Consider the following 72,089-nt stretch of genomic DNA (forward strand, 5'->3'; position numbering starts at 1 on the left):
CACCGCATAACTGACATGACAAACACATGTGTTTGTGTGTACAATGGAAGAACACCACACTGTGGATTCCAGCATGACGCACCAAGGGCTGCGTGTGTGTGTGTGCGTGTGTGTGTGTGTGAGCTGAGACGCATGAGCACCGCAGCAGTGTGTGACAAGGGGATGATTTCGTAGAGGGGGGGGCCCTCTTGGAAGAGGGAAGTGATCCCCTCTCTGACTCACTGAAGCGGTGACCAGGCCAGCGGAAAGGACGCATTTCTCACAGAGCAGAACGGCATCAGCGCGTCTCTAACGATCATCCCATTCGAGGGGCAGAATCCCCAACGCATGTGAGAGGTGTGGAGAGAGGCGATCATTCAAATTACAGCCTCTCCCCTCTGCGGAAGGTCACATAGTAACATCAGAAACGGCCACGCGATCTGAGGTGCTTTCATTTCACAGAAACCCTGCTGGCTGCTCTCTCTCCGCCTCTGTGAGAACTTCGCAGGTGTTCCGCACCGGGACCCACTACGCAAATCTCCACATCTATATACGGGAACCACACTACAACTCTCCATCTGTTCTCCTTCTCACCTCTCCTCCTCTCCTTCTCCCCCGCTTTCCCCCTCTCCCTCTCCCTCTCCCTCTCCTCCGCTGAATCGCAGGGATTCGGGGAGGGGGGGGGGGGGGGTTCGCCCAGGGGACCCCTCTGCTCCCTCGCTCTCCCTGTGTCTTCCGTTTCCCGGCGCTCGGGTAAATGCATCCAGCAGGTTTGATTTCCCAGTTGGGCACCGCATGCCCATCCTTCCCCTGCTGTCCAATTTTCATAGCGCTGCTCACTCGTTTTTTTTTTTTTTTCTTCTTTCCTTTCCTTTCCTCTCGCGCTCCAAACACGTGGATGTTGAGACTCACCAAATGACACTGAAATATGAAGGCCCGTCCTAGAGCAGGAGGAAGGAGGAGGAAGAAGGAGAAGCAGAAGAAGAAAGGGAAGAAAAATGGAATTTTAAAAGCATATGCTTGGGGACCGCAGAGAGGAGAAGTGAGAGTAACAGTGTGTCAGACTGCATGCTGAAGGACAGAGCTCCGGGGGGACTTAAAAAGACATTTGCAGTCCACTCCACACACATCAGAGCCTGAGCAGCGGGAAGCAACAGGAATCTTCAAAAGAAGAAACAGGGGCAGAGTCCATCTACAGAGACAATTTCACACGGCTCATGTATGATCTGGAAAATCTACTTCTACCAATGCCACCCCCCCCCCCCCCCCCCAGAAAAAAAGGTGCAGTGCTCATGTTTGGAAAGCAGCTGTTGAAAGGGAGGGGTGTGGCAGGAGGGATCTGAAGGGCAGCGTGAGCCGCTGTTAAAGCCATCGGTTTGCTGGTAGATAATTGGTGGTTCAGCTTTGGAAAGAAAGGGAGAAAAGAGCCGAAAGAGCGCAGGAATCTTTCAGTTTCTGTCAGTGACAGTGAGCCCTAATTACACCGAGCCAGGAGCCCCACCCTGCTGCTCCCACAGTCAGAGGGAGTCCACGGGACTCACCGCCGACACGGGTGGGGTGGGGGGAGGAGAGGTGACCTGGAAAAGCCGGTTTAGTTCATTAAAAATGAATTCTCAAGTAATAATGCCAAGTTCTGTGCTATCCTCGACCCTGTTCACCCCGATGCATTATGCATATACATACAGAGGAAAGCGGCACAGTGTGGGTTAAATCGTGATAAGGTTATTCAAACAGTGGTGCAAAGATGTAGTCTGATCTTCTGTGGAGGGGTGGGTGGGGGGTTGTTCATTATGATATCCACTTCAGAGAAGGAGGAAGAGAATTACCACCCATCTTTGCCCCCCCCCCTCTTTTTTCTCTCTTTCCTCTTCTTATCTCTGCCCTCTGCAAAGAACCCCCAAAACCCCCCAACGCCCCCCCCAATTTCCCACAGTGCAGTGGGAGGCAACCCGTGCTACTTAACGAGTTAAGAAATGAGCATGCTGAGGGGGATTTGAGCGTAGAGGCTGTGCGGGGGGGGGGGGGGGGGGGGGGGGGGGGGGGGGGGTGTTCAAAGCCATTATGCCGGTAGTAAAAAATCTGCTTTCTGCAAATATGCCCCCAACTGCAGCCACGGTTCGCAGGAAAAACAGCCTATTAGCGCTGATTCATAATTGATAATGTACAAAGAGGAGCCAGCTCCACCGGGACCCCTGTGACAACAGGGCGCACGCGTAGCGTGGGAAGAGAGATTCATTGTCTCCCCAGTCCTTTACTCACAAGGTCGCTGCATACAGCGAAGAGAGAAACTGCGGTTTGTTCTGCAGAAAAATGTATGATTTTCACCGGGGAAAAGTGTTCCTGAGGGGTCTGAAAATCAGATGTATTAAATGCGCATTTATTGACAGTTATTTGATTTGGCAGCATGTTGGTTTGGGAACACTGAGTTGAAATCTAGTTCATCGCAATGCGGCTAATATTACAAGACCACAACTTATCTCACCTTTTGCGGAATGATTAGCTTTATTTCATCAGTATTGAACCGCAGCTGATAGATTGTTTGAGAATGGTCCAAATCGACTGCAGTAGCACTTAGCGTCAATCTTTCACGTCCCTCAGACCTGTCCTTCACGCTTTTCACGTGAGTGATAAAACGCAGGGATTCACAGGCACTGTAAATCTGCACCACGTTAGTGAGAGAGGTGGATCACGCAGCGAGTAAGTTCTCTTTCACAGTCAAGCACCCCAAACGCTTCACGCAGTAAGGTGCGGCACATTCTGCTGCATTGTGGGAAAAGTACCTTCACTGCAAAACAGTGCAGCATTTTTAAAAGGGATATAACAATTACACATGCACAGTTACTGTAAACTGACAGATGTCTTGAGACAGTTCAGACAAAGTGAACTGAACTAAACTTCTTTTAGTGAAGCCACAGTAATGTTTAGCAACTGTGGCAATCAGTGTATCTTTTCTGTTAAACTGTGCTCAGTTTCTGTCATTGTTAGAGTATTATTTAGCCATGTTTTCCAATCCTGAGAGCCCATGCATTGTAATGTTTTAATTCTTTTTTCTGTTGTAGTTCTATTTTCTATGGAAAATGTAGGTAAAATGTAGTAAGTTTTAAATGCTTGACTCAAAGTTTACGCTAGGTTTAAGCAGCCATGTACTGTAAATACACTGTACTGTAACTGTGCACTATAATCCCAAAAATGGCACAGGGTAAGAGAGCACTGGTGTGCACATACAGAAGCCCAGTTTCTGTTTCATTTCCAGGGCTCACTCGCTCATGAATAATGAAGGCACGGCAGGATTAACCCTCTCTGGGCTCCTACTCGCAGGCAGTGAGGGGTGTGTGCTGGATGGGCCCAGCGAGTCCCCCGGACCACACACAGTCGCCCCCCACCCCACCCCACACCCCCCCTTTGTGTTCAGACATGTGGAAAGGCTGTAATTATCACCCACACAATGACAAGGGCCCTGCAATTTTACAGCAAGCTCCTGACCGAGGCGACCTTCGCGCGCCCGAGCCGCCCACGGCTTTGTGTCGCCGCGGTTGGACGCGCGGTGGCTGTCGCTTTCGTCAGGCTGCTGCAGGGGCACCTCAGAAGCGGAGGGGCCCTTTAATCCAGAGATACGCGCCGCTAAAGAGGAATTACACAATACCACCCTAAATTACATTATTGTCATTTAGGAGAGGCTTTTATCCAGGCTTTTTATTTATAAAATCCATTTATACACCGAGATATTTTCTGAGGCAGTTCTGGGTTAAGTACCTTGCCCAAGGGTACAGCAGCAGTGGCCCAGCAGAGAATTGAACCTGACACTTTTCGGGTACTATCCCTGCTCCTTACCGCTATGCCATTTTGATGCCTGTAGCAGACAAACACTCACAGGTCTCACAATCCTGATATTGGGACAATTTAGGGAAGTCAAGTGGTCGTTTAATAGAAACGGTCAAACGTATTTTTCCCCCGCGATCTATGTCAGGGCTGTCAGTGGTTCTGCATCGTTTGGAACTCTGGGAGTGTGGTATCGCCATCCGCCAAACGCGTGACGTGGATTGAATGGTTTCCCCCTGGCTGGCCTTCAACAATGGGCCCACAGTGGATGGGGGGTCTAAGGACAAAGATATCCCCCCTCCACCCCCCTCTTTCTGAAATGAAAACTTTATTGGGGGATTGAGAGGGGTAGAGCTCTTTGCTGAATGGTACTGGAGCCACATGTGTTTCTTAGATCTCCAGAGGCTCCTGTGATATCACTGACCTCAGGTCAGGTCTACAGTTTCTCTGTGAGACGTCAGCCAGTTCTACTGGAACCGTCAACTGTCACACATATTGTTCTCATGCTCACTGGTATGTATACTGTATGAAATACAAGTGATGATTACCATATCACCAATACCACAAGGAGTTCTCCAGCACTGTGTCTGGATATGGGGTGAGTTACTGGAACTATTTTTGGTAATCATTTGTGTTCTTAGTGGTCTTACCTTTGTAATCATAGTTTAGCTAAGATCAGAAACCTGGAGGAACAAAATAGGAAGACTCACATTGAGAATAATAAATATTGCAGCATTCACCATTTTGAATAATAATAAAAAAGCATTTCTGGTGCACGCAGTTGGAATAATATCTGAGAACATTTAGGTCACCGAATTTTGTGTTAATTAAATATAATCAATATCAGAAATATAATTAATATTTCTATGCCTAATGTTGGCATTCTCATTGTTGGAGATACAGTAAGTGAAATCATTGGCTTCAGCTAATAAATGCCATTTAGTCATTGATCTTAGGCGTACATGCTTGCCTATTGTATAATGGACTCTACAATAACTATGTCAATCATCACAACCGGCCATGTGAAATACCAGACGAGAGAGGAGTGTTTAAAAATATTTTAACAAGGCAGTGAGAGCAGAGTTATGGCTCAGTCAGAAGCAGCTGGTGTGATCTGTGGAACAGACCTGAGCTAAAACCAGCCAGCGCTCAGGGCGTGCTGAAGAGCTGAAGCCAGACAGCGCTCAGGGCGTGCTGAAGAGCTGAAGCCAGCCAGTGCTCAGGGCGTGCTGAAGCAGGTGCTCTCACAGAGCAGATTCTAAAGACGGGCTTTTAAGCTCACGCTAATGAAGGAAAACATTCAGCCCCCTTCTGATCCTTGTCTCTTCTCAAAAGGTCCCCAAAGCTTTCGCTCAGCAGATAACGCAGGTGGCTTCATATTATAGTCAGCCAGGCAGGTAGTCCTCACACAAAGGTCCCTTGGGTTTTAAGTAGATCAATAAATTCGATCAACCGACCAACCAATCCAGTCAATCAATCGAGCTTTACTTGATAAAGAGCTCTTTACAAAAGTACTGTCACAGAGTCCTTCACAGATCACTTTCCATATAAACACTTCAAGCAACAGTGGATATAATCAAAATAAATGTGAGATGCCCTAACCTTCCAGTTACACAATGTATGATCTTATATAATCAGCTGTTCTTGAGTGACATCATCCAATACCATATTCTAATGCTGACTTCCCAGATAATTTCTCAGAACGTGCACATAATTGGTCTTATATCATTCCTATTTCAGAACGACATAAAAGGGCTCAATACCGCAATTAACCAGCTAGTGATTTATAACCCCATGGCCATGGGTACGATGCACCTCAGTGTAGAGACAGGGAGGGACACCTGGCTCTGGGAGACCAAAGGGAAGCAGACACACAGCACACACATATGTAATCGAAATGTACCAGTCAAGGGAAATCCATGAACTGGCTCTATCCAAAGCACCAGAAACAGTGGTATCCTGGGTCCCAACACAGGTTTTACAGCCAAGATAATAATTTCATCATTTAACATGAAATATTAAATCCAATGCTTGGTTAAATGTGTAACTCCTGATTAAAAAATAAAATACCTCTCTAATGTCAGTGAAAGCAGGCAAATTTATGACACATAAATATTATTAATGTTTATTATTAATAGGAATGGGCAAAGCTTATAAAATGCTATTTTTACAGGCAGAGCTGTGGAGAAGGGGTTATAGCACAGGGTCTACAGTGGCCTCTGGATTCTAGGTTTTACTGCTGGGTCGGGACTGTAATGTTGCGGCCTTGAGCAAAAACAACAAAAAAATATCTTCGTACATAATAACCACACAGTAAAAACTGAATTTCAAATATGAAGCGTAACTAGCGGTATAATCTCTGAATTTTTTTTTCTCAGAATGAATAAGCACAAAGCAGTCTGCCAACTATCAAGCACCTCTTGTATTTACACTACAAAGACTGTGAACAGTAGTGGGGGAAAACAGTGGGCAATTAAAGCATCCTTTTTAAATGATACACATTTTGTTTTTTGAAAGGTTGACTAATGAGGCATGTGAAAACTATGAAGTACTTAGTTCAGTCCAGAACATTCCCTCTGAAATGTCAAACCCAACCATGAGTCAGAGACAATCCGTGAAACTGTGACCTGACCTTAGCTGAGCACGACCCTAGGGGGCACGAGGGAAAGCAGACACACACACAGATAAGTGAAGATACGAAGACAAAGTATGGCAAACAAAGGACAAATTTTAGTAATTAGTTTTATCACAAAGCTGTTTATAGACACTGTACAAAAAGACACTCTTCGACATGAATGACAGTCAAGTAAAAAAAATGCTTTGAAGTCTCTCTCTAAGCTAATGTCTTTCTTTCAGATCTCTTGTAGGTCAATTAATATAGATAGTGCCATCACTTGCCTGTGATATAAAAACCTCTTTCTTTTTTTGATATTATCACCATGCAAAGTTTCTGTCTCTGGGAAACTATTTTCCAATGCACTCTGTGTATCTAATGCTGGGAATATATGCCTATCCCAACAGAAATCTGCGCATGTGGCAGTAATTAAAAGTGTGAAAACTTTGGGCTTGATCTAATCTCACTGTGACAGCAGAGAGGGTAAGGGGGGATGACAGGGACTGAAGCAAACCCGGATGGCAGAGAAAAGCTAATTTCAGCTGTATCTCCGCTGTGAAAACAGCCATGCACTCATGCCATTTCCTGTTTGAATCTATTTTTTTTTTTTATGCTGGTCATGATGGATGAAGAGGCGTCCCAGCATGCCTCTATTTAGCTCTCTTCTCTTGAGGAAGAGCTGCATCCTCCTCTCATTTTCCTGGCCTGTGAGAACCCGTAGTGATGGGATCACCTGTGTGATGGCTTTCCAGATAACCCCTAATGCACCCCGGCAGAATTTCAAAGCACTGAATTTTCAGGATCCAATTTTGCTTCCTCTATCTGATGTTATCCCCCGCGGACATCTACAGACTGAATAATTCATGGATGAAACGGACATAATTTGATGGTCAAGTTCCTAGTAAACTTGTATTTCTTTCGGGCGCTAAACAGACAGTGCAGCTCCACAGACATTAAACATTTATATCACAGCGCCTTTTACTCGCACAGAGACCAAAAAACACTGCCCCGCAGAGCCTCCAGATATCTGTAATGCATGAGTTTGTGAACTGTCAAAGGCAATCCCTTGAACAAAACATATTTTTTTATATAAGATCAATACATAAGAAACTATTGGATATGAATACAAGAATCGATTAGATACAGCTGAACAGTCGTGAAGACAACTTTTCTAAAGATTTTTTTTTTCTTTGAGAATTTTTTGAAGACAAGTTCAAACTGCTAAAAGACCTTTTGAAAAAGACTTTGGTTTCCAGTCTGCCATGAGGTGAGGCATGAATCAGATAAGAGAGCATCGGGACTGAAATGATTCATTTCTGCTTCATTCTCAAGACGAAGAACACAGAGTGACATCCGCTGCTGTATTCAGACCACAACCATGACAGAAAACCGCAAGTCCTGAGAATCTGTTTCAGAGAGAGGGAGGGGAAAAAGAAGCAGAGAAATCCCCACACACAGCAACAGTAGCCAGCTTTCTAAATACCTCTGGCTATCATTGTCTCCACAGAAGACAGCTTTGCCCACGTTAGGATTAAATCAAACTGTGGCAAAAAAAAAAAAAAAAAATCCCACTAATAACAACGGCAATACAGCATGATAGCTTGTTTAACCAACAGCAAAAATTGAAACCAAGGCAAAACTCTTGGTTTCTTGTTGTGGTTAGAACACAAATGGAAATTAACCACTGGCTGAGGTAGACTGGCACCAGAACCCCAGGGCTGAATGTAATCCAAAACTCAGAGCTTTACTGAATGCAGAGATTTCAGAGACATGGAAGAACAGAGGAATGTTCAACACAAAAGGCACTTGTCACTCCTGACTAACAAAAGAAGAGCGAGCTGAGTCTCTTGCTCTTCAGTTCACCGTCTTTATCTCCTAGTAAGCTATGATGATGGCTGTGGGTAAAAACCCACACCAGACCTATCTTCATTGGACTAAGTTAATTATTACTTACCTTCACATAGGTGTCTTACTGAGCCTTTGAATCTGTCATGGAGAAAAAAAGTGTTTGTGTGTATAGCCATTAAGCCTCATTGTCCTTAAAGTAGACAATCCCAAAAGATGGATCTATACATTACATTGCTGAGGCCAGTGTGTTAAATACACAAGTGCAGAGACACCAACAGTGCCACTCATCCTGTTTGGATCATCGGATCATTTGTTGGATTCAGTCAACACACACACACGCGCACGCGCACACACACACACACACACACACAGACAGATAAACACATAAACACACACGCGCACACACGCACACACACACACACACACACACACACAGATAAACACATACACACACACACACACAAACAAACACACACACACACACAAATAAACACATAAACACACACGGGCGCGCAAGCACAAACACACACACAAACATGCATGCACACACGCACGTGCATGCGCACACAGACACACACACACGTATAAACACATAAACACATAAAAACACACACACACACACACTCTCCTGGTTTTGAACTCTATGGAAAGGCCACTCAGGGAGAATGTGCCAGCCCATACAATCTCTTCCTTGGCTAGACAACAGATGACTTATTTATGCCACGGAGGTAGCATCCTGCAGTTATTTTGCAGCGTTTATGTCTGTGGAGTTTAAGATGTCCCCAGGTTCTCTGTCTGGCTGTCTGCAAATCACAGTAAACCTTCACAATGATACTATGCACCCAGAATAATCACATTAAAATATACTTTTGCTTGGGAAAGCACTTTACACAGGGAAACACACATTGCTTATACGGTACATAGTGTAATATATTATCCTTCTATAAACTGGGAATAGCTCAGGTTCCTTTGCTGAGTTCATGAGTATAATAGCCACCAGGGCTTCAAACTCATTATCTAATGGTGAAAGGGTCTATAAATAAAGTTATGTTGGGCATTGTGCAAACTAACAATAAAAGAAGAAATACACCTGGAATTAACTGACACAAAAATGCTAATTAATTAAAGCAGCACTTACATAAAATGATGCAGATTGCAAGACGTTCAATGGACAAGACATATATGATCATCCAAACGTGTCAGCTTTTTTTCAAGCAGCTCTTTATGAAAAGTGATGACATGAATGTACTGAAATGCATGACTGTAATGAAAAGCTTTGCAGAAGCAGCAGACAGGTACAGTCGCTTGGCTACGATGCTAAAATGCACCGTTCACGTTACAGCAACCTACACACAACAGCCCGGACCACAATAAAGCACCCTGGACAAAAACAAATGATGTCAGAAAAAGAGGAAGAATCTCCGATGATGGAGGTTCAAAGGGGATGAGCGGCTGAAGATGGATTGCTTTTGTCACAGACATAATGTAAGGACAGGAACGGGCCCCGTGGAGAGAGGAGAGAGGAGAGAGGAGAGCCCCCCCCCCCCCCCCCCCCCCCCATTGCCTTCTGAAGATGGCTGCCCTTTGGGGGACCCCATCCTCCCTCCGCCTCCATCTCCCCCACTCCTTCCGCCTGTCCTGCTCCCACGAGTCTCTGAGACCAGGAGCGAAGGGACGAGGACAACAAAAGAGAGAGTGAAACAGAGAGCCAGGGGTCAGTTCAGCGACAGAAGGTCATGACCGCGAGATGCTTACGGAGAGAAGGGCTTGCGAGGGTTAAAGACTGCAGTGATACGCGAGAGGTAATTAGGAAGCAGGAGTTGGAGCAGCGAAGATATGGCTCGTTGTCTCAGCTGTGAGAACGCGAGTGCATGCCCGACATACACCTTTCCCTCACGCCCTCCAGCCCTTTAGGGATACGGGGGGAATGGGAGAGAACCCAGCTGGAAGCTGTTCAGAGACCAGATTGAACACCAGTGGACTGATGGCGGTGATGAAGATGATGATGATGATAACATTCTTTGTTGCATTGATGCAGGCTGAATCACACTTCCTGTCTAAATATATGCCATCAAGGTTCCTGAGAGGCACCTGAAATCTGTGCAACTGTAAATCAAAGCAAATTCTAGCAGCTTTTTTGCTACAGGTAAATTGCATCGCTCTGTCTCAGCCACTAAAGTGAATGATGGGGATAAAAAAAAAAAGATTCATATTAATGCAGGAAGCGGTGCAATTAGAGTGAGATTGAAAAGGGAGAGAGCACCGTTCCGCCTGGTAGAAGCCCACTCCGTGTGCAGTGAGCACACACACAGATCAATACAGCGTTCAGACCTGCGCACCTCTCCACCATGCTCCTGCCAAACACATCTCAGCTCTCAGCTGGGGATCTTTCACAGGCCCGAGAGGCCGGGCTGCCATCGTGTAAAAATGTCACCCGCCTCGTGATTGCCGCTGCCTCTCTCTTCTCTCTTTCTCTCTCTCTCCAGACCTGATATTTCCTTTCCTTGGGAATTCGTTTCTTTGTGCCCCCCCCCCCCCCCCCCAAGCTCTCTTCCTCTCTTCCCTCAGCTGCCTCTTATCGGTGTTTCCTTTCATCACTGCAGTCCCATCCCCCAGTGTCACTAATCCAGAGACCAAGGCACACCAACACCGCCAGCAAGCCCCATCTCACTCACACACACACACACACACACTCACTCACTCTCTCACACACACACACACACACACACACACACACACACACACACACACACGTATACACGTATACACATACGCGTGTGTGTGTGTGTGAGTATGTGAGCGCGCGCGTATGTGTGTATACGCGCTCGCATACACACGCACGCGCTCATACGCACGCACACATGCGCGCACACACACGTATACACATATTCACAAACGCACACACACACACACGCCACTGCGTCAGGTGTACCACCGTGCATTCCTCTGCGGCGTTACTCACCAAACCCGCACTCTGAGCACACACATGGCCGGAGCGAGCGCACACATGGCCGGAGCGAGCACACACACGGCCGGAGCGAGCACACTACCTGCGTACACCAGAGCCGCGCTCTGAGCACACACATGGCCGGAGCGAGCACACACACGGCCGGAGCGAGCGCACACACGGCCGGAGCGAGCGCACACACGGCCGGAGCGAGCGCACACACGGCCGGAGCGAGCGCACACACGGCCGGAGCGAGCACACTACCTGCGTACACCAGAGCCGCGCTCTGAGCACACACATGGCCGGAGCGAGCACACACACGGCCGGAGCGAGCGCACACACGGCCGGAGCGAGCACACACATGGCCGGAGCGAGCACACACACGGCCGGAGCGAGCACACTACCTGCGTACACCAGAGCCGCGCTCTGAGCACACACATGGCCGGAGCGAGCACACACACGGCCGGAGCGAGCGCACACATGGCCGGAGCGAGCACACACACGGCCGGAGCGAGCACACACACGGCCGGAGCGAGCGCACACACGGCCGGAGCGAGCGCACACACGGCCGGAGCGAGCACACACACGACCGGAGCGAGCACACACACGGCCGGAGCGAGCACACTACCTGCGTACACCAGAGCCGCGCTCTGAGCACACACATGGCCGGAGCGAGCACACACACGGCCGGAGCGAGCGCACACACGGCCGGAGCGAGCACACACACGGCCGGAGCGAGCGCACACATGGCCGGAGCGAGCACACACACGACCGGAGCGAGCACACACATGGCCGGAGCGAGCGCACTACCTGCGTACACAAGGAACAGACGAACACAAGAGCCAAGGAGAGGCTGCAGGCAGACATGTGCAGGCAACATGTCGGCCTTCATTAAAGACAGACTCACCAAGGCTTCAGAAAATACCCGAAAACAACATTTACCTCCTGCACGTGCTCTCCAGGAGCAGCAACACCTTGAGCCCTTCCAGCTCAGTTCTTACACTAAGGTCACTTGTAGAAATAAACTTCAGTGGCTTACTTTTATATCTGCTTCAACTTTCTTTACAAAACAGGCTGGGTTTTTCACATTAGCTCTGGGGTAAAAGGACACCTTTGGGCAGTAGCTGGCTGCTAAACTTGTGCCACTATATCACTTGAACAGTTGTCTGCTAGTAGAACACCAGTAAGCAACTGCCATTTCCAGTTACCCAAACGCATTGGCATATAATTGGGACTGTCAACCACTGAACCATTGAATCGATTGTCATTACCTACTGACAACTCTGCCTGCTGCTCCCACGCCCACCTGGATCATTTGTGAATGTAACTGAATTAAGTGCAGAAAGGGGGACAACTACGTTAATGTAATCTTTTGCATTATTTTTCCAGAAGTCTCTCAACTGCCTTTTCCTGGGGTCAGGGAATAATTTTCTCAGTTTTTTCCCCAATTGGCAAGGGTTTTCTTTTTTTTAATCAGCTCTGGAAAATGTACTATGCTACATGTACAGCACTTAGTGACAATCTCGATTGCGAAAATGCACAACAAATAATTGTGATTGATTGATTGTTACTACAACTACAGGTAAATTAAGCGTGGTCAGGAGACCTGAGGAGAACTGAGCGACCTCAAACCCACTCCAAACTCACATCCAAAACTGCATCCATGTATTTATTCATAGTTTATTGTATTTTATTACAGTTATTTATACACACCATCTGATAACACACTAAATCAACCGTGCATTAGCTGAGGCAGTACGATATCTGAGCTCAGAACGTGCTGGTTTCAGACGCGGGTTCAGGACGGGAAAGTCCAGCTGGTGCGACTCCAGCTCTGTGTGTGTCTCTCTGCTATTTTTAAGTTCCTCCGTGGACCGTCCCGAGAGTTACGAGGGAGCACAAATCAGAGCGCACGCTCCTTGAACTCTGATGACATCATGGCAGATGAACGGTCATGTAATTGGTGCCGTCCGAATTTACAGCCCTCGTAAAAATGAATTAATGAACAGCAGCTCGAGAGGGTAGAGAGACGAGAGAGAGAGGTCTGAGAAGCAGAGGAAAAAAACGTTAAGCATTCCACAGGTTTATAAATTTGCAACTGTGGATATAAACTCAAAGTGGACCGAAGACCTAATGATGAAGTGCGACCCACCTGCAGCGATAATGACCTCCGCTTCATCGCAGAGTCGCTGTTGCTCGGGATATAAACACAAACGTGCGTGAGGCAGAAGCAGACATTCGCTCACACCAGGAGCTGAGCCCCCAGACAGCATCTTCCGCTGCTCAAGAGCATTAGCGTTAAACCATGAGACAAACAGCAGGAGTTGCTCATCACGAGATGGTGCGTGCTAACGCATGTGGCCAACTCAGCATGGACAGGAGATCCATCAGGCATTCTCCAACACATGCTTTAACACATCGTGCTCAAACACATCGTCTGATTCTTTTTCTCAGACCACACTCTTTACAATTTTGGCGGAGGTCATGTTTTCTCAATTCATATATGCGCTGCAACAGAGACGATTCATTCGTGAAGTCTCGTATAAAACATTAAAGCACCAGGACACAGACCCCCTGCAGCAGTGAAGCCTATGAAGGATAACCCATGATGCACTCTGAACCCTATCCAACCTCTTCCCCTCCAGGACAGACTTCCCATCCCAGTTTCGTGAGGATAACATTAAACAGATATAGCTGTAAAGCATGATAATCTCCAAAAAATCCCCCTCAGCTATCCCATTCCTCTTCAAAGTCGGGAGAAAGCACCACGTCCAAAACGGAATTGGATTTAACTGTGCAATCATATTGCACAACATTACTATCCACTAAAGTGCTTGTCTTGACACGCAACTGCAGTTATTAGCCAGTATTTAGAGTTGTGAAGTTGCGTGGAAACATTGTAGTGTGACACCACCTTTCAATAATAAGTGATGCCTCATTCGTCATATACAGCAACACCTGAAATTGCTATCTGTGTTTTTGTAATCAGCCCTATTGAGAAAACAGTATAGTAAAGAGATAACCTCTATATTGACCTGTTTTTTATTCAGGAGCTCCATATTCCTTAAAATCTTATCTACTGAAGCAATTTCGGTCAAGTGCCTTGCATGAGACGTATTGCATCAGGAACTTGAATGCATGACCATTTGGTGACAAGATTAACAATTAAGCCACACAGCTGGCACGCATTACTCATTAAGACATTCAATGAGCACCATAAACATCTACCAGGATCTTTAAACATCAAAAAGACCATTTTGGGGTGGTGGCTCACTTTAGAAACGCTGAGATGTGTGTGGTGGTTTCTGCCGATCCACCACATGGCGTTTCACCAAATAAATTCTTCTCTTAATGAGATGGGGCCCATTCACCCCCCCCCACATTAAGTGGAAAGTGGGCTCAACAAAGTCAAACGACTTCAAGTCCCCGGTGGAGGAAGACTTGAGTTACAGCTCTGGGAGGGATTCTGCTGCTCAATGGTCTCTTTGTGGCCTTTTATGTTTGAGGGCAGCAGTTGTGGCGAAGTCCCTATTCCAGAGAGGAAATTTGCAGAAATATGAGGGTTAATTCACTAAATCTGCAGATCCTGTGTTCAAGCCGCAACACCCAATACGACGACCACCACCACCACCAGCCCTGAAATGTCTTCCCCTCTCTTCTGGGAGACTAGGTGTTAGTTTACCACTAAACTGACCAACAACCTCTACCGGAGCATTGCAGCACTTCAGGCTTTTTTTCCATTTGCTCTTTGTTATGTTTTCTTTACCGCTCTATGAGTGTCAAAGCAGTCCACAGAGACAGGCAGATATGGTAGTATTATACGCTGAGCAATGCCTCAGGCCTCAGAGATCCTCACCCAAAAGAAAACAGTTGAAGCCTGAAACTGTGCAGCAGTGAACAGCAGCAGGAAGATACTGTTTCACAAACCCCCACCAGACCCCCGCCCCATGCTCAACTCACTCTCCATCAGACAGAGCCTTCAAGCTAGTGGAGGTGGGGCAAATAATAACACCAGGGAGAAAGGCATGCTGGGATAGCCCATATCTTGTCATGTCAACCTCTCTGGTAATTGTACACTTAAATTGACCTTGACCTTCACACCAAAACAGATTGAGACAAAGTAGGAGCTAAACAGAACTGCCATGACATTTCTTACTAAGGAAATTTGCATAAGGGACCACGCACGTGTATGTCTTAGGAATATCTGTACCTGAGCCTGAAACGAGACCAGGCTGACTGCTAAACTGCTGTTCTTCAAATGTACTTATGTGTCACACTCCACCTTCCCTCATACAGCAATCTCCTCCCCCTGCTGTCATTTACTCAGAGCTTGTCAGATCATTAAGAGCTGCTTCGCTGCTTCTCAGGTGGCAGGTGTCATTCCTGGCAGAGGAAATGTGGGAAAATTGACTTCGGTCTTGTAATATAAGACAGCGTTGCAGAGCGATGAACAGGTAATGACATATATTGATTGGGCTTCTACATACACACGACATTAGGACTGCACTTGAAGAAGCACAGAGTGAAAAAGTCTGGTAAAGTCTGGTTTTGCATTCTATAATGACCGCCTTGATAAAAGCCATCCTGTGGTCCTCATCTCCACAGTAATGCTACCGGAGATAAGAACCCAGCTGTATTATTTATATGACTCACTGCTCACTGCCGAAACCTGCAGAGTTCCCAGCCTGTCAAGAGCAGAGGCTCTCGGTCATGAGTTCAGTGACCTTTTACTCACCTCTCCTGCTTGGAACATGGCTTTCACTCTGCTGGCACTGGTTGCTATAACCCTCTACAAAGCTGCCCGGAGAGGAACCCACAGTCAAAGATTTGCAGAAACTCACAGTGTGGGGGGAAATGAAAAATACATGGGATAGTTATTGGGAGGGAGACAGTCCCAAAGATAGCTGCATCGAAAAAACAATCATCCATTGAAAAGCTGCACCGGGCAAAAGGTCAAAGTTCAGGCTGCACTCCCTGCCATTGAGCAGAGGGCCAAGTCTGATTTGAGGTTGAAAAAAACCCACAAAAGCCACCTTTGCAAAATGAACAAAAATGTCTTCTTAAGGCCCTTGCAGACTAACGAGACAACACAAAATGTTTAAGGGTAACATTCACCGATGATAGAAACACTGATCTTTGATTGGTCATTCTGTGACATCTGGTCACTCTGATGGTAGTCACAAACCGTGAAAGCTTACAATTAATTACATCCAACACACTGAATCACCATGAAGTGTTGCAGGTGGGATGGCCTTCGACAAGTGGTGACAAACGTCAACAGCTGTGCTTGACCACCCCAAGACCTTCCCAAACATCAGCAGATGTTTTTACTAGTGCACAACAGCCTTGAAATGCAAAACAAACCTTAAGTGATGCTTTAAACGTCCATTAGCTTCTTCCAGTCAGGCTAAATGGATTTAGCATTAGCTACCTTGACTTGTTTCCTATACTTTGCTCCTGGGAGAGAAACCCAAGGTAATGTTGCTTAATAATTCCATGTTAGTTCTTCAGTGACTCCACAATTATTATATTTTTCCCATAGACCCAGTGTTAACTGTGTTCAGTGAGGTTTACCTGCACTGCAATGGTGGGAGAGAAGATATTCACACAGTGATGTGTGTGATCTTTAATATTGAAAAGCTATTCCTGGGGCTAGGAAATCCTATATACCTGAACAGAATAAACAACCATAATCACCCACATTCAGATATCTGGAGCCTTGTCAGAATATAAGACTGTGTGGGCCTTTGGAGTAAAACCAGTAAAAATTTCTGAATACTTAATATGACAAAACTTTCTGTTTTTACCATTAAGGAGCAGCCATGCTGAGTGCTTATAATCTTCAAACCCAGATCCAGCTCCACAAAATCAAGCTCTGTATCCACATAAAAAAAAATGAAATAAGGCACACAGCTACAGCATGTTGACTTGCATTATGCAGATGTGTTGGCAGCGTAAGAAGAAATCCCATCTCAACCCGTGGCCTTCGAGATCAATTTGAAAAAAAAAAGAAGGCCTCTCATGAAATAGTTATGGACGCTCATTACTGCATTCCTGCTCTTCACAGCAAAAGACCTGGGCCCTCACAACGCTCGTTTGGACACACCCCATCCTCCAACACTGTAGATTCACAATGCTCGTTTGGACACACCCCATCCTCCAACACTGTAGATTCACAATGCTCGTTTGGACACACCCCATCCTCCAACACTGTAGATTCACAATGCTCGTTTGGACACACCCCATCCTCCAACACTGTAGATTCACAATGCTCGTTTGGACACACCCCATCCTCCAACACTGTAGATTCTGTGGACTCTGCCTTTGGTCCAGTCCAGATGCTGAATACTTTGAAATCAGTCATCTTCTCCCATCCAGATAAAAAAAAAAAAAAAAAAAAAAACCAAAAGAGAACTGAAACAACATTTAAAAACAACACTGTGACCAATTGTGTAAAAGGTCACTTCCAAAAGGTAAGGAAGTATAAGGATGTTTAACGCTCACATAACACTACTAAATGTTTTAATTTAACAAAAAAGGAAAAATATTCAGAAAACCTTTTCTGCCTAAAGGCAAAAGAAGAGAACAAAGAACATTCTGATGACTCGAAGAGATTTTTTGAATATTTACAGACAGTAAAGCAGGACATGTTTAGCAAGTAAAGTTCATTATAAATGCTGAGGTCTAATATGAAATGTCTTCCACTGTAGCATGTGCTGAAGACTTAAAATCTCAGGGGGATCTCACCTCCATCTATATTTGGCCATTTTTTTCAGGTGAAATGCCGCAACGCATGCTGGGATTGCACTTTAATTAGACTCTGGAGTAACACGACACATTACATGGTGAATGTACTCAGGTAATTACATCGTATCTAATGAGTAACTAATGATGTATTCTTAGCTCATTACAAAGTGGATAAGCCAGAACATGAGTGTTGTGGCTTATGTAGTGATGAATTTTGTCTGTAAGAATAGCAGCAGCATGAAAGCACAGGTGATTGGGAAAGGGCAACTGGACATTTTTTTAAAATTCATAAAGCTACAACAGTCGTTTGTCTCACTAAACAAAGGCCCCTTCAAATGATGATTCTACAAACTAGCGAGCGGGCAAGTTGCAGAGTGGCAAATCTCATTAATTCCTCGACAGGCAAGAGCTCAGCGGGGAGTCAATCACACCAATTGTGCTAATGCCAAGATCTGTAAACTGCGGGCTCGGCGGGCATTTCCTCACCGCGAAAACCGGGCCAGCGTCTCAGCGTCGCTCCCAACCGTCACTCTCCCGCGTTGCCATGGTAACGCCTAACACGGAGCAGGTTCTGAGCGCTGGACAAAGCCCGTGACGCCCTTCGTTGCCAAATGTTCGCACTTTTGTTCGGTTTCTTCTTCTTTTGGCCCTACAGGGACAAATGCACAGACACCCCAACCACCCCAAAAACCTTGCCTACGGGAAACAAAACACAAACCAGGAATGATCTTCTGCTTATTGATCTTTCAAAAATTAGACTGAGCAACAGGTAGCAGACATTCTCCTGAAAGGGGTGCATTTCAATGCCACTGACTAGCAGAGCCTTGTTGGGGTGACCAACTTGTCCTGACAGAAACCCCACATTTTTCATGATGACATGAGAGAAAACCACATGACCCAAATTCCGTATAACACACTTAAAAAAGAATTAAGGTAGCCTTTTTATGTAAATGATGGTAATCAATTCAAAGGCCAGTCAAATCAACTTCAATATCTTAATTGGGATTAGACACAAATGAAACACGTTCATGGAGCGCAGTCATGCCTTCCATATCACTAAACCACCTTCCATCTATAAACCCTGCTCCTCGAGACTGTTACAATGGGAGTAACAGCTAAAACAATTCCAGTTAAACAGCACATAAATCCTTCTGGAGTTCCATTGGGGCTCAGTGTACAACGTGAGCTTTTTACAACCTGCTATGAGTATTACACATTCTCAAAGATCTTCCTGTTGGGCCGCTTTTCAGGCCTTATGCTGCTTAACAAAACCCAGCAGAGCCATCCCTGTGTTCCCCTCTGAAAACTGACCTCCCTCCAACAGGAACAGCCCTGCGACAGCCATTCCTCCTTTAATGAAGGCGGAGGGAATCCTATTAGCACGTCCTTTCAACAAACTGCCGTTTCAGGCTTAAGAGAAGCCTTGCCAATCTCCCCGAAAGCGCAGGGTTCGCCTGTTTATTTCTGTGGTCCAAGGTGCTGTTTGAAGAACAAAAGAAAGCATATTTGCGGAATTCAGTGTGAGTAGAGTGCGCTTCATCATGCTTTTTTTACCCTTGGAACCAAGCATTAGGCGACTGTGTGTTTTCATATGTGGATTCTAAAATCAGACAGCCAACCCAAGGTTGTCTTTGTAAATAAGGATGTTAAATAATGAGAACTGGTTGGAAACTTGAGGGAAAAAAAAAGGACAAAAAATAACAATCCATTCGGGACTCTTATGGGGTCCCTTTTATACTTTCAGATCTAAGCATTGTGGTTGGTAATTCGGAAAGTTTACTCTTTGTGCTGAGGTCAGCATTCTGCATGGCTACAATCCCTTTCTAAGTGGCCATTAATTATAAATATGAATGCAGCCAATAGCCTCTCTGCCAATTGCTTTAAAAGGAATTCATTATTAACCAAAGCATAACAGACAATGGGAGGCTTTGGCACTTGGTGTAAAATACAAAAAAAAAACATCTGGCAATCTCTCACTCTACTGAGAAGGAGGAGGGTTTCTAATGTCAGAAAATTGCTTCAATGGCCCACATCACTGTCTTCTGTGCAGTCCTGGAGGGTCAGCATTGAAAGCATGCATTATATGTGTGTATGTGTGTGTGTATGCACCGTCTTCAATCAGAGATGTCAGTTTCACACATGCCTTCTAGTTTGCAGTCAACGCCTATTGGCATCTTATCCAATACCTTCCTCAGCACTCGTTTAGAGCGTCTCCTTTGCACTTTTTGTAACACGCAGGTGCCACATTTTTTTTTTCCATTATCATGTCAATACCTTTGCGGCACTAAGCGGCTCGTTTCCATGGGAACCCGTTCTATAGCAGCAATAAGCAGAGTGCTCGATAACTGAGCTCTGCAGTATGAAATCATCAGCAGAAAGAGGAGGTGTCTCTGACATCACGGCATAGACAACAGAAAGGGGATATATGCTTTTTTCCGATAATCCATACCACAAAAGAGAGCAAGTCTGAGTGTAGAATTCTAAAAATCAAACACTAGTCAAGTAGCCATTGTGGGTCCAGATGTATAATAACATAACTGTGGTTTTATGTTACATTATTGTCACTGTCATCATGTGTAATCTTACATTACATTTGGAGCCTCTAATACTAATAAGTGCCATGTAAATGCATATTGACAACAGATAATCGGATCATTAATAGTTAAGGTAAAGGTTAGAGTAGAGTAAGAATACTTAATAATGCTGGGAAGTGACTCTCCTAAGAATGACCGCAGTGTAATTACAGTGTAGTAACAAATTTTCATTTTGATGAATGTCTCAGACGTTGCAATTATGGCTTTTATTCTGGCAAAGCATAAAGGGAATGGGTGTGATTTATTGCAGAAAGAATAGAGAATTATTACGTATACCCCTGTCAGCTCTTAGGCGGTTCAGTTCAGTGAGCTTGGAAGTAGATGTCACATATGTATCAAAGACTAATTGCATCCAATTTCAGTCATTTTTCCATTCCCGATTGAGACTGTGAATTGAGCTGTGGGCTCATGAGCATAAAACGAAGACCGCTGAGCTGAACACAACAGAGGTACTGCCATGCCGAGTCCATCGATTCTCATTGCGTATGGTTAAGCGTGACTGTTTTGAATGGACAAGATCAATATTTGTGTTGCCACTGTGTTTCCCCGACTGCTCCTCGGAGCTGACGGGAGAAATGGTTTGGCGCAGGCTCCTGTTAAGTGTTTATGCTGTAGGATATAACTGTGTAAATGTGTAAATTCTGACTTCCGAAAGATTTTCCCACTCAAAACAGCTCACAAAACTTTTGGAATGGACAGCACTGGAACATATATAACCTTTTTTATTTCTGGCTCCTTGAAGAGAAACAGAGAGCTGCGTGGCCCAGATAAGGTCTTTTGCAGCTGCGGCACATCTGTGAATCCCACTGATGTTCTGGGATGAAACGGCGAGCCAGCCAGGAGAGCGGACACCCGCGTGTGAGGCACACACAGAGGCCCCTGAGTGTTCTCAGCGCTGGGGAGTGGGATCTCCATGAAGGAGCTGCGCATAGCGTGTGACACAGGCAAGACGTGACACAGAACAGGAGCTCACCGTGATGCACCGGTACCACGGCAACTGTGGGGGGAACATTCTGCAGTTAGCTCCCGCTTCTGTTGTCTGAGCTTTGTGAATCCACTCCTCCTGTGAGGGCTAGAGTCCATGGGAAACGGAGCTAGAGAGAAGGATACTATTGAGACAAATCTAAACTCTAGCAATGTACATATCCAGATCAAAAAAAAAAAAAAAAAAAAAAAAATTATATATGTGTGTGTGTGTGTGTGTGTGGCAATGCCAATTGCAGTAGGTTCAGGGCATCAGCAGATAAATATTTATAATATGAAACAAGTAGGACTGCTTTATCCATGAACAAGTCCTGCTGCTTTATGTAACAAACATTCTTACTTCTGTAGAAGCACAAAGCCAATGCAAGCTCAAAAGAAAGACATGACTGCATACATTTTGGATATACATTTTGGGCAATAGCAATGTTCGTACTGTCAGCACAGCTGTGTTGGCTAACAAGCCCATGTGTTAGCAAAGCAATCTAACAACAACAGACACCAGCAATACAAAAACCTCTGGAGCAGCCTTCAACCTGACAAGCCTGGAGATGGGAAAGCCTGGAGCTGTCCCAGCAGATGCCAATAAGGGCCTGGCCTTGTCACACTGTCACATAGTGACACAGTCTCCCCTTATCGCAGGTCCCTGTAGCTAGCAGCTAACCTGAAGCAACGGAGACATGGACGCATTTTACAGGCTGAGTAAAAACATATGTTTTTTTCTGACATTTTAAGACTAAATTCACATAAATCTTCTCCTCAGTCTGTGAACACCGCTATTGAATCGCCAACAGCTCTGTATCTCAGTCCTCCATAAACGCTTTGACTTAAACTTTTCACCTGACGTGCTGACATGGCCTCTTTCTCGTGACAGTTGTTTGCTTCCACACTCCATAACCAGGGAGCAGGCAGTGAACACCAGGCAGTGAACACCAGGCCAAAAGATAACCTGACAGAGAGCTGCACCAACTGAACGCATGCTGAACCATGGATAATCAAGGCAGAAGACCGTGTTTGGCAAAGCTATACTCCAATGGCATTAAATTAATATCTGCAGTTTACTGACCTGTTGTTGGTAAGGAATTAATCCACATTACAGTGAAACAGTGCAACACGGTTCAGAAACACTATATTATACATTATACAGCATTTCATATCCTATTTATTTGTATTTTAATTTCATTATGCCTTTCTCCCTCTGTTTTTTTTCTCCTGTTAGGAATATTAGGTTCTAATTTTACAAATAACTGGTAAGAAGTCTGGCCCAAAAACTAGGTTAACCCAAGCTGAAAACTATTCATGTTTACATGTAATACACATAAACAGAATACATAGGGAGATTACATAGAATATAAATACAGAATGTTTTGTTTTTACAGTTGACTTTGAATATTAGTCTTATCATCTTTGTTTTAGCGTACTGCACTTCATCCTTACCAGTTCCTGTACGGAAAATGTTTGTCATATTCCAAATACATTCCTAGGCCTGGTCATGGCCATAAACCACAGTGATTTGTATCAGTTACATGGGAAGAACATAGTATTCATGCACCTCTCAAAAATTACATTCTGACCATTTTCTAGTTATTCTGAAATATGCAGCATTTATTGGATGCTCACATGCATGCTGGCTGAAGGCATGAGTGTTCTCAGAGTGTTCTCAGAGCGTTTTGAGAGCGTTCATGAAGCAGCACGCAGGCATCTTCATCATTTTCCTGTCCCATCCCCATCTCCACTCAAATTTACACATTTAAAGTACAGTGATGAGAAAACGTAAACTTCCATCCATTGACATTACCAAATGAAACAAGCCTCTAATTAAATCGTGTGTATCATTGATCCCCAAAGCGACATTTAATTATAACTTCAAGAGGAACCAAGATAAATCACCAGTCCTTCCCCTCTTTCTCCTTCAAGAAGCTATTAATCCTGTTTTCCTGGGAAGCAGAAGCTGCTGGTTGTCACGCGACTGATATGATACCATGTCATGGTGGTACACAATTCAATTTTAGCGTATATTGTTTTATTAAACCGGGCTCTCTGAGGAAAATCTCCCTTTTTTGGCCAATTACACTATGACTCTTTCAAAGTCCTTGTGTCTTCTCTCTGTGGCCTGCTGCTGGAGTGGATTAGAGGAGTAGAATCACAAACAGGACCTTGATTCCCCTTCCTCACATTCTTTAGTTGAAAATAAATCTTGAAGTATTTTTAAGTATCTAAGTAAGTCAGGCCTCTGAGAACCTGAATCCCCTCCCTCTGTCTTTTACATTTTTTTCGCACATTTTTCTTCAGGTGGAGGTACTCAGGGGACCTTTTAAAAACACACAATCTGAAAAGGAAAAAAAAAAAAAAAAAAGGAGACGACGTTCTTCCCGTCTTTGCACATGTCTGTTCAGTTTCCTTAACCCGTGGGACCCTGGCTCTGGGCTCTGATGGGGGTCGGCTCCTGTGAAAGCGAGCGCTGGCCCAGAACCGGGTCCCCCTAATTAAAGAACCAGGGCCTTGTGTAATAGAAAAAAGGCTTTAGCATCTGTGGGTAGGAGCACCATAGGAAGCAAGGTGTCTTTAAGCTTAAGCCCTTATGTCAGAGGGTGCAAGCAGGCCTTCAAGAAGAATGTGATGGGGAAAACAAAACAATCCCCAACCAAAGTCCTGAGTCAGATTATTACATAATACAGACAATAGCACAGAGCAGAAACGACTCGGTCTGCCCGCGGTGTGATTCAGTTTACCTTGGCTAAATTTAAGACGAGCCCACGATTAGCGCGCGAAACAAAACCTTCATTCAACCTGTCTCTGATGGGCAGTAAATGCCAACAGCCTTGTCCAACCCAAGCATGAGGCCCTCTATGATTGTTTACTCTAAAAAAAAAAAAAAAAGGCACCAGCCTGCCCTTCCTAAAGTGGCCACGCTTCCTCTGACAACCTGAAGTGAAATAGTGCAGTTTTCTTTAAGTCACCCATCATGCATCAGGGAGGACACGACTATCCTCCCGAGGGCAGAAAAGCCGCTCTTTTGTGTTTGACAGCTTTGTTGATACAGAGGATCAGTGTCCCCGGTTTTAAATTCTTCACCACAGTGAGCTGGGCTGTTAATCATCGGGGCGGATGGTGCACCCCACACACAGCCCCGCGATCTGTGGGTCAGTTCCCCGAAGGTCATGGTCTCTAGCAAGAGGTTACAGCCAAGCCTGGGAAAAGAGGACAATTTATGACCACCAAACTCCACTCACAGGTTAATATACAGCCACCCTCTGCACTCACCAGAAGTTCAATCTGCCAAATATAACGTCTCTTTTGAAGAAGAGCAGGAGTAACACTAAGTCACCCCAAATCCAGTTTGTTTCCTGTTGAAATCTTTGTGATCTGTGATGAAATCTCTTTAAAATGATGCACTGTGCATATATATATGGTTGTTACTCACACTGTCTGCTTTGCTTATAGAAATGACTGCCCTTTTTTTTTTTCTTGCTTACCCGAAGAATGCTGTTTACCCACCAAGGTCGAAATACAGTTCATCCCTTGTCAGACAGTGGAGACAGAAAGATTAGGTCTTTCATTGGATCGATCCAGAGCTGGCCGCGCCTCTGACCAATCTAAACAAGGCTGGGGATAGGGATCATTCCAAGGGGTCATCCATCCAGGTAATTACCTCCTCCTCTATTCCCCTCAGGAGCCAAACAGAAAACTTTCATTGTGTTGCTGAAAATATGGTGACTTGACAGCACATTTGTCATGTGTGGGGCTTCCCATGAAGTCTCCTGCTGTCTCTGTCAGCCTTCTGCACCAGAATATACATTAATCCCTTCATGGGTGCTGATGACATTCATCAACAATCTCATACCAGTATGATTTCTTGCTCTCTCTGTTTCTGTTTCTCAGTGCATTGTGGGTAAACATAAAGAAAGCACTACCTTGAGAGGGGGGAGCTGGTCTGCTGTACCACTGTGTTTGGTAAATACCACATTGGTTTATACTGGAGGAATGGATCAGTGTGAAATATGAGATATTATGACCGCTTTGCTTTATTTAAACGCAACTGCTGACAGCAGCATATTTCAGTTAATGTATAAACAAGTGGCATGAAGAAACTAAACATTTTTTCATACTGTCTTCATTTCTGAAATTCATGTCCTCAAATGTTTCAATTCTGAAATGGAACATTTTATTAAAAATGGCCTTGCATTGCAAAATAAAAGGGATATAAATTCTGTATTGTATATGTACTCAATAACCCTCCCCTTTGAGTTCAGTTTTTATGCGTAGAGGGATTTTAACTCTCCATCTGGTTCATACTTGATGTTTCAAGGTGGCACAAATGAAAATCTAATAAAAACTGTATGTTTAATGTTGCAACCATACAACGGTGTATGACATTGATTTGCAGAGACCCCCAAATATATTTCCTCCAGGCAGAATTCATCCTTTATGGATGTATGGATGTTAAAGGGTTGCTATGACAGCACAAAATAAGTCTCCTACCCACAATCCTCTGTGAGGCACCAAGCCACAGTCTGGGAAGAGTGAGCTAAGGGTTCCCGGGTTAGGATTTGAGGAGCATTTAGACGCACGTTTCACATTGGGAGCCACTCGAAATAAACGACAGCAGGCAAAGCCAGGCCTTTCCATCTGATCCGGGAGCTGAACGGAATAAACGTGGACGTGCGGAAGCAATGTGTAATCACACAAAGTTAACCATCTATGATTGAGGGTTTAGTGCTTTAATTCTATATTCATTTGTATGAGGTATTAAAACATAACCATAACTAAATGTCAAAAGAAAAAGGAAACCTAAGAGGTAATCAATTGGAATATCATATGAAAACAGTTTTCAGTTTGGCAAATAGCATGACTACTATTATTAATAATAAAAGGAGTTTTCCCACAGAAAAAGACCTCCAACAAAACTGGAACGTTTTAAACTCTGGTTGCCTCACTCCAATAAACCACCATCATTCTTGGCCTGTTCCAATCCATTGAGCTGTGGTACTAAATTGTGGCTGTCAGTTTCCAACAGGCACCCCACGGGCAGTACGCAAGAGGTCCTTTGGGTGCCCACCACTGGCCTGTGTCCTAGCAACACTCAGAGATTTTCCCACAAGGAGAGATGGCTACCAAGAGAAACCCTGCACCCTGGACCAACTTAAAGGCCAATGCAGGGTTCACGCCCACAGCCAGCATGCTGAGGTTTTGGTGCGAGTGGACGGAAATTTTGCAGCGGTGACCGACAATCCTAACATGTGGTCCAGCATTGCTGCTGCTAAACCCAGAACACATGACGGCCTCTCTCACAGAGATCTGCACATGCTTAGCCTGCAGTGAGGCCACTGAACAGGACTGGCTCCGCACCGTGCCGGCTAACCCAAACCGTGCTCTCAATCAATCCTGCTCCTCGGTCAAAAGATGCGCAAAAATATCCCTCACCAAGACACAGCCACACATTGATGGATTGTGTTTTTGTTTGGTTTTTTTAAATTACAGGAGTACCCAAAGCAATGACTTGGTTTTTAAGATTTAATTAATCAAGACTAATTTAATGTAATGAAGATGCACCTCCTATGCACTATCCATTCATGTCATGCACGGTCATGATTTTATTATTATTTTTGTTCCATTGTTATTGGTAGTAGTAGAAACAGCAGCAGTAATAGTATTACCGTTAAACAGTCAGATTTGTTGTCAACACAGTTCATTAACTCAATACACAAATATTGAAAAATGCAGCAACTTAATAAATCTCACTGACTGCTTGGGCTAACTGCCTCAATATTTTATGGACAGATAAAATCTCATAGATAATGAGACTGATAACATTGAATACATTGTTATTTGACATTCAGAATTGGCTTATACACTGTATGTCATAAGCTCACATACAATACCTTCATGTCTAGTAGTGCAGACCAACCCACAGAACAAATATTTACAGATCAATACTGACCAGAGGAAAAATACCTGTCAAAAAATGGGCATGTAATTTGTTCTGAAAACTCCCGCCCACTCACTTTTTACAGGAACAGGACAAAGCACAGCTGTGAGTGGACACACACACACACACACACACAGGCAACATACATACACACACACACATTAATACACACACATGAACATAGAGCACTTACACATACACAAGCACATACACACATACACACAGAGCACACACACACACTCACACACATACACACAGAGCACACACAGACAAAGCACAACTTCACATGCACACTTCAGAGAGGCCATCACAATCTGCAGGGATGCTGAGCAAAGACCCTGTCAGGGTGGAGGGTTGGAGGGGGGAGAGGGCCCTCAGTGCTGGAGCGAGGGATTTATGACCAGGAAAGCCACGCCTGAGTGAACCCTCATCAAAGGAGTACGGACCCATCCATGCTGTCATCTGCAGGGTGACACACAATCACTCCCTTCATCTCTCCAAGGGGCTTAGTCTGGGTGCTGTCTGGCAACCAGGGCACTACCCAAACTGCACAAACCGCAGCAGGGATCTAAAGCAGGAAATTACAAGCACTGAGTTTTCGCACAAAGAGCTTGCAGTGTCTGCTGGTGTGGCTCTGCAGTTAAAGAGCTGGGCTTTGTTACAAAGGGTTGCAGGTTTGAGCCCCAGGGCACCCACTGGAACCTTAAGAAAACTACTAAAACTTTGGTGCTTTAGTAAATATCCACCTGTATAAACAAATATGAAAAACGTACATATTGCAACGGATAAGGGTACATGCTGAAAACATTCAGCACGTGTGTATATGTAACAAGGTAAACAATGTCTCTCGAGTGCAGTATTTTTCAGAAGAGTGAAGGACGGGATGAGTCAGCTGTGTGGAGAATCAGGGCAGCTTTGCTGGACTCACATAAAACCTGGCAGATGACACCAGGTGAGCCCTTGTGTCCTCTGGAGAAACTGCAGGTATGAACGTCTCAGGTGTATCAGTCTGCAGCAATCTTTATCAGCGAAGTTATGTGCTGTTGGTGATGTGCGCGTCCATGTGTCTGTCTGACAGGCGGGGCACGGAAGCCCCTCCCCACACCAGAGGGCAGGCAGAGAGAGGCATCTGCAGAGTCCATCAGAGGAGGAAGGGAACGGGGGGGGGGGGGGGTGGTGGTGCTGCATCCAGGCTGAGGGAATGAACGGAGATGTCGATCTTCCTGTTTTCATTTCCGCACCACTCTGTCAGCACCACCCAGCAGGCCCCGCACAAAGGCTCAGTGTTTCTGCACAAAAGGTAGGAGACACGCACGCGCACACACACACACACGCACACGCACACACGCGCACACACACACACGCGCACACACACACACGCGCACACACACACACGCGCACACACACGCACACACACGCACACACACCCTTACAGAAACAAACATACATGCACACACACGCTTACACACGCTCGCACACCCTTACAGATGGAGACGCTAACAAGTGTGCATAACATGTGCATTGACACACTTACAGAACACTCACACACACACACCCACACACACCCACACACACCCACCCTCTCCTCTCTCTCTCCCCAGCGCTTCCACCTTGGGATCATGGGTAATCAACACCAGAGTCACCCCTGCTGCCGCTGCAGACACCTCCACTCAGCTGTGCTGAAGCCCAGCAGGGCTCTCAGCCTCAGACTGTCACCACTGAATAAAAATGAGCTGCCGCCGGATCACAGCTGCACAAAGCGCGCGCCACCGATTCGGACCTAACCGACAGGGTCCCGTTCCGTTAGCCCTCGCTTCCTTTGTCTCGTTCTGACATGAAATCAGTGCGGTTTCTGCATTCCCTCACTGCGGCTGCGCCTGCGTTTGCAGGTGTCTGCGCAGCCTGGTTTGTCATGTGTGGTTCCTACAGCTGCAGCGAATCCCCTCGGCTCTCCTGCTGGGGGGGGGGTATGGGGTGGACGTGCTCGTGCATTTCAGCAACACGGTTATGCGCCTGCAATCTGTTGCACTCTATTCTATTCGGACCGCCCCGCAGAGCAGACCCAGACACTTGGTGAGATGGCAGCTGGCCGTGTCAGTCAGCGAATAAAAACCTCCTCACAGCTGGGGGAACGGACTCTGCACTGGATCCCCCCCCCCCCCCCCCCAACCCAGTCTGTGAGTTTCGCCACATTATGATTAATGTGATTCCGGGAGGGTAATGGAGAGATGCTGGGCTCACCCATCGGCGCAGACCCACACAGCAGGTTTCCTTTGAGATTACAGGCTCCAATCAGCAGCCCGGGGTGCGGGCGCAGGGGTGGTCTGATTGGGTGGAGGGTGGCGAGGCTGTGAGGGTTGGCTCACCGCGCTCAGAGACGTGGCCTCACAGGGATCAGATGGATCAAGGCGTCACGTGTCAGATAACCCTGCAGTTCGCCTTGATTAATCTCCCTCCCTCACAATCACCTGCATTGTGATAGACATTTACCTGAATTAGTAACCTGCAATAAATCAGCAAACCTTAAATGTTACGTCCCTCCATCTCATTCTTCCTCCCTCCCTCCTCTTCTGCCACCACTCAATTTCTTCCCTTCATCATTTTGAGAGGGTCTCAATATAGATGGCTTTTCACCACATGCTATGTTCAGCTGGAGACAGGTTTACGCTGAGAGCTGCCTCCAGTCCAGCACTGTAATATACTGTGTATACTGTATGTTCAATGTGTGTGTATATGCTGTATAAATATACCGCCTGCCTGTAACGCTGGCTACTGCAGATAGATAGGATTGTTGACACCCCAAGCTATTATTGAATCAACAGTAACTGTTCTTCCAAAGGAAATACAATAAATAACCATGAAATAACTGGGTGATTTTGTGTGTGTGTGTGTGTGTCTGTGTGTGTGCCTGAGTGTGCGCGCGCATGCCTGGAGCCTGTGTTAAACCAGTAATATCCAACCTCTCCACGCACACATGCTGAAGCACATTTAACTCGTCTTCTTCACAGTTTTGCCAATATGCTGCTCAGTCAATCTGTGCACTAGAATGTAACATAATTCAGTTCAATCAATTTAACTAAACGTGACTCATCAATAAATCTCTCAGTTTAACTGGTGAATGAACGTGCAGTGGATTCTGCAGATTCACACATTCCTCACAGTTGATCATGTGGGTGAAGCTTGCCTGGATTAATATGAATTCAGCCTATGAATATATATATAATATATATATATATATATATGATATTTCCTACGATGGCTCAGACTGCACTGGTCCTTTAAATCGCTTTCTTCGCTGTGTTTGTGAGCAGAATCCTTTGACAGACGCTGATTTTTGTTAGTAAGCCTAACTGCAGGAGCTCTGAAGCAGTCTGCGGGTAAGCGGCGCTGAAGATGTTTCACCTGGAGTGACTATGAGATCTCACACTGCAGGACACCTCAGAAAACAGCTGCAGGTGCATCCAGCTTGTCACCGCCATCCTCTTGATTTAGAAAGCAACCGTACGTTAAACGAAAGTGTTGCCAATGAAAATTAAAAAAAAAAAAAAAAAAAAAAAATTGGCCAGCCTTGTTCCTACTGGATAACGATATGAAGAGCCCGTTTCGCCTCATAAGCATGAATACTGCAGATTTTCACAACCCCCCCCCCCCCTACCCCCCCCAACTTTTCCCCACCACTCTGCACATACAAGGCCAGACTCCTTGCTGGTGTGTGTGTGTGTGGGTGAGGGTTTGAGGCATGGCAGTTATGGTGTCTGCTGGTGCCACGCTGCCACGCCGCAGGTTCCTCTGTCCACAGCTCTCAGGTTTCACTCAGCAGCCGCCTGTAGACCCCCCCCCCCCCCCCCCCCCTCTCAGTTTGGGGAATGAAGGCGGAGAGAGATCTCAAGAGACCCCGCACTGCACCACCTCTCTAACATGAGCCATAATTATGCCGCAATCAAAAAAAAAAAAAAAGAAAAAGAAAACTTGAGCTCAGATATGATTGGCAGCTCGATGTGGACCCCATAGGGGAAAGCCCTTGAGAAATTCACCATCTTATTTTTCCACAACGAATCAGCCCTAGTGCTGCAGGAAACGGTTCATACCAGAGTCCTACGAATTAATCATTGAGAAAACATTACTAACACATACCTGTGCTGTTTAAATGACTTTACCGGTTTGTTTACTAACACATACTAGTGTCACCTTTTAACATAAGTCATTATTTTGCAGGCCTGCAAAATAATGACTTAACAGTGGCTTTCCTGAAGCTATCTGTAAAAGGTGAATAATGTTTTCAGGCACTGAAATGTATGTTGAGCATGAACTACTTCAGATTAATATGATTATGTATTTAATCAATTCATTAATTACGAATGTGTTCATATGGAGTCTAGTCCCTCATGCAGGTCATGTAACAGCCTGATAACAAACATCATTGCACACCAGGGTAGTGTATCACGGCACACCTTTCTCATTAAACATCATTTCAGGCTCAGCTGTGAAAGCAACGCAGTCTGCATCTCAGGCTCTTGATAGCTTAGCACATCTTCATACATCACTGTCCCCCCACATCATAGATCCAGGCAGGTCTGGGTTAGTACCTTTTTCAACCACCAGCTCAAAGCACAGCTTAAACGTGCCCAGCAAACAGAAGAGTGAAGCAGAGTGAGAAAGCCAGCCTGGATTCACATATGGAGCAGGAAACCAGCCTTAAACGTCTGGCACAAGTTTCTCCAAAAACAAAGCAGTCCGAAGCACTGTTTAGAGGAGAATGCTAAAGACATTTCAAATGAGATCTTTAGGCGGAACTGCGTTAAATACATTTCCTCTCATTCTCAGCAATTACCAATCAGCCCATAAGAGTTACAAAACAAGAAAAAAAAAAAGTGCCAAAGGGGGCAGAACCCATCACAACACACACACACACACACACACACACACACACACACACACACACACACACACACACACACAGAATGGATTCCTTGATGCTATGGAGCCAGTATGTGTAAACAGATGGTTCTCTCCATACAGTTTAAGGGTGTTGGGAGAGCAGGGTTTGCGTGCAGAACTGGTTTATTTTCACTGTTGTTCTGACTGTTGTTGGATATGTGAGTTTCTTGAGGACTTGTAGAAATGATGTATTTAGTCACAAAGAGCTTCAATACAAGACAGAGGTCACAGCGCAGGAGTGTAAACAAAATGAAGCTGTGGGTTATCTTAATAGTGCATTTTGGACAAAAAAGGTTAAAAAATGACACACCTGTAAGTAAGTGACAGACAGCTCCTTCTTACACCACTTCTTTTATATCGCTATTGTATTATTCGATAGCTCAGTACGTTCTTTTCAGAGCAACTTCCATAGCTAACATTATCCCCTTGTACAGCTGCATATCGACAAACAATTTATCTTAAGCATCCTGCCCAACAGTACAGCAGCCGCACCCCAACAGAGCATCCATCCCATTAGCATTAGGGTTAAGGGCCCTGCACTCTACCACTGTGACACATTGCTGCCCTTTTCCTGCATCTTGGTTTGGCATCAAAAGGAGACAAACAACCATTTCCTTCCTGGAGGTGGTTAATTAGGCAGGACACTTACTGCCGATTCAGACCATAAACACAAGGAGCCTTAAAAGAGCTTCACAATTCTCTGGTGGGGCAGTCAATTACAATTACTAGAGTGACTGTGACAACCCAAATATTTAGAGTGGAAGAGATTTACAGGTGTGCTCCGAACAGCAAGTGGTAAAGACCACTCTCTACCCACATACCCCCCCCCCCCTTCCCCCTAAATTCCAAACGCATAAAAACGTGCCCTTGCACCTTCGGACCATAAAGCACCCTCTACGTGGGCCGCCAGGTCCCTGATGGTGTTGACGGCCGCGGCTAATTGACCAGTCACAGAGTTTTTCATGCAGCTTGAGTGTGGGGATCTCAGCATAGCTCTCGGGCTTTGATTTCCCAGTCCCCGGGTCTCTCGTGTGTTCTAAGTTTTGGTTCTGGGTGTTGCAATGGTGACCCGCCCTAGAACACGGAGAAACTCCACGAGCACAGAACACCAGCTGATTTACTGCAGAGCTCTCTCAGGAGAAAAAGAGCAACTAACAGCTCAATTCAACCTCGCAACAAGGATCTTCCTCACATATTGACATAACGGACATCAAAACTATATAAATGCTTACATAAGGTCCCTCTTATTGTATTCGAGAGGCCAGAGAGGATTTACAGACCACAACAAGAACACAATTGTTAAAGAAAGCACTTCTACTGCAACAATCACCTTGTCAAGCAAATTCTATATTTGATAAACTCTTATGCTGTAATGTACTAGGAAAGATATAAATCCAACATCACAAAGTATCATGGGATGAAGTCATATGGGTGCCACCAGCCACATAAGCAGAGACAGTTTTCCCATTTGTGATGTTAGCTTAAATTAGAATGGCTTCCCTGCAGCCTAATGCTGGTCAGCAGGTTCCTGATCAGATTGCATTCATCTTACACAATTTTCCATTGATTCTTCAAGATGAAAAAAGTGCTTATATTCATCATTTTCACTTGTTTTCAACCACAACTGTTCAGACACTGCGCTGCTGGCTGGCTTCATCTCAAACATTTTAATATGAGATATCTGCCAACTGACATAAAAACAATGTTACACGCATCATCAGTTTGTTGCACAGACTCTCAATTACATTAATCCTCCCTGACAGAACCAGATGAAAATGTATTGAGATTTCCACTCAATTAATTAGCCTTAAATTAGCCTATTATCCAGGTGTGCTTATTTGCTCATCTTTATTTTTGAACAGGAAATGTTTAAAGCTTTCGCTTAATTGACATCCATGTGTCTATTGTCAGCACTCTAAACTACCCATAGTCCAATTACATTTAACTCAAACGCACTACACACCAGTGGAAACCACTGATTTGTAACTTGGTGAAATCAGCATTACCCCTGGACATGCACGTTACCTCGGCTTTGAAACATTACTTCATCTGCAATGCACATTCAACACAGCTGTGCAGCCTGCGCATTGCAATATTTTACCCTAATCATATCTAAAATCTCTCCAACATTTACATTCAGCTTTGATACATTAGGGCATAAAAAGAGCAGATGCCGATTTTAAACTATCATGTTCTATCATCATAATGGAATTATTAGCAGAATCATAAAAGAGTGAGCCAATGTGAGCAATGATCTGTAGACAATCAACATTAAAAAAAGAAACCCATTCTTTTTCTGCACAAACTGCCTTCCTTCTCTTTCCTTGTTTTTTCTTTTTCATCTGAAAACCGAATTTGAAAAATCTCAAGGTGAGAGACTAGTGCTTCTCCAGGGAGAGAATAGGAGATGGAGCGTGTAAATATTTAATTGTGCTGGTTTTTCCTGCCACTATAATCATTGTATATATGTCCTGTATTGTGAAACCACGACGACCACCCTGTTGGCAGGTATGAACATCTCATGCTTGGCAAAAGGTCTGTTTTTACTGTTGGTTTATGCACTGGTCTTCAGAGCTTGTCTTTATCATGATACGATAAAGTTAAAATACAGGCTCTAAATCTATGATATGAGGAGACTGTCCTCACTGGAGAACATCCAGCGAAAGATAACATCATGGAAGCCTTTACAAAGGAGAACCCCGAAGCCTCTTTCTATATGGCCACTGTGGGACTCATGCTTCATCTTATTAATCTATCACAATATTTATGTGAAGATCCCCTGGCAAGACATCAGGCGGACGGTTTCTGTGGAGCTGAGGGCTGCGGATATGTGCTTTGAGAAACTGTCCAACAGCCCCCCTGGAAAATGACCTCACCAGAGTCGGGTCACGCCAAAGGAGAGCTGGAGAGACAGGAGTGAGATTTGGGGGGGGTTCTCACTGTAATTATGGCAGGAGCAAACGTCCATATCATGCTAAATCCGGCATGACTCCTGGAGCAGACCGGCCTCACAGATGACATCATTGCCCAGCCAATGCAAGGCCTTTCCACTGTCATCAGCAGAGTTCAGGGGGTGGGGCTTTCAGAGGCAGCAAGGCTCGGAGGGGGGTTGAGTCTGCAGACACTGCTCCAGTTTCTACAAATGATGGTTTGATAAGACAGCTTCACAGTGGAGACGATACGTCATATACTTAACCCAAATTAGATACAGAGGTGCCCACATCCAGACATAACTAGAGTCTTTCCTTCACACAATACAGTAAGGCATTTTGCTTTGCACTTAAGTATTCACGACAGAACTGTTCACCAGAGCACTGTGCAATCTCTCAACAGTTGTACGGATGTGTACTGTCATTCTCCGTATGTACCGTTTGTCCTGTGGCTTTATTAGATGCTCTTTTGCACTCTTTCTTTGACTGTAATTCTGGGTAAGAGCAATTGCAAAATTATGAAATGTATCTGTATAAAGTGGACAGCGCACAGGAAGAAACACGCAGCCAAATCAAACCTGAGAGAGCGCGGCATCCTGCCAACCGTGCGACCGGCCCGAGACCTGCCGGGCTGAGCCGTAACGGATGTCTAACGCCTCAGTCAGGGCAGGGATTCAACACATCGGCGGTCCTCAAATTACCGTGACCCAGACAGCACCAATTAACACCGTGTGACAAGGGCTCTCTGCCTCGCACACGGACTGCTGTGGGCACGCAGTTCCACAACCATGAACGAGCTGTCAGCCTTAACACCTTGAAAAAGACTAAATGACTTCGTTTTATCTTTTTTTTCCCCTTTACTGGAAAGTTCTCCAAACACGTAGGTTCTCCGAACACAGGAAGCTCATTAAAAAGCTGCTCGTCTTACATCGAGTGGCGCTTCGCTGATCAACACGAACGCAGTCGAGCATGCTGCAACACAAGGACAGATGGTCCCCCTCACATTTTTGACTATGCTAAGTTAAAAAAAGAATAGTTAAAAGTTTTGAGACAATGGAAAGCCTATCTTTTATCTGCTAAGAAAGGGAAAAAAAGTTCAGAGGAAGAGAACTGACACACTCCAAAAAATCCCTTATGAATATTCGCCAAATCAACTGCAAGCTCGCTTAATTAATATACTGCTGTTCAAGGAAACACAAACAGCACAGTGACGCAAAGGTTCTACAATGTATCCAAGTTACCTTTCCATTCTCACAGTAACTAAAGGGGGGGGCATTCATTGTTTCTTTTGAGTGACACATTTGAACAAAGTTTTACTGACATAACGGTAACTGAAATTAACAAAAAAACAAAAAAAAAAAAAGAGTCAAATGAGCAAAGAAAGCAGTGTTTTCAGTTAAAACGTCAGTTAAAACGCTGAGGTACAGAGAACAGGTCCAGGCAGGCCTGGGCGGGACAGCCAGCTACTCACTTTAGCTGTAGCGTTTTCACTCATTAGCTCAGTGACAGCCTGAATGAAAACGTTTATTCTTCAAGTTTGAAAAGGAACTGGCGCTCGCGAGTTGCTCCTGGCACTCAATACCCTGGCAGAATACATCCCTTGACAAGACAGCGAAAGAGAGAGAGAGAGAGAGAGGGAAAGGAAAAAGCAAACGATCTCCAAAAACGATCTCCAACAGTTGGCGGCTCGAAATGAAAAAGATCTGGGGATGGCGACAAAGACACGTTTCAGGGGGTCCAGAGGTCACAAAGTGAGCAGGCGGTAAATAAACCAAACAAAGGACTGATTGTGTCCTGATGAAGCCTGCAGTGGTACCTGTTCCGCTTCAACACATTCTCCCTATTTAGCGCTTCAGGAAACCGGCGCAAGGTGTCTTTTTCTCTTCTTTCTTTCCTCTCTTTCTTTCTTTTCTTCCCTAATTCCATTAAGGGGCTGCCAGGAGTTCTTGACTGTTGCAAGAGAAGGCTCTCCGTTCTGTGGGCATTTTGTTCGGTTTCGGGGGAGAGCGGGGGGGGGCCAGACGAGTCGGGTTCCTGCCAGCGCGGGCAGCCAGGCCTCCCGGGCGGGTGGTGGGTGATTAGTATTCGGTGTGATCAGATGACTGCTCCACTCTGCCCGAGTCTGAGACGACAGCTCTCCCTCTCCTCAAATGTGCTGAGGAAGAGACGGCCAGCTGAGAGAGCATGATGTAGGGATGCTGTTTAAAGTGGAAGGGATTGGTGTGAGGTCTTGCAGGTGCGCCGTTTAGGTATTAGCAGTATAAACACTCGAAATTGAATGCTGTTTTTTTTTTATTATAGTGCATTCATCCTTGCTTTGATCACATTTCCCAACTGTGGTGATGGCTGAAAGTCAGTACCCATAAGTGGTTATCAACTCCATCATGTAAGGAAGGATTCAGGTAACAATGTCCAAGTTTTAGCTGTAGTGGCTAATGTGTTTTGTTGTTGCTGTTTTGATTGCCTCTGGGGACAGCCAACCATGAAGTTCTCAGTAGAAAGTATTTAATTGTAAATGACATTACAATAAATAAAAATAGACAGACTGAATGAATAAATATGTAAATGATCACAAATCCGATGTCAGTGTGAGATGTATTTGAACACAATTTGACACATTTGAGACTGCAAGAGCAATCTGCAGTCAGTGCAGATGATAAAGGTAAGCATGAACACTTGGAAAATGTAAGATCTGTAAGAACTTTGTCATTCTGTGGGTGGACTGTGGCCGACTAAAGCAAAAACAAACTGTGTCAGGACTCTGTTCAAACTCTTTCATTATCATCTCTTTTAGTTATTTTTTTCGCTAATGTTTTTACCCAACTGTGTGGTAAGTAAGTAGTATTGATTCAGCTGAAAATGCATTTCCATATATTATTTTGGGCGCAAAAACCACTGCAATATTCCAAAAGATTGGAAGATTTCAGACACATCCAAAAGTAATGGCCCAGAAGTGAGGGCTTCATTCCCATGTTCCAACAGGGAATGGTATGTTTTTAAATAACTGGTTTCGCACGAGTCTCCCCAGCACACCTCTCAGACTTCAACCAAAGTTAACCCTCTGCATTTCGTCCTATTTCCCTTCTCAGAGGTTTGAGCAACTGGGACTCAACCTTGACCGCTGCTGTCAGCCTTTGAGGCTGTTGCTCTTCGGTTCGCTTGCTGACCCTTGACCCCAAAGCGCTATACCATTCGCTGACAGTCACTTTTCTTTTTTTGCCGCAAACTTTTTTCCTGATGAGGTAGTCTGGTAGTCCAAGGGTTGCCAGCTGAAATCCTGATTGGAAACACTCCAGCTCTGCCCTGCAACGGGGCCCTTGATTAAGCAGAACTGCTACAGCAAAGTGCCATCAGAATAAATTTATTATATGTATTATAAGGTCAGCAATGCATATTGCCTTGGATATTGGCATCTGCTGAGCAAACACATACAGCAACATATTTTCAGAAGTTGTTTTTAGAATGCCAACATTTATATAAATGTTTAGCTAAACTGTATGGGGTGATAAAAAATTGAGTTCTACAGCCTGCTCTATATGTTGACATTGAGATAAAAATAGGAAGGAGAACAAATAGCAGCTGAAATTCGAGCATTAGACTTCCAAATGAGATGCTTCAGAAAAGAACAAGTGGCACCATACATTAACCCTCCGGGCCTTTAACAACTTAATGGATGTTCATTATTGCAGTATAAGCTTTGTTCAGTCAATCTCTTTTTTCTCTGGCTCGCTGCATCCTATTATTAAACGCTTCATTCACCGATCTCCATGGAAACACAAAAACATTTTCACCGATTCATGATCGAATTTAGATTTTCATATAACCTAGTTATTGTTTCCACGTTTTGACACCGAGCAGTCAGTTGTGCAGCCTTACTTTATTAATATTTCTGTGGGCAAGGACATGGGAGCTAGATTTCATTATCAAATTTGGGTTATGGCCATATGAGATATTGTCTCCGTTTTTCAACATTGGGTTACAATGACATGATACCGTCACTGTATTTCAACACTGAATTTTAAGGTATGCTTTATGCATCCATTATAACTGTTTTTGAGGGCCCAGGAAGATATTAAACTGGAATTAGACTTTTGCATCAAAAACCAAGTCGACTGTCTTCGAAATGCAATATGAGCTATGACTTCACCCACATATCCTGCTTACTTACGGGGGGGGGCTGTTAAATATTTATGTCCTTGCAAGAGAAGATTGCGTTACTATGGTCAAAGGATGTTTCAGGTTACAAAAACTGCTTAAGCAGACATTTTGATGTTCTTCCAGTTTCGCATTCTTCTTTTCAGGTGGCGTCTAAGACGTGGTGAAATGTATTATGAGTCTCAGTGTAATATCCGTGTGGCAAAAATCGTTTCGTTTTTTTTTTTTCCCCATCAAAGATAAAACATGAGGAATACTCATTTTCCCTTTGAGGAAGAAACCCATTTATGTTTATCTGTGAGCCTGTGGACACTGCAGGATATTGGGAAAGTGACTGGGCCATATCTAACCAGTAAAGAAGCCAGCTACATGTTGGAACACCTCTGTTAATGATTGCTTGCACAGCCTGAAAGTAAGAGAGTCGTGAAGGTGAGTAAAACACACACATGGGAAGAGCGAGCAGGAAAGACAGGGCTTGCTGTGTTGTAAGACACACAGGACCCAGAGAAACGGTGAAACTGAGTGTGACACAGCGATAACACCCACCAGCTCTGTCTGTCTGTGGTGGGTGTGTGACCTGTGCCAAGGTAATTTCTGGGAGTAATTCTCAGACAAACCTTTTAAACGTTGCCCCCCCCACCCCCCCACCAAGAGCAAAAAAAGAAATCCCCTCATATGCGTGCTCTCTTACACACACACACACACACACACCCTCTCCCCTGCAGCCTTTCTCTGTCATTGTCCCTCTCGTTATCTTCCTCAGCCCATAAGCCGGGACCGTCTCAGGGTTTCCTTGACGAATTTCAATCGCCGTCTCATTCCGCATATTCATGTTAAGCTCATTAAGCGTTAGAACTAGGGATAAATCTCCAACTATCTGGTTGCTTAGGAAGGGGGTGGTTGGGGAGGCACAGTAAGAGTACAGACACCACCACCCCCCACCACCCAAACGCACACACAGACCAGTTTAACCCTCCTTCCTTTGACCCCCACCACCCAACCCCCCCCACTTAAGCTGATATAACTACTCCTGTGCTTAATATTTTCCATTTAAAAACAGATAGTTTCACTCATAGGCATAACCTTTTGCCCTCTGGCCCACCTGTCTGTTACTTGCAGGTAGTTTCCTAGAGCTTGCCAATTATCACATGAAGAGCAACTAATGAGGTAATATGCCTGAACGAATAATAAATCTGAAGTTCTTCAATGAAATTGACAAAGGCAAATGAATGACATTTTCTTCAGTTGCTAAAAAACAGCTTCAAAAATGTTTTTTATAGCGTTGCCAGTATTGGATATAAAACGAGGTAACAATTTAAGTGACTTGGATTTAATTAATTTTATTGTAAGCAATTATCGCTACATCGTAGAGCATAGTCCTTCCAAAGGATGACAAATTAACGTGCCATGAAATTGGTTTTGTGAGTTCATAAGGAAGAAGACTAGGATGGAAACTCTGACAAAGTGCCTCCCATGCAATATCTAACCAAAAACGATTTAAGTTCCTATAGAAACCATGCGTTTTCCCATGGATACCAACACCCATCGGCAGCGAGACTCTCTTGAAATGGTCACTTATTGTCTCTTTCACCTGGTCTTTGGAGTAGCAGCTGATTATCAAAGTGTTGCACCCACAGTAGCACTGTGGGTTAAACTAAAAAAATGGCATTTAATGTTAGCGAGGGCCTCCATTCCAGCTCACAGATATGCATGGTCAAAGGTTACAGTAACTGAACCCAGCAAGGGTCACACATCCAAACTCTCTAAATGAGGCTCTGTAGGGTCGATGGTTTACAGAAAGTGTTCATTATTTGTCCAGTGGCTGCGAACTTTGCGGTGTTACAGTCGTCATGGCTACAGAACACGCAGCAGGAAGATATCCATGGAGAGGCAGTAAAATGTGACTGAATTCGAAAGTGTTACCATTTAGCGTGTGTGTGTGCCTTGGCACTAGGAAGGTGGGGGTGTGTGTGTGTGTGTGTGTGTGTGTGTGTGTGTTGGAGGGTGAGGATGAGGGGGGGAGTACATTGAACTAGAAACTAATTTAGGGCAGACTTCATTCTGGTTGTTTCTGAATTCAGTCCAAGTGGTCTGAATTCAGTAAAAAAAGAAAAAAAAAAAACACACGAAAGAGAGGGATGGGTTTCAAATGGGGCCATAATCAGGATACCTCAGAACTGGTGCAAATGGAGGCAAAAATAAAGGTGATGATGACAAAATGTGTTTCAACAAAAAAAACAAATTTAAAAAATCTATGATTTTAGTTCAGGAATTCAACACGGACATCTGGCATTGTACTTCTACAAGAAGTACCCATAATACCCATATTGTCCAGTGCATTTAGGAAAACATACCAGTGTAGAATACAGATTTCCTTTTGAATGTGCTCCTCCCCACCATCCTTCGCTATGCTATTGATTACAAAACATCACATTGAACTGCCTACTGTTGGATGAATACTGTACTTGAATTGGATGTTAGAAGACAGATGTATTAAATTTCTATATTAATTTTTCTGAACATTAGCAATGTTACTATATCTTTGGGGTCTGTATAAGGAGTCAATGTTCATGACTAGCCAGACAGCGCGTCACCATTTTCAGATGGTGTTTAATTGGTGTGGTCCATTAATTAGATACCGAGTCTTACACTTCTGCATGCTGACCAGGAAACTGGGGGAGATCAGATATCCCAGAGTTCCTGCTGAACTATTTACACTGCGTTGCAGGGTGATCCTGCCGCCCTCATTCCTCCGTGTCAGATTTGGATTTCATTCAGTTTTGCAGACAATACCCGCACGCACGCACGCACGCACGCACCCTTCTCAAAGCTCTCCAGAACAGAAACAAATGACACACCGTAACTGGAAAAGGAAATAAGAGGAAAATGGAGCCCAGACCAGACATGTTCCAGCTGCTGTCCTGGCGGGCCCTGCATTAACCTGTTCCCAGCATCCCAATGGACCACTGCTAGTCCTGTAAGGTCCGTACACTTGTGCCCGATGGCAAAAAGAATGCATGCACCTAAACAGCTACCCTACACACTTCTAGCGTAATAAAATATACTTTTTGCTTTGATACTGGTTTGTTTTTGTTTTGCATGAAACAGTAAGTACAACAAATGCTTTGCCGTTATTTCAGATATTGCCATTGTGTTAAATCAGTGGCCTGCTCTCATCTATATGTTTTGTATGCTTCTGTGTTGTTCTTAAGAAGTCTCAATGTTAATAGATGGCTACTGAAATTCTGGAGATCATTCAAATCTTCTTTGTTAAAACATCCTTAACCACAGCATCAGAGATCATTCATTGGGAGACTATGTAACAGGTATTCTTTCCTAGTTAGGACTAATGAGTTCCTGATGCTATTACAATTGTTAAACTTAAGAGTTCATTCCAATCACGAAATTTCAGGTTCAACAATATAGCAGCAGAACTTTCAATGTGAGGTATAGAGAGTCCTTCACCTCAAATTCACCAAGTATCTTTGATGGTATGCTTCATCTTGTCTCTGTGGGACCTCTACACCTTCAACTTTCCATTAAAAGGTCTGGAAATATGTTTTCAATCAAACTCATCAAGGCCATGCCCGGGTCTCCAAAATACAACTGATGTCATCTGCTGAAGAAATGGCATCGGCCAACTTGAACAACAAGAGCAAAATTTAACAATACAGGTACAGTGCCAAATATGACAGACTGGCATAGTCAGTTTTCAACTGTCAGTACTCATCAATCAATACTTGCCAATTGTCCCACAAATCAACCTTCAGATTCAAACCCAAGTCTGAAATTAATAGATCTATGCTTTTTCCTTTTTTTGCTTCATCGCCACTGCAGTTTTGAGTTTATTCTTCCTAAGGTGCAGAGATTTGAAAGCAGCATGAGATTGCAGCACAGCTAGCAGCTGTTGCATTGTAAGATCTCAGTGTCTTTGCATGCAGAGAGGAATCTGTCCCACAGTTGGAAAGCTGTTAACCTACCCCAGAGTGACACCTGCTCATCTACCCCACCCTTAACCCCTACCAACCCCTACCAGAATCTGACCTGTCCGGCAACTGCTTGAGCCTAAATTCACCCTGGACTAAAATAAACTGATCCCAACACAGTTTGCAACAAGACCGGCTTGAACTTGTATATTAAGCTAATGCTCCTGTCAGGTGGTAAGCTGACAGCTGCCGCCGTGTTGAGCCTCTCATTCGGGGATGTTAATTCGGAACCGCGGGTGTGTTGTTGAGCCGGGGTTACTGAATGATTCCACAGGTCCACAGGGCGTGAGCCCTCCACTCTACTGCAGTACTTTTATTGAAAGACTTCAAAGGTTTTGTACCTGTACCTCCAGTGTCTTGATTGTCTGTGTGGGAGGATTCTCTGTCAGCTCCTGACATTCCCAGTTCAGTTTTGGCCACCTTTTCCAAAATAATCTTAACGCCACAGCCAACGGTGCGGTTTCTCCTCAATGTAATTTTGGAGGCATGCTTTAGATTTTGGAGAAGAACCAACAATGTAAGTAGTTTCATTTATGAAATAAATTTGTTTCAGCTGTACAGAGACATACCACTGTGGCCAACCCAACAAAGTCTTAGATGAAGCAGGCATGCAAACTCATCTCAGATCATTGCTCATTAAAATGTCCACGGAGTGCAGAGCACTCGTTAAAATGTGTGAGCGCTTGAGGCAAAACTCTGCAAGAAAGGGCTGTGATTTCAGTGCCCTTTGTAAATCTATTATCCATAAAAAGCCAATGGCAGCCCCTTTTCCATTTTACTGTTTACACAAAGGAGCACAGGACCGGGCTGGGGGTGTGCATTCTCTCACAGGGCACCGAGATGGATCGGATTAAACCGCAAGGGCTATCGGTCCCTTTGTTTGCCATAGTTTTACATTTACAGGACAGGCCTGGGTCAGGATTCAATATTACAGCTGTGCGTGCTTTGAATCATTACGACTGGCTCTTGAAAGTCTCACTCCCGCTGTGGGTTGCCATCTCCTCGCCTGTCACTCAACCCAACTCCACCTCTATCTCCACATGCCAGCCTGCCGTCATCTCTCAGGAAAGGATATCACCGTGTTACAATAAGCAGCATACGTAAAAAACCTTTTAAATGTTCAACTGTTCAGACATCTGCACAACATAATACATAATTTCACACTTAATTTCCAGGACTTCACCTCGAAAATTACACCTCGGGAGTAATTTTCACTTCTTCCCCTTTTCTTAGTTTTTTACGTTTGTTTTCCCCTCACTGGAAATAGTGACTTGTAAATTGTTGTTGTTACAATTTGACTGTGAAGAGTATTATACCAAGTATTGATTGATTACTAACTTGAACTCAGAGATTTAAATCGATCCGAAACATTCTCACATGATACTGTATAGGACACTAGAGCTCTAAGAGCATATAAATGAATCACTATTCCAGACTCTTGACTGGTCGCAGTTTTCTTTGTGGCAAACTGGTCCACCTCTACATAAGCCTTAGGAGTAATTTTGTTCGAATCAACTTTTGGTTAAAGGGCTTTTTATGAAAACAAGGACTGAAAATAAGATGTGGCACAAAATTACAATGTCATAGGTCACTGTGAGCTCTTTTATCATGATAGAATTTTGGAGAAGGGTGTAATTAAGGAAAAGAGACTAAAGATAAAAAAGTCAAACTTTTTTCCTTTATTCTTAAGAGAATTTTTTGAACACCTATTTGAGCTGTCTGTTGTAAAATTAAGGTCAGAAAGGCTTTATAATGCACTCCATCAACCAACATGAAGGCCTTAAAACACCGTCATGTAGAAAGTGCATGAAATTATCCACATTTTCTCCTGGCAGAAATATAATGTAGTTGAATGACACTCCTACCAAAGAACAGCCTATGCCAAACTCTTATGCAATGAGCCGTATTACAGTATGTAAAATAAAAGTCCAGCAACCACCACAGCTCAACTGTATATGACAGAAATGACAACCATACTGCCAATGATTAAATATTGCACAGCTCCATGAATTGCACACTTAACCTCACCCACACACAGACACACACACACCCGAGCAACAAAGTGAAAAAAGTACCTTTATGACCGCAACCAGTGAACCTTTTGGGTGCCAAGTGATGCAGCAGACCCTACTGTGCTGTATACTGAAGACTCCAGTGGGGTTGAGACAGATGCTGCCTGAAGACTCCTCCTCCTCCTCAGCTGCTGCTGTTCCACAAGGTCATCATCCAAAAACAGACAACAGAACCAGGAGAGACCCCTGCAAATAGCAACGGGTAAGGGGAGCGGGTTCTTGGAGGTCCTTCAGGGATTGGTGCCCACTGGGGATTCCGCTGCCTGTGATAGATTCAGCCCTCGATGGTAACATCCAGTTACACTTCTCTCTCCAAAGGTCATTATTCCCCATCCTTTTGGCGGCAGACCCCCAGTGGGTGTCCATGCCCCAACGCCCTTGCAGGAGGGGGATTGAGGCCGTCGGCTCAACGCACGGCTCACATAGTTTGAAGCCGCCGCAATCAATACTGCAATCAATCATCCTTCATACAACAGAGGTCACGACTCCCAGCTACAAATTGGAAGTGAAATGCATTGTTCAGTGTGAATGCGCAATGATTTAAAGTCCTCTGTGGATTCTTGAGCCGGGACACAATTGCTGTAGCACCATGTCAGTGACTCCTGGTGTATGGTTTGTATAATCTTCTCCTTTCCTCAATCATTAGTGTTAACTTATTCAAAAGGGTCTATATGCTGTGCATGAAATCTCACGACTTCACTTCAATTTGCAAATTAGTACCTGTTTGTCTCACCAGACTCTTGGGGAAGAGTGTGATTAGAATACATCCAGTTTAATTTCAAACTAGTTTGTTTGTTCATTTGTTTATTGTAGGGCTGAGATTTCTGTTGTCGCAATTGTTAATGTGAGGCGATTATCTCAGCTCCTAGCAGTCCCCATTTGCGGGGTTTTTTGACTTTCAGAAGCTTTGAGAGCCATCTGCGTTCACAAGCTTCATGGTGGGAGCACATCAACCCCAGTGCTGACAGACAGCTTCCTAATCCAATCCCTGCTGTTCCCACAGCAGGGACGGGCCTCCTGTTGGATGCTTTCATCATACCAACAAATTCTCACCCTAGACCTTGCTACTCTCTCATCTAGAGAGTTGAAAGGCTTGCACCACTGCAGTCTTGACTCACAGCCTTGTTCTATAGAAAACACATCAACGGCAGAGGTTTACACAGTTCATTTCCAACTATCTCAAACACCCAGATTCTTGATGTAATTGTCTGCAGGCCAGAGTTTTCTCCTAACTGCTCCTGTTGGAGCATAAGTATTCTGGCACCTGGTAGGCACTCTGATTGTCTAGCACAATTAATTTCAACTCTTTTCTTGTTTAATCATTGGCTGCACAATCTCAAGTTCCAATTAAACTTCCTCTGATTGAGTTGGGCCCTCCCCCTCATCCAGGTTAATTGCTGATGACTGGGTGTCTGGACTTGAAGTAACCGATGGCGACCGCCACAGGAAAGTGCGTCTCACCTGCTTCAGACCCGTTTTAACAAACTGCTCACGTTTTCTCGTGGCTGGCCGCAACTGCCGCGCCATTATGCAGGCAGACTCAAGTGTGCAGACTTATTTACTTGAGGCACTTTAATAAGTGTTCAATTAAAATTCTCAATTTGCTTCAGGAATTACAGCTCAGCCAGAATTTAAATCAGCAGATGCAGCGGAGGATAGAGAGGTTCTGCGCTTTTTTCTCTTGGGTTTGGAAAACAGGAATATGGAGCTTCAAGACTCCTGTAATGGGTGGAGCTACCACATACTGTCGATGACAGACAGATTTGCACCAATCAAGATACTGTCGTACACAGCAAGACTATTTGAATTTTACACACATGATGGCTCCACAGTTTATGAATTATTCTCTCATCACCACACCAGAGCTCACAACAGGAAAGGCTAAAAAAAATTCCCTTTATTAAACCATAAAAAGACATTGCTTTCCAGAAGAAAACACTACGATTGGATAAAATCTGCAAATCGTTGATTGACGCGGGCCCCATTATTGGGCTCATGAAGCCTCTCTCATCCATCACTACCTTTTAGGTCTACTCTGGGTATGTCCCCCCCCCCCCCCCATACAGACACATATCACACCATCAGGATGGGTCCGTCTCTCAGCATCCAGAAGAACCCAGTCGCTGCCGACCAAACAGGGGTGCATGGGTAAAACCTCTCACGACCTCTCCACCTCACATTTATGATTCCCTGGTTCTGCTGGGTCTCCACACAGTGATGGATTTAGCCCTCATTACCAAGCTTCCGGGGCTGTCTGAAGAGCAGCACATGCACACAACACATGGCAAATCTCGTACATGCACTGACAGTCTCTGAACCAAAAGCCTGGGTCTATGAAAGTCTATGAAAATGATGTATGAGGGGCGGTATCTCTCCACAGATTGGTCCTAGAAGCCTTGTGCTTTGTCAACAAGACGCCAAGACAAACTGACAATACAAAAACAAGTAAAAAATGAATCAACATAATGCAAGTAGAATAATTTCATCTTATTAGTCCTAAGATAACACGTGTAATAACAGTAAACAGACACAGAAAAAAGTATATATACTTCATAGGGCTCAAATGTGACTCTCGGTGTCATGAATGTATTCCGTTTTTTTTTTTGAATGAATGAATGTATTCCTTTTTTTTTTTTTTTTTTTTTAGTGGTAGGGTAGGGGTGTCAGTGTCGCTGACTTGAAGTTACAAGAAGATTTTTTCAGAAGAATAATGCATGTACCAGATGGAAAGAGAGGTGTCTGGCATCTCAGTCAACACCCTCTGCTGCAATCAGACTCCACACACCAGGACGAGTCTCCCACCGAGGTCTGCCACCATGTTACCACCCTGCCACCTCCAGCACTCCCAGAAATGATGTCACTCATGCAGCCTGGGAGACAGACTACATTTTCCAGGATTATAATCACCGTGGGAAAAGGGTTTTACACATGGTGACTACTGTACATTTGGATATCCTTTCCAGGAGCTCGCCTCTGTGTACATGTATACAGGTTCTGCACCAAATTTGTTTTCACAACAGACAGCTTGATCAGAAGACGTAGACACCTCATTCTCAGAGAATTAAATTGACAACGAACATTCTCATGAACCAAACCATGTGTCCCACTGCAATAATTTCTTAAAATAAATGTGAAAAAAACACTACTGTAGGGTCAGACCAGGTAAATGGTACTGCACAGCACTGAATGAGGTGGATATAGAATTGAAAAGGACAAAAAAAAAAAAAAAAAAAAAAAAAAAGGAGGGGGGTTGTGGGGGTCGGGGGGAGTTATTACGTGGGATTGCTATCACAACAACTCAGGACGTCATGGGAGAAAATCTATTTCGGAGCGACCTCCACCTCGGCAGGTAGGGATTCGGCATTGTGCCGCTCACCGGGCTTCACAGGTATGCCAGCCAGAGCGCAGTCATCTCACAATCTGCCAGCACAGATGGCAAATTTGTTCAATTAAATAACCTGCCACCTGCCTCTCCCTCGCTGTTTTTTTTTTTTTTATTTTTTGGTAGCGGGTTGCAAGAGTGACTCCGTCCAATTGTTGTTACATAATTTATTTCCCTCTCTGTGAGAATGCTGATCTGCCTGGGCCTCTTTCCGCGTTTCTTGAGTGATCCGTTTGAGATTACGGAACACGAAGGATGCCTCTGCTCCCTCACACCCACACAGAGCTCTTTATCTCCTCAAATACATTATTTTCAAACTCTGTCCAGTCAAAATAAAGAGCAGCCGTTGTTCTAATTTGCAAAGTTTTCATTTCTCAAAGGATGCTCTGTTCAGCCTCAAAACACTAGCACTTAGGAAATCCAACCATTTAAGTTTTTCTTCATGGAGATTAAGAAAGAGCACATGAATAATGACTTGTTTCAAACACGGGGCTTGGTGTGTCTAGATAAATTGGATTAGTGAAGATGGGCTGACACTGATAGCTTGCACAGTTGTTTGATCTATTCGGATTTGGACGTCTCTGAAAAGGCTGGGCTGAGGATAACTCAGTAATGTGACCCCTAAGAGACACGCCTGTCTGAAAACAATAATCCAGGCCACTCGGTGCCTTGTGGTGTATTTGATAATTCATGAAACGTAATAAAGAGAGACCGCCCTTTACCAAATAGCTCCTCCTGTGTCCATTCTCCTTAAAGCTGCTCAAAAGAGAATCATTCTTGAAGTGGGCTAACAAAAGAAGAGCTTGTCATCACCAATTCTTCTTTCTTTAAACACACACAAGGGGATGGATTTCCTTTCATCAAGTCCCATGTTTAAAGGCAGTGCCCCCAGGGCTAGCAAGGATCTCACAAAGTTAGTACAAACCAATGCACCTTACCTTAAAGATATGTTGTCAATGTGAGGAAACGGAAACCGCTATGGTTTCAGGACACCTTTTGATCTGCAACTGATTTACTGCAAATTTACTGAATGTGAGTATTAATTGTGAAGCTGCATTTCTTTGAGGTTTTAAGGAGCTAACATGAGTAGATGACAAATCTGCCAAGAAACAATCACAGAAAAATCTATAGCAATTCAGACTATTTCTGGGTCCAATCTACACTATTACCTTTACACTGCAAATGGGAAATTACAGTGGTAATCCTAGTAATGCACCAGACAGGTACATATTACAACATCCTATCTGAGGTACCTGTGTGTTAATAGTCAATTACCAGTAATTATACAAAACACGTTTAGGGAACACAACAGCACGTTTGAGAGAAGATTCCCCAAATCAGCTCTGCTATCATTGCCATCTGTATATGCTAAGCCTTCCACCAGCACAGTATCTCGCCTGTATAAGAGTCCCTTCACACGGATGAAGCTATTTGGGCTGCAGGGAAAAAGCATTATCTCAACAGGCACAGCTTGCAACAAGGCCAGGGGCTCCATTTCTCCTCCAGATAGGAAGCATCACAGATATGAGCCTTTGTTCACCCGTGTCCATCCCAGGCTCATAAGACATCACTCCAGTGGGCAACTAATGCTTTTTTTTTTTTTTCATTTTTTTATTTCCTACATAAGATTAAATAGTTGGTTGCCAGGGAAACTCAGGAGACAGCCTGACCTTCAGGGTTGAGGGGTTACAGGAAACGCAATGGAGGTGTCCCGAACATGAAGGGGCCTGAAATACGCTCTTCCAGCCACTGCGAGGGCCATTAAAATGTCAGCAGCAATGCGGCAGCGCTATCAGGGCCTGCACGCCGGGAGATTAGGACCGGCCGCCGATCGCTGCAGATAAAGCTGCCTTGAAAAGAAATCCGTTGCTCTACACAGTCTTTTGTTGGACAAGGTAGCTATCCGCGCAGGAAAAAACCAACAATGACAGCCGCATCTCAATGAGGTGCGTTTCCGAAGCTCATGAAACATTAATGCGGCCTGCCGCATCTGGGGGGTAAATGCATTTTATCAGCGGCCTATGGGAGCGCTAAAATGATTGCGCGCGATTAAGAAAGGGTAAGGGTTGGAGGAAAAAATTAAATGAACAGTCCCGGACGACCACATGGGACGTAAAGCGCAGTGATTTTCCCAACCGGAATGTGATTTTAATTCGCAGATATTTAGAGGTTTTGTCACCGTATGATTGCCTGAGTGTAATGAAAAAGATTGAAGTAATTCAATTGCGTACCCAGCACGCTTATTCATTTGCACGCCACTCTGCATCAGTCTGGAAATTAGTGATTACATTGCAGTCGGCAGCGGTGTCTAATCCAGGGCTGGGTGTGATGTGTTAGCGCGTACACGCATTTTCTCCGTCTGACACCCCGACATGCCTACTTTAATAGCGGTGTCAAATCTGCATGGTTTCCGTTATTTACTGCGGTCTGATATAATGGATCACACTGTGTGTCTGCTGACCCTTACACAGAAAGCTCATTATTCATCCTTTCTTTGGGAAAGTTTCACAAGCTCATCAAGAATTTAATGTCTCTGTCAGTCATTTACTTTTCTAATCACTTTCAGTTGAGGTGAAATACGTCCACGGTCCTCCACCCACTCCTCTCACCCGCGTGTGGACAGCATCATTTCTTTCTTTTTTTTTTTTTTTTACATGTTGGCTCTCCCGTCCAGATTTATGGGCGTGCAGTAAATCAGTGTAAATACACTATAAATACCCACATCCATGATTTCAGAGTCAATTCAATCAAAAGACACTACAATAAACATCAGCTCTCGGCATATTTGAGGAACTCCCACTTCATCCTTCTGTGGGAGTTACAGAGTTTAAGAATGGCTTGCATTTTCCTGTTTTATCCTTTGAAGCAGGAAAATTGATTGGTGCAGTGTCTGGCAAACAACAGTGATACATATTTTAGCATGGTGACAGACGGCTTAGTCGGAGAGGAACAAGTCCCCTATGGCAAGCCTTCAATCAGGGCAGGGAGGACATGAAAGCAAGAGATGCAGCTGTGCAAAGATAATTCCAGCAATGCGTTTCTCTCTCTGACATCATTTCTGGAAGCATGTCGGCACGCTCTGTCAACTCCAAGACCAGGACAGTTCGGACAGCGGCCAGGAAACATCAACAGACCTGTTCATTTTCAAACCCGAGACTTAAGGGTCCACGAGTCAAACTGTGATATGAGGCTATACATATGCAACTGCCGCTTCACAGCTTTAGAAGCTGTACTGTAACACAGGGTACCTGTAAGAGCACATGCTACAGACTTATACAGTATCTGCAATTTATAAGATGCTCATTGGTTAGTAGAGCATGTTGTGTCTGAAATTACCCGTCTTGAAACAATTACAACTAATGATTGCAGAGCTTTCCTCTTGGCCGTAGCTAACGCGAGACGTGCCAGGAAACCTTAGCGTTTCTAACACATTCGTGCTAAATTCCTGGCCTTAACTGTCAGGCTCCAGTGCCATGCACTAGCTGGCCTGCACCTCCCAGGCGCACTTCAATGCAATTTTGATGAATGAAATGAGTTTCCACTGTAAACTCCCTGCAGGGTCAATGACTTCAGGACACCCGCAATTACAAAGAGCTGTAGGGGGGCAGGTCTTGTGTGTGCGCGCGCGTGCGTGCGTGCAGTTTGGAGTGTTTAAATCACGGTTCAGAATAATAGTTTTCATTAACCGTGTGGCAATCCAACAGCGCAGTTCTCACAGAGCACATGCCAATATCTCTAAATTTATACAGCGCCACACTCTCCAGACTTTATGAACCTCTTGGAGGTTACAAATAAGACCTGAGGAAAATTGCATTCTTGCTGAACGCAACGCAAAAGGTCAGCTGCAATCGGATAGCCCAGGAAAGCTCTTAGAATCCTGAAGATCAGGAGATGATTGGTGGAGCTGAGTGAGAGTAGAAATACACACAGAAAAGATATGAAACACTCCGGGTCGTGAGGGGTCGCCCCCTCAGGGTTCAGGTGGAATTTTGAAATGAAATTTTGTAGGGGGCCAATACAAATGAGGTAGCATAACATCCCTGTCTCTCTCCAGGAACGCCCGACTATTTTTCGACCAGAGCACCCAGACAGAAACCTGGTGGCTCAGAGCACGTCTGTCCCCAATGTGCACCTGTCAAAGTGAACAGAACAGCATGTAGAAGCAGCCATATTTAAAGTTTCTGATTGGATAGCACTGCCTCACATTCCACAGATATTTTTATTTTTTTAACAAATATTTACTACCATGCAGGAACAGGCAGAATTAGTAAAGCACACACAGGGAGGAATTTAGCAAAATTTCACCAAGTTTCACTGCCTGAAAGGGCATCAATGATAACAGGACTAGGAGAACACTTGCAGTAGAACTGAGGATGCTGAAAGGAAAGACAGATGGAGTAAATACTGGTGAACTATAGTGGAGATGGAGTATGTACTGATAAACTACACTTAAAATGGAATAAGCAAAGGGGAACTCTACTGAACGATGAAGTAGATACTGGTGAATAAGATGTGGCTGAGGAGGCTTAACTGTGTGGGTCCTCCTCAAATCTGTTGTGTGATTGGACAGACTTGTGTCCCCAAGACTGATATCCCCTATAACTTTATACTGCGTTTCACCCCACAAAACTCCTCAATCTGAGTTCAACCCTTCCCCCTCCAGCCGACCAATGCCACAGCCTGACACGCAGCCTGTAGGACAAAAACAAGAGAAACGCCACCAAAACCAATCCCACACATTCCTCTGGCGTCTACGTCACGAGGGCGAGGGGCAACGGCAGGACGAGCATGGCGGATGGAACGGCGCACAGCAGGGTGACGGTGCAGCGTAGCTACTTTACCTCCGGTATGCTGGAACACGTGGAGTGGAATGGCTGCCAGCCAGCAGGGAGGAGGAGGGCCTGCCAGGAGAGAGGCATGGCTGGTCAGGCCTCAGTTGCTCCAAAGAGCAGGCTGGCAGGCATGATGATGAGTACAGTGGGACTCTCTCAGCATTAACAGCCCTGGACTCAGCTCAGCAAGGTCACTGCCTGCCCATGGGGGTGGGGTTTGCTGCTGCTGTTCTGCAGAAATAAATGTGTATCGTTTTATATGGGGAATGTATGACAATATACAATTTCCAATACAGAAGAGAGAATAAATAAACAGGCTCTGCCAAAGGTTGGAAAAACCACTGGTATTCACACCAGATTTTAAAATAAAAAAAAAAAAAACTCAAATATGCTAAATAAAACCCAGACATTCCTTTGACGGAGACCACTGTGTATGTAGAAGTCTAAAAGTCAAGTTACCATGACGAAAACAGTTTGACACTGGATTTATGAAGCTTTCAAAGCTGACCATTACGCACCCTTTCAGCTGAATATTCTGCTCCTCCTATCACTGGCTTAAACAGACTGTCATTTTCTTGTGTTTCGAAATAGTAAGACCATTGAGATGCAAACACTTCACGCTGTCAGTCACGTTAGCAATCAATTGTCACCGAAATTACACTCTTCAGCATGAATGAAAAAAATGAAAAAAAATGCAGCACATATGTGGACAGGGACATTGATCTGTCAGCTAATACACCAGATTAATATCGGTGGGAAAGGTTTCAGAAGCGCTCTGTCCTCTTGATAAATGATCTTTTTTTATTTCTGACATGGAGACTTGCTTCAGCAAGCCCCACTAGCACCAGGCTTAATTCTGGAGACCAAATGAAACTATCAGCAGCACTAAGGGACCAGAGAATATTTGCATCTAAACATTTATAACAAAGGACAGATTCACTAATCCTACATATTATTACAAATTAAGTATAAACCATTATTTACATGAGCGTGACATCAAATATCTTTTTCATACAGAAGATTTTAGCTGCTACATTTAATACCGTCTGGCATCGAGTCTGTGTGTGTGTGTGTATGTGTGTTCATAACTCTGGTTCATGGAAATCAGCACTCTTGCATGTTGACTCCTTCTCCAGAAAAACCAGAAAACACTAAACATACACAAATATACTTTATCAAACCTCCTCCACTCCCCTTGTATATTGAACACTCTTTTTGATATCTCAGACAACAGCATGCGCAAATTTTGTAGCAGTATTCACTTGTGGCTTCAGCCTGTCTACAGTCTATCATCGTTTCTCTCAACACCGTCTGGCCCACTCACTCTTTCCCCATCCCGCTCTCCCTCTACAGTCAATCCCTCCATCTGATGTCCCACAATCTACATCTCACCTCTAATTCCACTTTTCCCCTCTCTGTTATACACGCTGTACCCTTCCTCTCTTTTAACCTCCCACAATTCCACAATCTTTCCCCTATCCCTAGTTCCCTTGTTGACTCTTATATGCTCTAGCTTGCTTTCTCTAGCTCCCACTGTTTTGCTCTCTTTCCCTCTCACTGTAATCCACTCTAGTTCCCTCTCTCTCTCTCGCTCCCCTCTCTGTCTTCCCTCTCTCTTTCCTGTCAGATGGTGTCCTCATCAACTGCCCAGCTGCTAGAAGGAAAAAAAATCAAAACAAAGAGGGCTTCACCCATCTGACTCCAAGACAAACTCCAGGAGGAAGTGAAGCTGTCCAGGGGCGGCCTTCAACCTCACACTTCCTGTGGGGGAACAGACTGAACATGAGTCTCTGGAGGGAGGGAGCCGATTAAAGAGACATCAGAGTCCTCCACAGAATGCCTCCCAATGATCTCCTCTCAGCCTGGTGCATTCATTCAGTCCTCTGAAAATGCTGTGGGTGTGCGGTCTCAATTGGGTGTGGAGTTATAACCATCATTCACTCGTACACCCATCCTTAGCATACAACCGCAAACTGTTAGGTGGCTGCATTCTCCATTCTGGTGTAGAAAACACAAAACGTCTGTTTGTTCCACAGGAATAAAAAATCAGAGTCCCTTCAAAACTCCGGCTCCCAGGGGAAAAGAAACATTACGACCTGTTCTCCACATGTCTGTGCACTCATCGATCGTGTAACTGCCACCCTCCTGAGCCGTTTACCAGGTCTGACCATCTCAAAGACATGTTTGAGGACCAGAAGAGTGGAAATCAAGACCAAAGGGGATTTGCCTTTGATGTCGAGAGTCCTGAAGACCTCTGATGGAGTTTGATGTAAATGAAGTATGACAAAGGTTTTTCCATTTGATTTCCAGGTCTCAATGCTGCACTGTTTCTTCAGAGAACTGTGAAAGCATTTTTGTTACATCTCTGCATGACATTTTTCATGGATGCCATCAACCCCAAAACTGCCGATGCTGTGAAGGTAACCAAGAATGGATCACTTGCTGAATTTCGTATTCATCTTATCCAGTTGCTTCAACAAAATACATTATGGCCAAATTGAGACTCAGTAGCACACAAGGCTTCACTTTTTATCGCGTTGAATTTCCCCACGGCTCAGGAGGGTGGCAGTTACACAATTTATCACTTCTAAAGCCACAGTTGTCTCCCACTTTTCTGGAACATCCTTGTTTCCACCTCACCCAATCTGCCACATCAGAGCAATCTCTCCATCTCTCTATTCTCATCAAAGAGGAAGGGGAGTGTGAACCATTGTTACGGAGATACATGAGACAGCAACTCTACATTTGCAAAGGGAAGATAGTGGAAAACCCATAAACTACATATGCCGAACGCATTAAATCTCAGTACAAATGTTTAAATTTCCTAGGCAATCGAGATAAGATCAGGAGTTATTTTATATGTCTGCAGACATCGTTACAACAGTCAGCCAGACAAACCATGAAACCGAAGGGAGGTCTGGCGTAAGGCTACGCTGCTGATAACAGCAAGATCTGCTCCTTTTAATCACAGCAACACAGGAGGCAGGAGAGATTTCCTGTGGCAGATTCTGTCCAATGATTCTTACAGCTGACCTGAATTCGGAACTGAAGTGGTACAGATAATTTTGTGGAAAGAATGGGGGAGACAGACTCCATCGTTATTGCTAATGCTAATTCTATTAGCTAACATGCATTAGCATCAAACTACTCTGCCTTTTTGTCGTTTAGCACCACCATAATGTGCAAAATGCCTCGTTTGCATCTCCTACTTATACCAAAGAAGTGTATCCCTCACACCAAAGACCTGTATCTAACTTGTCCCATAATGGGGTTTCTTATACATTTACATACTTTTTGTTAATTAGCAGACACTCTTGTCCAGAGCAAGCTACATAAGTTACAAGTTTTACACATTATCCACTTTGACAGCTGGATCCTTACTGCAGCCATTGTGGGTTAAATACCTTGCCCAACGGTACAACAACAGTGCCTCAGGCAGATATCGAACCGGTTATGAGTTATGAGGCGGACTCCTTACCACTACGCCATACTGCTGCCCCGTTACAAGCCCTGGGGGTGGGGGGTGGGTGCCAGTGTGCTCCATTAATATGGAGATCTATGCATGGTTCCAATCTACACCTATAATACACCTGCTTCTGCTTCAGTAGTCCAGTACAAATCCACCTCTGGAACATCACAATTGCACATGTCATACTACACAATGTACCAACACATCTGGTGATATCTGGTTGACTAATCAGTGCAAGTCTCCAATTACCAGTAATGACACATCTACACAACCAACATGCACAAACTAATTAAGGAGGAGGAAAAAAAAAGGTTGCTTCACCATGTGAAAAAAGACACTTTGAGCAGAGTCCTATCTTTCGTGTCTCAAACTGGGAGCTGAAACAGTATCTAATAATGGTGTTTCCAAAAGACTTATTTTCAAGATTTTATGGGTGACTGCTGTTCTCTGACTCATACTGTAAAGCTGCTGGTAAAGTTGTTTTATGACAGAGGTTACAGCTGACTGTTAACAGACTGTGAACTCAGGGGCTGTGGCTCAAGTTGCCTGTAATCAGCATGTTGTGATAAAGACACTCATTTTGCAACCCTAATTCACTTCACGTGCACATTTTAATTATACAATATACCAATATGCAGTTGGGACTTGTCTCCAGTCTCATATTTGTTGACAGAACCATTTCACATCATTTCAAATAAGTTATTTAATCAAGTTTAAAGGACACAATAATGTTCCCACACTAGACGCAATTAAACACAAAGGAATCAGCTGGAGGTGGGAGATCCTTATTTAAAGTGACACGCTTGTTAATCATGCAAAGCAGAAAACACGCTCATGCCAATTATCAGGCTGAAGGGAAGTTTTTTTCCCTCCCCTGTTTTTGGCTCAGTAGAAACGCTGGAAGAGTGTGGCTTCAACCTTAAAATGGGTGGAGCTGTCATGTCTCATCAGTGTCACCCCTGATTTGGAAGAATCAAAGAGTTTCGCTACGGAAAGCAAAGTCTTCCGCGCAAGTCAGTGACTGACAGAACAATGTGGCTCCTCCCATTACAACGTTCATGGTCTTGACTTTCTAATTCGATGGATTCAAAGTGTTTTGCTGTGGAAAGCCAAATCCTTTGATTGGTTTATGTGAGTCAGTGATTGACAGACTAAGGCAGCTCCACTCATTATGGGATTCATAGTCTCTCAGCAGACACTGGATCTCAGGTTGAAAAGATCCGCTGTGCTCGCAGTACAATTTCCTGCATGTGTGGAAACGGCACATCATGGCGCACACCGCTCTGCCCTCCACTCCGGATTGACCCATTCCACTCAGAAGAGACCAGCAATCCTGACACCTCTGCCTCTGCAAAGATCTTATCGCCTGCGGGCTGTGAGCCAGGCCTGACCAGGGGCCGTAGGGACGCTCTGCAACACATTATAGAAACTCAATCCGTCTCCTCCGTGCCTGTGACCTTTTCAACACCCGCACCATTCACCACTGACAGAACTCGCATCCCACTATGGGCTTACAGTGATATTTCTCTCCAGCCGTGATGTTCCTCTGACAGCTGCACGTTAAACATCTAGTGCAAGCGGAGCAGCATTAGAGAGAGTCTGCAGGTAAGATTGGGTCGATAATGCCATTAATATAGTTCACCCCACAAGCACAGTCATATACCAGATGTGCTTTTGCTTAGGGTTTTCTAAAAGGGGCTTCAGCTTCTGGTGGAGAATATTGCTGGATTGGCATGCGCTTATTAGAGGACACTGTGGAAGACACCATGTCTAATCCTTGTGGAAAACATAACAGGTTGAAAGCTCACTTCAGTCCCACACAACAGCAGACACCTCTGGATTTCTACCAACGTGAGGTCATACATTGGCTGATTCGCTAAGCACAAAGAGGGGAAATCAAAGGCAATTACCTGAGTCTTACCTAAACCTAAAAAATATACAAAGTTAGCATATACACATACAAAGAGAAAACAGTTAGTACTGTGCAATAGGCTGTACTTACATAGTACCCACATATGTAATTACACATGCACCAGGCCACAGTAATGTAGTGTAACTGAATTCCAGAGCCTGGGTTAGTCTACACTTTCATTACAAACTGTCTGCTACAAGTGATGACACCACTGTCAGCAACTTAAATGATGGATGGCCTATGTGTATGTTTAAAACCGGGGTAAAAAAAAATCCAGAGAATGGAAAATCCTCCCTCTTTTAAGAAAACACCTGTTTATTGCCCAAACAGTTATAATCTACACCTACAAATCTGCCCTCTAAAAAAAACCAGGTGGTGACATTGGAAGTCTTTTGAAGGAGTATTCTCATAATAGAGGGCAAAGAAAGAAAACTAAAGAAAAATATTTGTCAACATTAGAATATTTTGTGACTGTCGAAGCAATTTCATAGTTTGTGAGAAAATAATTATTCACCTAAACTGAAGTGATATGCCTTTAGAATGCCGTTTAACGCTAAATTACAATGATAATTTAAAAACATTATCTTTTGCAGTTATCAAGACAAGGAACAGGAATATGTGATCTGAGTTTGAAATTAAGCTTCCACAAAAGTAAGTCAATAAATATTTCATAATTCCAGGGAAAGTGTTCCTGTGCTCATTTCAAACATGCATAAAGTCAACGGGACTTAAAATAAGACTAAGCGCTTTGTGTCCAACAAAACATTTTCCGTAGTTTCACTGCATCACAGATGCACCTTGAACACATCTAGCTGTAGGTTTTGAACCATAATGTCCATTGTGCCCTAGCTTGGAATTCTACATTCCTAATGAGTAAGGCAAACTAACTGAAAATGTTTTACAGCGTAAATTCATGTGGCCACACAGACCACATGTAAAAGGAGAGAAACTGCTTTACAGTGCAGGGTTTCATTGGTGATTTAAAGTAACTTTCCCAAGACCTCACACTGTTACAATAATTCAGATTTATAACACTGAAACATTTCATTTCAACGTCTAACACTATGGGAACATCAGGGATTGGATTTCATGCGATCATGACTGAAAGCCCCAGCATGGTACAATGTAAACGATTGTGAGCACGGCCGACTTTGTGTATTTAACCAAGAAAATCTGCGCCTACAGGTACATACCCAGCCACTTATCTGATCATCTCATTTGATTTCCTTTCATGATCACAGAGAAGAAATGGTTTTGGTTATGAATACTACCAGGTGCCTGCCTTTCTCTCTAAATATACATACATCACCACGCCCTAGCCCATATAAAAAGAGTAGACCAAAACAAAACTGGATCAAACCCCAGAAACCCCACCTGGAGCTAGCATGCAGTGCAGCCAAGCACTTTGTGCTTGTAACCCCCGACTCAGACCGGACGCTTGGTCGACCTGGAGGCGGGCGGCTCACCTGTAGCAGACCAGTACAGGCGCACACAAAGTTAAATAATAACAGGAGTATGTTGGGTTTACTAAATCTCTTTAATGGGTAAAACAACAGAAAACAAAAATACACTGGTCATATATTCTGGCTGACGGAGGACTTGCTCTATTGATGAGCCTTTTTACACATCACCTCATTATCCTTTTGCATCGTCTTTCATGTGAAGAGCCAGTAGCCAATAAGGATTCACTTTTAACCAATTTCTTTACTTCAACATGAAATTTTGTAAAAAGCAACTTAATAGATAAAAGCATCCAATGTGACTTTACACAGCGATTAAAAGTTAAACAGAGAACAGAAGACACAAGTGAAATCAGCGTGACATGAATCATAGTTGCCATCCTGCAAAGGTCTCCGAATCCATCTTGGAGAGTGGTTTGGACACCAAAGTGAATCTCATACAAGACAAGGGCAAAGTGTTTCTGCTGTATGGTTAAGCAGGCAGAAATGCAATATGCCACAGCATGGTTGAGGATTCGGTCTGATAACTGCTGATATTACTGCCACGCCATGACTGTGGAACCACAGGTAAAGGTGTGAGAATGTCCTCACTCTAAGAGCAGGGCTAAGGAACACAAGTGGCATTAATTTCTGCTCTCTCTGCAGTTCAGCTGGAATGTATCTAAATGAAAAACCAGATCAATGCACAACACACACAAGGTCATGTGCACATTCTGCACAATACAACTCTTGCATTTTTGTAATTCTAACACATGTAATACATTTCCTTCAGACTACTGAAAAAAGGTTCAGAGTTATCCTAATTCCCAAACATTCCCTGCTTTACCAGCATACATAGCTGGTTACAGTTATATTGGTGTGAGAGGGTAACCAGCTAGCCAACCAGGTAACGCTGACTGTTCAAGCAGTAAGAAGCTAAAAGCAGTCTCATCTACTGTTTATGCAGAATGTGTTTCTGGTGACCTCTTTTGTTGCGATGACTGTTTTGACTGACAGGTTTGAAAGTTCCCCCCATCCCAAGCTGCCTGCTGCGGGCTAAAAACATAGCTGTGCCTTTAATGTTCCTTGCGAATCAGGTTTCCGAAAATATTTACACAACTTTTAACAACTGCAACTGTCACTTATGTATCACGTTGCAGAGATCCGAAAACAAAGCAAGTCAAGACCTTGTACTGTCTCCTGTGTTCAAACGTACCATTTTAGAATAAACCCTGTTCCAACAATATAAATTTTTAACTATGTTCTACTACATATTCCGTTTTAGGATGTATTGTGTTCAAGCAAATACAATACTATAAGGCACGATTTAGCATACATTGTTTTCTAATCTGTACTTGATTCTAAAATTGCTTGCATTTCTTGAATTGTATTGTTGTGTTCAAATATGCACTGTGTTTTAGCATGTATCGTTTTCTGTAATGTACTGTTCTAGTGCGTGTTGTGTTCTACCATACACCACAGTCTAAATTCTGTGGATCAATATGTATTCTATTGTAGCGTGGCATGTATTCTCATCTAGCCAGAACACCCTGACCAGGGACTGCAACTTATGCCTAAGTGTTGTTCTTTCTGAAAGCTTAATCATATAATCATATCAATTATTAAGGGAAATCAATGCAAGTGTTCTTAAGATCAAGGTTGTCTTTACAAAAAAAAAAAATTCTGCATTGCTGTGGTGCTCTAGGCGCAGATTTACCTACCCCTGTTCAAACCAGTTACATATATTTTTTTAAAAAAATCAAACTTGCCAGTTTGATGTACATTGAAAACAATCTTCTTTTGGGTGTTACCTGCATGAGAATCCTTCTGGTGGGCTGTCAGATATTAATCAATGCACAGTGTGTTCAAGCTGTCCGAGAAGCATCTTCATGAACAGTCGCAGAGGAAGCGCTTTTGGGGTGCTGAGTTCCTGTGGGCCACAGGCCCCCCCGATGAAGGCAAAAGTGGGGTTGGGGCCGGGGGGGCAGGTGGGGGTTGATGCGAGTCGGGATACAATAACCAGATGGACTCTTCAGTCCCACGAACCCCAGGTGAGGAATCAATCAATGTTACTCCTCACACTGGCTTAGCAGGGGCCTTGTGCTGCGCCCAGAGACATTTACATTACAGGCAGCGCTGTAATTCATCAGAGAAACTCCAAACAGGCCCTTTTCAACGTCTGCCTCATTAGGCTACACTATATATGGCCGGGCCAAAGGAGGCGATCAATATTCCCGCGCCGCTCCTGTGGTCGATTCTGCCAGCGCATGCTGTCTGACGGTGCTTGCTGAGCAGGGGAGGAGAAGGGTTGCCTCTGCCTTTTCAGGGGTCCACCGTAGTGGATGTCATCGCTCTACATCCCTGCCGACTCCTGAACAGCGCTAATTAATGACTCACACAAGCTTTACACACACGGAGCATCAAAGGAAAGAAACAACAGAGGTGACGTGACACATGACGGATCACTCTCGACAGGAGCGTCTGCCAAACCACTGAATGCAAATGTCACTACACATGTACTGCACATCTTCAACCAGTAAACCTGCTTCAGTAAAAGCATCCAGGAGCACAAATTAATGATTTGCAAAAATAAAAACAATAAGATTAATAAAGTGCAAAGCAAAGTAGCTGGCAGAGTCTCAGAGCTGGCTCAGCTGGGCCTCTCAGACACCCCCCCACAGGGCTGTGGTGTGTGGTGTGTATTTGGCGTGGTGGCAAAAGGCGTGGAGGCCAGATTGTGCCATTTCATTCTAATTACGTATTGAACAGGCCCCTGGGGAGGGGTGACCTAATTTAATTGTGGTGCAGAGCGACGCCCTGCTCCGCCCTCTACAGCCTGTCAGTGTCACGTGGTGCCCACAGCACCCCAGCTCCCAGCTTCCTCACAGTGAGACAGGGATGGGTTTAAACGTTTTTTGGGGGTCTTTACGCGGAGACTGGGTCAGGGTGTGACTGATACAGAGAGCATGATCGGGGGGGGGGGGGGGTTCCGCTCTGACCCTCGCGGTTGGGCTCACCATCACGGGCCCTCGTGTGACAGAGAGAGGTGTGAGAAACAGCCAGGCCGATCCGTGGAGGGGTGTGACCTGGTTACAGACACACACAGAGGGCTGTGATTGAGTGCACACTGATTTCAGTAAGTGTGACTCGGGCAGGGTAATAATATCAGTCTGTCGCCCTGCCAATCGCCCTGCCAATCGCACAGCCCATCCCGCCCACAGCAGATGTAACACTTCAGAGCTCCGCTCTCCAAAAGCTGGACATCAATCCCTGTTTGTGCGTCTGGGAGCAGGTCAAGAGGGAGGGAACAGTAGGACGGTGTCCAAGAGGGGAAACCGCAGAGCTATACTGACCAAAATGTGTGACACAAACAAACCACACGCATTTAATTAAAAGTAATAAAACTGCATCAAACCCTTTGAACGTGGCACTCCAGCCTCACAAAGCTATGCAGCATTTTCATCTGGCTCAACACATTTCAAATGTTTTACGGGTTCAATGTGTCTTGCAGTGACAAGTGCTACATGGATACTGACATGCAACGCTGTTTAACATTTTTTCAACAGTATATTTAATTAGTGATGGCATTAGCATACACACAAACCCCTCATCAATCACCGGTACAGCTAAATGAAGAGCAGACATGAGGGCTTTACACACTAAATGGTTCTCCCCTGTAACAGCCATCAGTGCCCCACCCTGAGAGCGGAGAGTGGCTTTCCTGTGTGTGACTGATCCTTGCCTGCATGGAGGCATGGTGCTGATAGCCTTTCTGGAGAAATCATCAGCACCTCCAGAGCTCGGGACTCCACACAGGCTATGCTTTCACTCATGGCTTACACCATGAGTGATCGCAACCTCAGCCTGGCAGGGAGAACGCAGGAGTGCAGTCTACACGGACCGCACCGAAGCACACAACCCATCCCCCAACCCCCAAAGGGTGCCACTGACGGTGCAGCCATGTTATTACATTGCACTGTTGTCATGTTCTCACGTTTTACACTGTTTATTGCAGTTTGCCTTATTCATCAGCCATTTCATTATTACTGAAATAATGATAAACCAGAGAAATATTGTCAAATTTTACATCAATCAATTAATTATTTTTTCAACTATCCAGCAAAATTGTACACACACACACAGGGATATGGGGAGAAAGCACAAAGAGTGGAACATCCATGTCGGGTTTTTATGGCTTTCAGATTACATTACTGGCATTTAACAGACACTCTTATCCAGAGCGACTGACATTTTTAGGTAGGTTAATTCATGTTTTTGCATCACTGCTTGCACTCCAGTCGTACTATACTAAAAACAACAAATTAAGGTATAAAGCAGGCACTCACCATCATTACCTTTGACATCTTTTATTGCAGTATCATGTAAATCACCTCTTGACATGAGGAATAACATTCTGCTGTTCCCTTCCGGATGCCGGCTCATGTTCCTGTCCGCCATTTTACCTGTAATAACGACAACAAAAGAAACGATGATTGAAAGAGGTCTCTTATACCTGCTTGCTGAGTCAATCAACACCTATATGACATTAAACAAAGGCTCAGCTACACTCAACTGTCCGTAAAATATAGCTTAATAGAAATCAGACTGTTACACAATAGAGAACACGTCAAATGATGAGATACAACATTAGCTGACCATCAGGATGAAGTCTTGTCCTTTCAAAAAGTGTAACAGCCTTTGAAGTTACACGACGCTGTCATCTTACCTGGCTTTCTGAATGTGATTTGGATGCTGGAGGGAGTTCTGAAAAAAAGTTAATCCTATTTCTCTATAGCAAAGCCAATTAAACAAACTTAGCCAGCTAGCAAACATTCACACGCTCGCATTTTAGCCAATACGGCTAACAGTTTGGCTGGTTAAACAGCTAGCAAGCGAGCGATCAGTGGCGTTACCGATGCTAGTTAAGTCAGCTGACGTTATCTCATGTGGAGGTAAATTTTGAATCAGTAACTCGGTTTCCTCAGACCTCGTTTCGTAAAAATGCATAAGTGATTATTATTTACTTAGTCAGCTTGTCGATATGCTTTAAACATCTTCGGTGCTAACAGCTAGCTAGCTAATTACCCAACAGAATTATACCCACGTAACATTAGCTAAGTTTGCTGTTTGAGTTGGCTCGGGCTCTCGGGCCCGCCTTTCAATTTTTAACGGTCGCGCTGCGTTTTTCTTCTCCAGTCTTGGGCATAATGATGGGCGTTCCCCTACTAAAGGTACATACGCCACCTATAGGGGTGGAGTGGGGATCGCAGCACACTACATGCCCAAATAAAATGTATAGTCTATGTACGTCTTTACGTACTTTCTGTAACGTTAGTCCGTCTGTGTGTGTGTGTGTAAGCAAGAACTACTCGAATGCAGGGTCAAGCCTGGCTGGTTTGCCGTCTATGAAAAATGACGGCAGAAAAATACCAACGTGGCCAGGAAAACCATTTTTCCTTTTCGTTTTTATGGCAGCACTGGGTTAAGCGTCATGATAAACTAGTGTGGTGGATATCCCCCTGGTCTGGGCCAAATGGACCGAGGGTCTTCCTCCACATTTTGATGCCTTCCAGAAAATAATAAGTCCTCACAGAGTCTGATGTAATCATGGTTGTTTGGTTTATTGCATATGGTGATCAATCACATACAGTAAACCGGGTTGGTCCGCGGAGCAACAGGTGTATATGCGGTGTGTATACATTCACAAACACTCCCCAATCACTCCCCCCCCAATCACTTCAGCCTACATCCATCCTTTATGCCTTCTCTCACTCCTCCTATCCTTCCAACTCCTCCCAGGCTCCTCCTTCAAGATCATCCCACTTTCCATTTTAATACAGAGTTCATTTTATTTTTAAGCATATATATGCCTGGAATATCACCATTATTTGTATTTATTCAAGGGTCAAATAACTCAGTTAGCCAGACAGCGGTGCTGCAGACTGTAAAAAAAGGCACACAGATATCTATGTGCCATAAGCTACAAGGTTAGGCCTTAAAACAAAGGGTTAATGTAAGAACTAGGCCCCGTCTGGACACGGCCCAGGAGATGGGCCAGAAGAACTAAACCCTGCAAAGGGGGCCATTAGCTCAGCACTACTATGATGGGCAACTATGACAAATTGCAGTAAATCCACATACAGTTTGCAAGCATTTTGTCAGTAGATGTCAGCTAGGCCAATGCAGGCAATCAGCTGTTATTTTCTAGCTGTATAACTCATAAAAGAAAATATAAAACTAAAATGGGATGCATATGTTAAAGGGGCAAAAACAGGCTGACATGCTGTAGGGGCATGTCAAGGGGAGGAGATACATTAAGCGAAGGTGGCATGACTATGAGTCAGAGGAAAAAGATACAATAAGCGTAGACCGTAAACCAATAGGAGAAGAGAAGGGAAAAAAGATACAATAAGCGTAGACTAGGAACCAATAGGAGAAGAGAAGGGAAAAAAGATACAGTAAGCGTAGACTAGGAACCAATAGGAGAAGAGAAGGCATGACTATGAAACAACAACATAGCGCACAAAGGTTCTGGGGTGACTTCCAGGGAGGGACAATGCTGAAGGCAGTGTTCCTTCTCCAAGGTCACCCACTGTCCTGTAATAACCCCAAGATTACCCCCCTAGCGGTGTCTTACAATGGCCTACATGCAATGTTTATGACCTAGGGTAACCCCCAGCATTATTTAGGCATAGAATCACATCATATTACTTTTCAGTAGTAGTGCTTAATGCAAACAATATTTTCCACCATACGAAGTATAATAGAATACATATTATTTAAGGCTAACATATTAGATTGTCTGGTTTCCTTATACACTTCCAGACCTCCACATGTACAGTAAAGATAAAGTAAATAGCCAATGTAATATATCAATAACTTCAGTTAATATGTCAATAACTGTGGTTAAAATCAAAAGCTAACATCTGTTGGCAATGCTTATGATGTTTGCTGGCAATAACTTATTTCCACCATGTAACAAGCTTAATCGTACCACGTCAAGCTCCGCTTTTCTCTGGGGGGAGGGTGAAAGTGGCAATACTCATAATTTACATATGGGGTATACACTTTATCAAAAATTTTCCACCACATTCCCCCCTTTGTGACTTATAAGTCACACCATTAAACTATCCCTAAGCAACACATCATGGAAAACATCCCGTCCCTGCGGGGCGCGGGTAAAAACCACACTGTGTACCTGTCCCTACACAATATCATCATCAATAAGAGTTATTACAAGCTAAATCATATAAGATCAATAAACAGAAATCATTGTCAGTAAGGCATAATGCACATAACACTTAGTCAGATACAAGAACCTGAAATATAGTCAGTCAGATATGAAAACATAAACATAGTCAGCCCCAATCAACCCCCAGTGGGTTAAACAACTAGGCAGACTCCCTAATCGGCCTCCCTGCCACTTACATAGGCCACCAGTAAACCAATTTGCCCAGCAGTCGTCACCCAGGACCCCCAGGAGTACCAAGGCCAGATGCAGGCTTTACCGCTGTGTGCCGCCAGGGCATGGCCCCCGTGTCTTAAAAGAGTATGTTGTACAATGTCATGTGGCCCCCCTCCACATGGATATCAGATGCAATTGTTGCCCCACCATCAGGCTCTTGGCCATCATCCACCTGAGGCCCCCAGGACAACAAGAACAGGGCAAATCATGGCCATCAGTACCACTCAACGAGGCTTGATGTGGGCCGACCTGCATACACTGTAATCCTATCAAAAAACATACTAAAATACATCAAATAAATCACCTGCTAAGCATGGTTACATCAGTAATGGGACCAACCACGGTGTAATCAGTTTTGATCAATCACATTTCAAATCACAGTAGTAAAATCACCCGAGTAATTGTATTAAACATTAAATCTAGGCAAAACAATATTAAATCACGCAAGACAGCTTTAGCAGAGTGACATCTTCTTTTCCTCCAAGTCCTCACCAGGGCGTTGGACCAATGGACAGAAGAGAAGTTCCTAGCACATCACTCAGCCGTTGCTGGTCATGATTTTTCTCAGCAGCGGTGCAGGAAAAAAATGTGTGTGTGTATTTAACTATCTGCCATAGGTCAGAGTTGCTGAGCTGAATGAGGCATCTGAGTGCACACATAACATGAATCTTTCACTGGATATGCAGTCAGATTATACCAGTTCCACCAGTCATTTTCCGTGTGTGAGTATATACATTGAGACTTCAAGGCTCTTCTCTCCCACTTAGCATAGTCTGTGTGTGTGTGTGTATGTGTGTGTATGTGTGTGTGTGTGTGTGTGTGTGTGTGTGTGTGTGTGTGTGTGTGTGTGTGTGTGTGTTTGCATTTAGTAGGCCCGTGCACCTCGGTTCATCTGCTTCTGGGGTACTACTCCAACCCTGCGGTGGTGCCGTTGGCTGGGCACTCATCACTGTGCGGTTATCTTTAGAGTCCCACCGTTGGACTGAGCGGCTATTATTTAAGTCCTGCCGTTGGACTGACGCTGCTCGCATTGCCCATAGGAGGAGGGCCCCAACCAGGAATCCTGTCGCATGGCTCCAGGGTCCCATCCTTTCACTGCTTCTCAGGGGGGTCTGTCGAGGTGGCCCCCTCAGAGCTGACTTTCCTGCAGTGAGTAGCATGTATCCAGGCATCTCTCTCAGCCACCCAGACAGCCGTCAGGGTCGTCAGCAACACCTGGTATGGCCCCAGCCACGTCAGCAACCCAGCCTAATTCAAAACACCATTAAGTGCACTACAATACTGTACCATCTTGTCATCCAGTCCAGTCTGCGTTTACCTGTTCTGGGAAAAAGGGGTATTTATCATGCGCATCGGTCTTCCTGTAGGAACTTCATGTAGCACTAACCCAGTGATCCGATGGGGCTGCCCACGCATGCACACCAGTGCTAAAGGCAACACTTAAATCAGTCCAGTTTCTGCCATCAGCTGAGTAAGTTTTAATTTTCAAAGTTTAGTTTTGCCTGCTCCACTGTACATCCACTGGCCAGGTGGGAAGCACAGTGGGCTTTCAAATCAATTTAAAGGCTTTCAGAAAGGCTCTGTATGACTGTATTTACAAAATGCAAGCTATTGTCACTTATCAACTTTGTGGGCAGGCCCCATCTGGGTATGATTTCTCTCATCAGTGCTTTAGCCACAGACTAAGCTGTAGCTCTTTTACATGGAAAACACTGCCCGCTTAGAAAACATGTCTACTATCACCAAACAATAACGGTTACCCTGGCATGGTGTCACCTCAATAAAGTCCATCATTAAATGTTCAAAAGGCCCCTCAAGTCTTAGATGAACCAACAAAGGTACAAAAATGCCCTTTCCCACATTGTTAGTCACACATATCATACATCATAAGAAGAAATTTTCAGAATATTTTAAAAACCCTAATGCATACCAATGCATATTTACAATATTATACACAAACCCCCCTTTTAACACATGGTCCTGATCATGCCGAAATCTAGCAAGGAAAGAAAACGCAGCGCGCGGCAAAACAGGTTTGCCTTTTGGGCCAAAATTTATGGCCCTCATCTCAGATGCAGTCCTTTCATCTCAAGGTCTTTTCTCGTTCCTCGGCTGCCGTCTGCAAAACGGAAAGATCATTAATAGAAAAGGGGTTAAGTGGTTCAGGAAAAGACACCATCTGTGGGGAGGCTGGAGTGGTTGCGGCCACTTTTGCAGCTTCATCTGCCATTGCATTACCTAGGGAAACAGAATCAGTATTTAACAGTATACTATCTGTTTCAAATGAGAATTTGCTGGGATAACCCGTTGACAGTAAGCTCAGTTCCCTTTCTGCTTCTTTCCCATGGGTTTTCCAAATTACACTATCCCCCACACAAATTTTTACAACCTTTATTGTTCTCCTAATCACACGTCTCCTGTCTACTCTGTGTGCTCTCCTCGTCGCTACCTTCAGCGACACTTCTAGATCTAGATCAAATTCAACCCTTAATTTTATTATTAAGATATTTCCAATTTCAAAATATTCCCATGCATGCACTTCTATATTTGAATTATGACTCCAAACCCATGCAGGTTCTTGTCTTTCGTTTTCAAGTGCCCAATTGCTCAGCTGAGTTAACACATATGACAGACAACACTCCTCATTCATTCTTCAATCATACCCATTCATACAATTGCCGGCACACTCATACGCTACTTTTGGCCAATATTACTCTTATTCTTTGCTCTTTATTTTTATTTGCCCGTTTTTTTTGTCTTTTGTTTTTTACTCTTTACTTCTTTTTACTCTTTATTCTCTTTACTCTTTACTTCTTTTTACTCTTTATTCTTTGCTCTTTATTTTTATTTGCCCGTTTTTTTTGTCTTTTGTTTTTTACTCTTTACTTCTTTTTACTCTTTATTCTCTTTACTCTTTACTTCTTTTTACTCTTTACTTCTTTTTACTCTTTATTCTCTTTACTCTTTACTTCTTTTTACTCTTTACTTCTTTTTACTCTTTATTTCTTTTTACTCTTTACTTCTTTTTACTCTTTATTCTCTTTAACACTTCATGCACACACACAATGCCTGCCCATTCAGACCTCTCCCTCTGATATATTTCACTTTTACCCCACTCTGATACACTTCCTTACACAGGGAAAGACAACACCACATCCTGATACACTTCCTTACACAGGGAAAGACAATGTCACATCCTGATACACCTCCCTTACACAGGGAAAGGCTGTCACATCCTGATACACCTCCCTTACACAGAGAAGGCGGTTACCATAACACAGAGAGAGAGCGATATCCACAGGACTTCACACCAAAACACCCTTCAGAGTACCCCAAAACAGTTGCCAAAATTTGTATTGCTCACATAGAACACCAACCCCTTTGAGTTCACATAGAACACCAACTCCTTTTAGTTCACATAGAACACCAACTCCTTTGAGTTCACATAGAACACCAACTCCTCTGATCATTTTAACAACTGCACCAGTGCACCCTTCTACCGTTCTATCCCTTACTTTTGCCTGAGATGCCTCAATAACAAATAAACCAAACCCCCTACAAAGGCAACACAGGCAATAAACCAACACACTGTTTTTTCTCTTAGCTCCCACTCAAGCATGCCTTCTCACATACCCTTTCACCACACTACTCATGCACACAATATTACATCAGACTCTTTTCACCAGTTTTTAACAATTTACAAATTTAGTTTTAAATTTCTCTTAATATACATTTAGGTCATCAGTTTTTAACAATTTAACAGATTTAGTTTTTAACTTCTCTTACCATAAAAGTAGGTTTTCTTTTGCTTCAGGTTCTTTTGAGGAGAGGCGAGCACTGCCTTGGCCTGGGTGGAAACACTGCTCTCGGATACAACAAACTAGCAGACTTTGGAAGAAAGCGCTGCTTACTTTTTATTTGCGGCCGCTGTTGCACCGAGAATCAGCACGTCCATCCAGGCGTTCGGCCGCCCCGAGCCTGTCCCTTCGTGGTCGCCAATTAATGTGGTGGATATCCCCCTGGTCTGGGCCAAATGGACCGAGGGTCTTCC

This window comes from Megalops cyprinoides, chromosome 4, assembly GCF_013368585.1.
Source record: "Megalops cyprinoides isolate fMegCyp1 chromosome 4, fMegCyp1.pri, whole genome shotgun sequence".
Taxonomy (NCBI): domain Eukaryota; kingdom Metazoa; phylum Chordata; class Actinopteri; order Elopiformes; family Megalopidae; genus Megalops; species Megalops cyprinoides.